At 42.6% G+C, this 68,519-nt stretch overlaps 7 protein-coding genes across 13 annotated transcripts in view; 5 read left to right on the top strand and 2 right to left on the bottom strand.

The window, feature by feature from the left end:
* LOC146378596 (beta-galactosidase-1-like protein 2) overlaps positions 1-1,459 on the bottom strand; it is a 10,204-nt gene extending 8,745 nt beyond the window's left edge. For 2 of the 6 annotated variants that reach the window (XM_084941461.1, XM_084941462.1), the window contains exons 1-4: positions 1,226-1,456; positions 632-817; positions 476-544; positions 1-85 (exon numbers count right to left, since the gene is read on the bottom strand). The exon at positions 1-85 is cut by the window's left edge and continues 11 nt beyond it. In XM_084941461.1, coding sequence (XP_084797587.1) covers positions 1-85; positions 476-544; positions 632-817; positions 1,226-1,317 — 432 coding nt within the window. In that variant the 5' untranslated portion in view covers positions 1,318-1,456. Of the gene's footprint in view, positions 86-475; positions 545-631; positions 818-1,225 lie in introns of all 6 variants that reach the window. The other 4 variants (XM_084941460.1, XM_084941463.1, XM_084941465.1 and 1 more) reach the window with 3 other exon arrangements.
* A 2,163-nt stretch (positions 1,460-3,622) lies between these two features.
* Positions 3,623-13,956, top strand: ei24 (EI24 autophagy associated transmembrane protein). The gene is made up of 11 exons (XM_084941466.1): positions 3,623-3,767; positions 4,905-5,041; positions 6,474-6,619; positions 6,830-6,890; positions 7,032-7,098; positions 7,184-7,308; positions 10,361-10,480; positions 10,580-10,691; positions 10,774-10,885; positions 12,381-12,455; positions 12,540-13,956. Exons 2-11 carry the CDS (start codon positions 5,000-5,002, stop codon positions 12,700-12,702), a joined length of 1,023 nt encoding a protein of 340 aa, XP_084797592.1. The 5' UTR covers positions 3,623-3,767; positions 4,905-4,999; the 3' UTR covers positions 12,703-13,956.
* Positions 13,957-14,569: 613 nt separating this feature from the next.
* Positions 14,570-22,765, top strand: stt3a (STT3 oligosaccharyltransferase complex catalytic subunit A). The gene is made up of 18 exons (XM_084941457.1): positions 14,570-14,643; positions 15,361-15,481; positions 15,576-15,636; positions 15,726-15,847; positions 15,964-16,109; positions 17,836-17,926; positions 18,100-18,206; positions 18,292-18,456; positions 18,614-18,794; positions 18,879-19,034; positions 19,123-19,214; positions 19,459-19,614; positions 20,701-20,889; positions 21,022-21,138; positions 21,215-21,317; positions 21,511-21,699; positions 21,860-21,975; positions 22,403-22,765. The coding sequence occupies exons 2-18, from the start codon at positions 15,394-15,396 to the stop codon at positions 22,439-22,441; spliced, it is 2,118 nt and encodes a 705-aa protein (XP_084797583.1). The 5' UTR covers positions 14,570-14,643; positions 15,361-15,393; the 3' UTR covers positions 22,442-22,765.
* A 387-nt stretch (positions 22,766-23,152) lies between these two features.
* Positions 23,153-25,959, bottom strand: LOC146378593 (uncharacterized). Its single transcript, XM_084941458.1, has 7 exons — positions 25,780-25,959; positions 25,431-25,511; positions 24,658-25,343; positions 24,252-24,570; positions 24,101-24,161; positions 23,744-24,023; positions 23,153-23,643 (listed from the first exon to the last, which is right to left on the bottom strand). The coding sequence occupies exons 2-7, from the start codon at positions 25,470-25,472 to the stop codon at positions 23,379-23,381; spliced, it is 1,653 nt and encodes a 550-aa protein (XP_084797584.1). The 5' UTR covers positions 25,473-25,511; positions 25,780-25,959; the 3' UTR covers positions 23,153-23,378.
* Positions 25,960-26,817: 858 nt separating this feature from the next.
* On the top strand, positions 26,818-33,502 carry thap12a (THAP domain containing 12a). The gene is made up of 5 exons (XM_084941515.1): positions 26,818-26,997; positions 27,784-27,901; positions 28,060-28,158; positions 31,221-31,257; positions 31,392-33,502. Exons 1-5 carry the CDS (start codon positions 26,912-26,914, stop codon positions 33,206-33,208), a joined length of 2,157 nt encoding a protein of 718 aa, XP_084797641.1. The 5' UTR covers positions 26,818-26,911; the 3' UTR covers positions 33,209-33,502.
* A 953-nt stretch (positions 33,503-34,455) lies between these two features.
* LOC146378591 (uncharacterized) lies at positions 34,456-48,706 on the top strand. The gene is made up of 11 exons (XM_084941456.1): positions 34,456-34,840; positions 36,565-36,685; positions 38,248-38,355; positions 38,457-38,493; positions 38,626-40,430; positions 40,532-40,562; positions 42,360-44,128; positions 44,217-44,265; positions 44,359-46,157; positions 46,369-46,405; positions 46,536-48,706. The coding sequence occupies exons 1-11, from the start codon at positions 34,746-34,748 to the stop codon at positions 48,068-48,070; spliced, it is 7,386 nt and encodes a 2,461-aa protein (XP_084797582.1). The 5' UTR covers positions 34,456-34,745; the 3' UTR covers positions 48,071-48,706.
* A 5,836-nt stretch (positions 48,707-54,542) lies between these two features.
* Positions 54,543-65,146, top strand: wnt11 (wingless-type MMTV integration site family, member 11). 2 transcript variants are annotated; one of them, XM_084941454.1, is made up of 6 exons: positions 54,543-55,057; positions 56,660-56,855; positions 59,050-59,294; positions 61,135-61,412; positions 61,506-61,798; positions 64,140-65,146. In XM_084941454.1, the coding sequence occupies exons 2-6, from the start codon at positions 56,773-56,775 to the stop codon at positions 64,312-64,314; spliced, it is 1,074 nt and encodes a 357-aa protein (XP_084797580.1). In that variant the 5' UTR covers positions 54,543-55,057; positions 56,660-56,772; the 3' UTR covers positions 64,315-65,146. The 2 variants fall into 2 exon arrangements, with proteins under 2 accessions (XP_084797580.1, XP_084797581.1); XM_084941455.1 differs by lacking the exon at positions 54,543-55,057 and adding an exon at positions 55,065-56,247.
* Positions 65,147-68,519: the final 3,373 nt, after the last annotated feature.

Genomic DNA, 68,519 nt, shown 5'->3' with positions numbered 1-68,519 from the left:
TCCTAGGTCCAGCTCAGAGGAAATGTAGGGTCCTGGACGCAAAATCACCCACAGTTCCATCTCAGCTGCAAGACTGATATAGGCTCTGAAATCCAAACAGAAAAGAAAATCAACAAGCAACTTTTTCCTGTGCAAACCCAAAGTTTAGACTCACAGTGAGGCTCCATTTCTTATTGTTTGGTGAGTTTGAAAAGTGCCTGGCAACAACACTGGCAGAGGCAGGACCTCTCTCTTCGCTTATCATCGCTGTGCAGTTAATTGCTCGATAAGCTGCTTTTGTTATGGAGATGCTGCTGTTGTCAGGTGCGACTCTCTGCCTCTAGCATCTCCCCTGAGCGCTGAGGACTTAGATGATGAAGAGAAAATGAAGAATATTCCCAAAATACCTTAGACCAGGTAATATTGTTAGAGAAGCTAGGAAGGTGGTGTGAAGGATGCTGTGTGGTGATCAATCATAAAAGAAAATTCTCCTTACTGTAAATCCAGCTGTGTCTGGAAGTTAAAAACCTCTCTTTCCGGCTGGTGCAGATTCCACGGCACATATCTGCAAGGATGGAGGGCGCCCACAGTTAACATTCAGCAGTGACAGAGCTTGTGATTCTAAACTCAATCACTGGAGCAGTGTTCGTACGTAGTGAGGGTATTAATCCCACAGGCTTTCATCTTCATCAGGCGGTCCCTCCAGTAGGCCCTGGGCACACGGAAATAGTGGATGGATCCCCCAATGATGCGGAAGGGCTCTCCCTCGAGGGTGAACTGGGACGTGTTGGCACACAAGCCGACCTTTCGGCTCATCCTCCTCTCCCTTCCCGACATGCTGGAAGAGGAGTTCCACTCAGTGTGTCACAGTCACTTAATGCCTAACATAGGCTATTGTACTCTAACTGACCACATGACATGCTTGGCAGGAATTTGCAGATGTCTTGAGTTGAGCAGGAGGACATCAGACTTCAGTAAACTCATATGGGCTTCTTTTACATTTTCTTCATCATCCATTAGTTTCTTATTATTCACTTCCCAAAATAAATAAAGTTTCTTATGACAACCATCAAACTGTGTGTAATACAGTGACACTGTTGTACTGTTATAGAAGCCACACAAACGATATTACTGTTGAGACTGTTTGAATTGTGTGTCTGTGAAAACTACATCAAGCTGAATCGTTGCATTAGAGGGGAAAACAACAGCCTCTTACTGGAACATACGTAACATTTTAAGAACTTACCCAAGATATCTGTACATGATGAATCCAGCAATGCACAGGCAGATGAGTGCATATTTCCTTTTGTGCACATTTCTTATCCTGAGGACAACCATGGATGGAGAGCGAGATCCCTTCTGGCAACATAAGCAACAGTCGAGTTAAGTTCACAGCAGCATCTGTGTGCAGATGAACGCATGATGCTGGTCTGAACAGTGCACCGCCTCGTGGGAGTGCCTCTGCGCGGAGCCATGGAAATCTAACTCACCTCATTAGCAGCAGGGTTTGTCTTCGGTATTGTTTGGCTTGTAAGAACTACTACACAGCTTCCTTTTTCTTTTCTTCTTTTTTTAGAGCTTTACCAGAAAAAACAACAAACATAATGAAAACATTTAATCCTGAAAAAGTTTCTTCCATCTTAAAAATAGTGTCTAGTAATCTAAAATATAAAAATAACGAGGAATGCGGCAAGTTATATCACTATCTCCAAAGTGTTCATTATTTTATCTTCTTTTGAAACTTGTCTAGATGTGTGGAGCTAATTGCATATAGCTGCCCTTCGTTCGTCATTCATAACTCATTCTATGGAGTTGGTCCTTATTTCTACATGTGCTGGGGACCATAACAACACCACAGTGGTGCCCAGTTCATGTTCTTCAGTTGACACATGTTGAAATGGGGTATTTTGCTTTGTTTGCCTCTACTATCCCTTTAAGTGCCATTAGTAGTCCAATAGACTCTGCACAGGCCTGTAGATTTCCTAACCTCTCCCAGCCACTCACGATCCACCCAGGTTCCCACAAGCTCTGTACCACCACAACACTCATATATGACTTAGCTAGTGGCCAGCAAGCATCAACTCTTGTAAGTGGAAAATGGCTCTTCGATCCCTTGCCTTATGACCCCTGTAAATACTTTCCTGATGCATTTTTTCAACTTTAGTTGCTACTGCTTTGGTTTCAAGACAGAAAAGATGATTATTTGTGCTCCTCAGAAAAGGAAGACAAACCAGGGTTAGCTGTTAGAGCCACTAGCTACAGCTAATTGTTTCTATTGGCTTCATAGTCGGAATAGCCCTGCACACGCAGGTTTTCAATATGCAGCTGTAGAAGCTGTTAGAGTCACGTGTGTAAACCTGCCCTCCTTTTCTTTTTGGTGTGCTCTTTCTCTTCCACTGTGAAAACACACTCACTCATAGAATTTCTCAAACTCTTAATGAGTTTTATTTAGGAAGGTTCCTAAATAATTGTCATGACCTGGAATTATCTGCATGGCCACAAGAGCTGGTGGAATTCTCTAAAAACTAAGGAATGCTGCTTCATTGCTTTCTTTCTTTCCCTTCTTTAGGAAAGTATGCAGTGGATTAATTTATAAAAGAAAGTGATGTCTGGCCACAGTTCATATGTTATGCACGGACCCACCATCATTACAAAGGTGGAGCAGCTAGACAACAGTGCATTTTCAGTTTTAAGCAATATGCTGTTTATGTCTCTGTGATAGAAATGGCTCCTTATCAGGTTATTATAATAAAACTCCCATATTTACATTCAAAATTTATATAAAGTTCTTGGGCGCTTTATTAAAATAATTAAATCGAATTTAAGATTGATCATAACACATTTTGCATTAGTTATGTTTGTTGTTGTAGTATTTTTAAATAATTGACTGTAGGCCTCTTCTTTAGCTTTATATTCGTCCTTGAAGTTGTCAGTGTTTCAAAAAAAGACACTTTGCAGGTATTTAAGGAGCTTTAGGTCAGCGTTTCAAACGCAGCTTGCTCTTTCTCTGCCCCACTGCAGTTTCTCCATTTCAATTACAAGCCCATATGTGCTGTAGCTTTTAGTCTTTTACCTCCACCCGTAACCTCAACCTTTCTTTATCTGCTCCTCACTCAGTTCCCAGGCTTTCACACATTTTCTCTGCATGAGGTCTCTCCAAGGCGTCCTCACTTCAAACACACACACGTGAATTTGAATATGCTAACTTTCATTGTTATACAGCCCGAGGCCCAGCTGTGCTGCATTTTTCTAACACCACGTACTTTGCATGTGAGATTTAAAAATTCCATTTATCTTGTCATGCTAATCGTTGCTTTATTCACTACCTGCTGCAGTTGCATGTGGATATGTTCTAAATTTATTTCCTTTTATTCCCTCGTGAGCCGATAGCAACACAGCAAAACTTAATTCTGCAACCTTATAACAAAGCTAACAAAGCTATCTAGCTTCTCTCACAATCATATAACATCAGAGATATAGAAAATAAAATATCGCTGTCGTCTTAATAACTTATTATAAATACGTAATTAATGCTCGACACACAATAAAATGCGTCATAATGTGGACACACCCCTTAGCATTTTAATGCGCTTTTACTCCACTTTCTCTCTTCGCCTTCCAGTATTGAGGACTACGCTTCCCATGCTCCTTCGAGGTTGGAGCTTGCGCAATTTGTTTTCCACGGCCCTAGCTGCTGGCAGTGGCTGTATGCTGTTTGTTGTGTTTACATTAAGGAAGAGAAAGAAAGAATTTCCCAAGTTATTGTAACACCGTGGCTGTCGCATGAGGTAAGCACCAGACCTTTGTTAAATGTGTGCTCTAGCTGTCTGTTAATCACTTGTATGGACGTTATCAGGAAGAAAAAGTCTACAGTTAAATTAGTTGTTGAGCGATAATTTAGCTAGCATCACAAACAGACAAGCTAGTTGAACACTAAAGAAGCGAAAGTCATCGATTACAGGGCCATAGGCAACATGCTGAACTCTATATATGAGATTATGCCAGTTTTAGAGGATTTTTAAGCAGACCACAATGAGCCAGTTAGCCCTGAGTGTGTGTTATCATCTTTTTGCGCTAACCCACTGAGTCAGCTTGCTAGCGTTGAATAAAACAGTATCGCACAGAGACAATAGGTGGACAAACGTTTGCATCTTAAGACAAAGGAGAGGACATCGCTGGTGTATAATGTCACCATGCAACAAATAAGACGATAGCAGCGTTTATGAAACGCACATAAGCTTTGCTTCTCTTAGCAAGGCATTAGATGCTGATAGATTTTGTGCAGAAGTTATTAAGTTGTGATCTATATGAAAGTGGTTAGGTATTCTGTAAGAGCACGTGTTTAGTGTGCGGACAAGTATTTTTAGAAAGACTCTATACATATGTATGGGTGTGTGTATGTATGTATGTATGTATGTATGTATGTATATATATATATACATACATACATATATAGTCAAATGTGGCTGATAATGGTATGGTTTTTAAAATAAAGAGTTACATCATCATCAGCTTGTGAAACAGTAAAAACGGTGACCAAATATCAAAACTCTGAGAGAATTTGCCAAACATTGTATTGTTGAACTTTCTTAGTATTAGAAGGCTTTTTCTGATGTATGTAAAACGCTAACTAATGGAGGTTTATTTTTATGGATGTGCATGGAAAACTACCAGGTTCAGAAAGGCTACTGTTTGTAAAAGCCAAATGATAAGCTTGTTATACAGATGGCTGATTCATTGAAGAGGTAAAAACATTAAATATTATGTGACAGTTGAGTTAACAAAAATCACAAGAAAATAGGTCTTCAAGCAGTTGTGTGTCTTAGCAAAGCAAGTAGCAAGAGCTGTTAGCATCTGCATTTCAAAGGTTGAAAGTTTTCCATTCAGCCCCTCACTTTGTTTCCTTGGGTTTTGGTTTGTTGCAGGTTACTGGGTGAGCCCCTCCCTGCCATGAGAGCGGACCACCAGGTCACCAGCCCCCCCTCCTTCTGCAGTTGATGGATCTGCAGCTGGTGCAGAGATGACAGACAGCGTCAGGGCTTTCCTCCGCGATGTTGCGACGGTTAGCAAACACAAAGACACTGCACCCATAAATAATTTATGACATAACGTGCAAGTATGTAGTGTATGCAAACTGAAACAGAAACATTCAAAACAATGGACCCATTCAGCCTTGCTGGTTGAAACAGTAGAAAGAGTGAGCTGAAGATTGTAATTCTGACTGATTTCAGTGACATACACATGATTTAGCAATCTTAATGTAGATAGTATGTTCCATCCATTTGGTGTCAGAGTATTGGATGTTAAAGTTCTGCTAGTAGCCAGTTTTGAAACTTGGCAGCCGACATCTTGGAATAAGCCCAGACTCTCATTTTTAAGTCTCTTTCTAAATAAAAGTAGAGCGATCATTTCAGTGGTCACTGGGACAGAAAAACTGCTTATACAGAAACACAAGTCATATTCAATAAAAACAATTTCACAAGTTTGGAAACTTTGCTCTAAGTTTAAAGAGCTTTTTTGCCTCTTAAGTTACACTGTTTAACATCATTAATGCTTCAGTAACGGTCCAGTGCAGAGCCAAAATAAACAGCTTCTCTACTCAACAAATGTCACACTAATTCACAATGTGGATCCACAGTAGGGACATAACGAGCAGAGAGAGGTGCCTCCATGCAGCAGAAACTGTGTTGAAACCTCTGCTGTGTCCATGCATCTGTGCAAACACGAGGTTGTTTCCAGTTTCAGCACTCACTGAGTGCATAGAAATATTCATCAGAAATTGAATCTGTGACTGAAGTGTAAGAAGAAGAGCAAACTCAACCAGACAAAACCTCCAAAGACACAATAATGTTTGCATATGTTTCTCTAAAGGGCTTTACTGTGAAGCAAGTTCATCATAGCCAGGTTTTCTGTGGATTAGCTCGCTTCACAAAACCTAAAACCCCAGGCATTGGTCAAATCAGGACATCATCAGCTCACCCATGGAAATGCATGCAATGAAGCTTGCATCACACAGTCTGAGCTGATGTTAATGCCAGAGGTGGATGTTGCTCTGCAATTGCCAATGATCTACTGAATCAGTAATGTTTAGGCATTATTCAGTAAGGTCTTTAGAATGACTCATTCTTTTACAAATGTTGGTAAAACCAGACTGCATGGCCATGAGACTGACAGTGTTTGACTTCAAAGATTAAGATGTGTGGCCCAATGCTTTTGTCTGTTTAGTTTATGCTAATTCAAAGCATGACCATGCAAAGTGCAGTTGGCACTACTGTAACTACAGCTGGGCTCCAGTGACGGTGTTATTAAGCCATACTTTGAACCTGTGCAGCCTGAACGTGTCCGGGTTACTTCAAGAGCCTCCAGAAATAATATTTGTCTTTGAAATAATGTCAAATGTTCTTTACTGACCTCACGGGGATCATTCATTACAGAGAAGATTTAAGACTTGTAGAAATGCTCCGACTGTCTCTTTTTGTATTTATGCTCTACAGGGGATCAAGGACTCCATATTGGGGATTGGAACAATCTCCAAGCTGGATGCTCGTATCCAGCAGAAAAGGGAAGAGCAGCGGAGGAGAAGGGCCAGTGGGGCCCTGGCACAGAGACGGGCACAGAGTGAGGAGCGCAAACCGGACAAGTAAGCACCCGAACACATTTTGGTCGCATTTTGTTTTCTTCACTAGTAAATATAATAATGTGTGAATTACAACATGTTATCTAGTTGGGGCCATCATCATATCCACCCTGCAAACTGCAACACGCTGACAGTTCTCAGGAGTTTGTTTAGAAGTAATGAAATCAAGTCATGTGAAAGTGAAACATTAGTGTTGTTCATTTTCTCTTCTAGTGAACCCAAAGTAGCCAGCAGGATTTTTCAATGCTGTGCCTGGAATGGAGGAGTGTTCTGGGTAAGCTTAAACTGTTACTGCCTCAAATGTGAAACATCATTATCCACTAAAGTATCAAAGCTGAATACCAAAGTTAAACAACCACGCTATGCAGGGAAGCACAAGTTAAAGAATAACAACGGTATTTCTTTCTCTTCTCAGCTCAGTCTGTTTCTCTTTTACCGGGTGTTTATTCCACTCCTGCAGGCTCTCACGGCAAAAATCATTGGTCTGTATGGCTGCTGCTCAATCTGGACCAAGTTTTCCAGTATGTTACGGGAAGCAGATAATTACCAAAGCTGTTTTTGTTCCAGGTGACCCCTCCCTCCATGGCAGTGTGTGGTCCTGGTTAGAGTTCATCCTGACGTCCGTCTTCAGTGCTCTCTGGGTCCTCCCCTTGTTTGTCCTCAGCAAGATCGTCAATGCCATCTGGTTCCAGGTCAGGCCCTTCATTAAAATCAGAGTTCCACGCCATGCACACGAGATGGTAACTTTTTTTGTCCCCTTCAGGCATCGGAGACTGTTATTACTTCTGGTGTACGATTTTCTGTAGTAGCATTCCACTTTAGCTCACAGCGCAGTACACTATACTGAATCAGTGTCAGCTGCTGAGATTTATAAAGCCAGCGCTGCCTCAAGGGCTGCTGAAATAGCCCCAAAATGTAAAGAAAGACAGAGGATACAGAGAAGTTTGAAGGGGTGTTTAATAATGTTCCCTCTAAGCTGCGCGCATGCTGGCACGGCCTCTGCGCACAGAAAATCTGCTTTGCGCACAAAAAAAGAAATCTAACCTGAATTGAAATTAAAATTAAAACTTTAACAATTCTGTTTTGCAGTGTTGGTCAGTCAGTGACTGGCTGCTCCCGTATGGAATTACAACGATGCCACCTTATCCCATAGTCCAGCCAATGATGCGATTTACATTCGTATATGCGCAGCCAATCAACGTCGTTGACAGGCTATGACAGCGTCCTTATGTGCCGACACCGGTGTTTTAGCGAGCAAAGCGGCTGATGTGGAGTGAAGCCACGTTAATGACAACGTGTACAACCATTGGAGATGTGAGCAGGACAGACGGAAAAAGTGTGGACTTTATACCAGTTTTTAAATTGTGTTGATCGGCCACGTAAAACCAGAGTTATGATAAAAATATCTGCAATGTTTGGTTTTCTTCCTGAATACTGTCGTTGTTTATATTTACTGCAGGAAGAAACGGTAAAAACAGCGTTTTATAAGGATAGCGCTCGAAAGCCTGTGAGCAAAAACAACACCAAAAAAAACCCCACCCTTTCCTGTTGGTGGAAAAATGATATGGCAACATGCCATTTAGTTGTTTAGGGAGGGGGAAGTTTTAGGAGTGACGGCGTGTTTTGAGATGTGAGAGATTTGCGACGTTTAGCGCAAATCTTGTGTAGTTAGTGTGTCGTTAGTGTGTAGTGTAGTCAATAGTTTTGTTGTGTGTGTCAGAACAATGAGGTGACTGCTGAATGTTACAGCTGTTACAGCAGTGATACATCTGCTGTTGTCAGGCCTGCAGGTATCAGGCTGTTGTTCTCCTTTATCTCATAGTGGACAGAAATTATTTTTTGGAGCGGCACAAATAATTTGTGTGGCATCAAATTTGATGCAGAACAGCTGATTGTTCTGTAAATAGTTTGAAATGTTTATTTAAAAAAACGCCTTGGCTGCATTTTTAGGTAAACAGCTGCAAAAAACTTTGTTGTTTGCAAAACTCAGTTACTTTTTTGAAGAAGTAACCATATAATTAATTGCCCAACATTGGTCATTATATACTGTATGTTGCAGACAGAGAGTTACAGGACAAGCAAGTCAGAGCTTTATAAAAAAAATAAAATAAGTTAGTTGTGTTTTCAAAATTGGAGTTCAAGTTATTTTTACTTCCAATAGTGTTAACATACTGCACAGGTCATGAACAAGATTTTTTTTAATTTTCATTGTAAATGGGCTAAAGCAGGTAATTAAAAGTAGTCTAACATAAATGTAAATGCTGTAATTTGATTATTTTAATAAACCATGTAACTTGGATGGATTGGATGCCGGCGTGACCACAGTGCACACGTCTGATGTCGCTCACAGTGGTCCAAGTGTCCGCTCAGGGAGTTTGTGTGTTCGCTCACACACATGAAACATTAGAGGGAACATTGGTGTTTAATAAAGTCTGCTGTTAGATGGCATTGCAGGGCTTTATTAATAAAGAAGCTGTAGACACAGATGTTGCTTCTATTCATGGATGAGGCCAGAAACAGTCTAAGGTTAAACTTTTGTTTGTCCTTCCTGTACAACTATTTTTAATACAAATTTGGATATTGTATAAAATGGAAATAAAAGCTAAATATGATTATTTGCAAATTATAAAAGCAGTAAGTACAAACTGAAAAATGTTGTCATAAAAAAACCCTGAAGTTATGCAATGCTGTGTGCACCTCATAACTATGTTCTTTAGCGAGAGGTAAGTAACAGTGTAACAGAGCATCCTGGTAAGTTAGAATGGGGTCATGATTTTTAATAACTCAACCATACGGTTACAGAAAAATGTTTCTCACAGTAAAGAAAGTCGTGATTGGTTTATGCTAGGGTCCCACAGCTTAAAAAAATAACTTTAATCAACCCAACACCAGAAGTAGCACATCCAACATACCACACTGCTGACCACCAGAGGAGACTACCAGCTCATCATCAGGTGTGATTTCCACACGTAGGAGCAGATGAGCCAGGGAAAGGAAAGAGGTCTCCAGAGCACTCACCGATTCAGCAAAACCTAGTGGCATGTGTGCATCATGTCTTTGATCTAACTGAATATGAATCAATTTGTGACTACCACACCAACAACAGAAAACCGAAAATATTGTAAAGTATTTTTTAATGGTTAAAACAGATTAATCACCCTGCTTCCACAAGAAAGGGCTAATCACACACCCTTCTTCTTGCTGATGGAACAAGCACAGTGCCACACCCTGTCAGAGAAATGGCCCACCGGTGCTGCCTGCGACTCTCATCGGTCTCATACTCCTGACTCTGATGAGCAAGTGGAAACCAACTGTGCTCAATCACAGAGCTGCAGAAAGGGTGATACATGAAGAGACAGGAGAAAGCAGAAGCACTATGGGATGTAAAATAATATGGCACATAATATTATTCAAATATTCCCTCTATTAGTTCAAGTCTTTGTTCACAATATACAAGGCTGAAAATCAATGTGAAATGAGCAATCTATTAAGATCTTAAAAAAAGGACATCTTTGTCAAACAAGACCGGGCTGTTTTCAGCACGATAATGCCAAATCACAAAACCTCAGACCTGTCGATGAACTTCTGACAAACATTTGTTGTTGTGGTTATTTTGAGAGGATGATATTCGAAAATAAGAACGGGAAAACAGCAGGGTCAGATGTCCATTACAGAGTTAAAAGCAGTTATACCTCCTGTTTGGCTGCAGTGACACTGATATCATTACGTTGCTCTGTGTTATAGGACATAGCTGACCTTGCATTTGAAGTGTCTGGCTGTAAAGCTCAGCCATTCCCCAGCGTCAGTAAGATCATCGCAGACATGCTTTTTAACCTCCTCCTCCAGGCGCTCTTCCTCATTCAGGTACATTTTATCCTTTCTTTAAAATAAATCTGCATAGCTGCCTGTGTTTCTCGCTTTATTCCAACTAGTGTCGCTGTGTGTATTTTTGTGGTCCTCCAGGGTATGATCGTTAGTCTCTTCCCCATTGATGCCATTGGACAGATGGTTAGCCTCCTCCACATGTCTCTGCTCTACTCCCTGTACTGCTTTGAGTATCGCTGGTTCAACCATGGTGAGTCCTCAGTCAGCTTCTATACAGACACAGACTCATCTGAAACCTCTAAACGATGTGTTTTTTTTTGTGTTTGTCTAAGGCATCGAGATGCACCAGCGGCTGTCCAACATTGAGAGAAACTGGCCATATTACTTTGGCTTCGGCTTACCCATGGCTCTGCTGACTGCCATGCCCTCATCATACATCATCAGGTTAACACTGCATGATTTTTTTGTGATCATTATTACAAGTATTATTTTGTTTGTGGTCCATTTTCCAGTCGTGTTTTTTTTTTTTACACCTTATACATACACACAAACTACAGAAATATATTCAAAACTAATGAAAGGCACATATTGGAGACCAAAGTGCTCAGAAGTAGGTGCAAAGGACTTGGTCTGAGTAGAGAGTCCGTATGTGAGTGGCCTGAGTGATGGGGGTTACTAAGACCATGGCTCAGATTGGTGAAGAGGGTGGAGGGATAGTGTTTGTTAACAGTCCGAATGGCTCAGGGGAAGAAGCTGTTTGTGAGAGTGGAGGTGTGGGACCTGATTGACCTGAGGTGCCGACCAGCGAGTCAAACAGTTGTTGGGCGGGGTGCAAGGGGTCACGTGGGATGGCCCTGGTTTTCCTGAGACAGGAGGATCTGGTGATGGCCTCCAGGGGTGGCTGAGGGCAGCCAATGATTTTTAGGGCAGTGTTAATTACCCTCAGTACAGCCGTCCTGTTCTCATTATTGTCCCCTGTGTACCAAACACCCAGGCAGTAGGAGAGCACGCTCTCCACTGAGGAGCGATAGAAGGCCAGCAGCAGCTTCTGGTCCAGGTTATTCTTCCTCAGGACAGGAGGAAGTGCAGCTGCTGTTGGGCCTTCTTTACCAGCACATTGGTGTTGTGGGTCCAGATCAGCGGAGATGTGCCCAGAAAACTGAAGGTGGAGACAGATTCCACCTGTTCTGCGTTTATAATAAGAGGGGAGGGGAGTGGACCTGTCTGTGTCTCCTGAAGTTCATTATGAGTTCTTATCTTTTAAGGACGTTCAGCTTCGGGTTATTTCTTGAGCACCATCGGGACAAGTTTTCTACCTCCACCCTTTATGCTGTCTCATCTCCATCAGAGTATGGCAATGACAAATAGCAAACATCAGAGTCCACACTGATGCCTGGCAGGTGTGTTCACATGTAACAAGGAGGAGTTACTGTACAGTTTTATAGATAATGATAGGAATGATTTCCTGAAGTGTTCTTTATGGCAAGGCTGTTGAATTATTCTGAGGGAGATGGAGCGGTGCTGCCTCAGAAGTGTGCAGTAGAGATGGGCTGTCCATGATGGAGAGCAGTTTGTTCAGCGACCTCCCAAACCTCACTGACTCAAACGCCTCCAGATTCTGGCCAGTGATGGTTCCAGCATCTCTGGGTCTGTTGCTGACCCTTCTTCCCAGCATATAACAGCAAAACAGATGGCACTCGCTACCACAGACTGGTAGAAGATCTCCACCATCCTGCTGCACTCATTAAAGCTTCCTGAGCGTCCTCAGGAAACAGTCTGCTCATCCCCTTCACTTTGAGAAGGAGAGGAACTCCACTATTTATAATTACAATATATTACAATGGAGTAATTAGTTATAAATAAATATAATGAATCTGGAATTTGGACCTTCTGCTCTGTTTTTAATGGTTTTTAAATGCTATCTTTGTTTCCTATGCAGCGGTTGCTTGTTCTCCATCCTTTTCCCTCTGTTCATCATCAGTGCTAACGAGGCAAAGACACCAACCAAGCTGTAGTGAGTGTCCAACAAACACACTGTAAGAACAATAAATAAAAGGATCTATTTCACAAGTGACTGATGTCGATTTCACTCTTCCAGCCACTTCCAACTGCGTCTCTTCTCCCTGGTCGTGCTGATCAGCAACAAGCTTTTCCACAAGACTGTCCACCTGCAGTCATCACTGACGTCATCTGCCTCCACAGAGAGGCTGTCAACACCTCACACCTCCCCGACCCGCCAGAGGCTGCTGCCCACCCAGTGAAGGAGATAGGATAGTCACCAACAAGCGGTTTCACTGAAAAAAAATTTTTTTTTTCTTTTTCTAGAAGGATCGTCCTTAATGAAGATGAGTTCAGCTGGTTCATGTGGTTCAGGACAAAGGGTTTACATGTTTTTGTGTAATCTGTGCCGCCTCAGTTACTCATTTTTATCCACCTTTTCTGTGTGACACAAAAATCGACTGACCTGTGCCTCACAACCAAAACACTTTAAATACTAAGATCCAGACTTCTTTTTACTTTGACTTTTCTTTCTTTCTTTGCATAATGTGCCATTTGAGTGACTCTCCTTTTAATAAATTACAGCACAAGACATCACAAAGTTTTAATTTCTTTAAGCAAACGTGACTAAAGAAGGATATTTTTCTCTTTGAAGGGGCTTTTTTGTGTTCAGAAGCAAAGCACAGGTGTGTTTTCTTAAAAGTCACACTCCTCCCTCACAGATCCAACACTTTCTTGCACACGGACGTGTTTCTCTATTAAATTCTGCTCTCCTCACAGTCCCGTCTGCAACCTTGTACAGTTATAAAGGGAGGTTTTTTAGTTTGAAATCCCCACAGCTTTGTTTTCAGTAGAGTACAAGCATCGTTTCAGGAGCTGCTATTAAAAGGCAGAGTGACCTTTTTGTAACGGAAATCAACCAGAAAGTCACTTGTGTGCGTTGACAAAACTGTTCCTCTGCGTCCCATCCCAAAAATAAAAAGTCTGGATTCTGCTGTCTAACGTCACAATACACACGGCTACACCGGCAAAGGGCAAGCTTCATTAGAGCTTTTAGTGTATTGATAGATGAGACGACACTGCCAAACCGCTACATCTTTAACTTTACTTTGACCACTTCAACGCTAAGCTCTGTCACAAAGGAGTCATGTAGCTTGTAGCTTTACAACAGACGGGTGATCAGCCTCGACTCGCTTGGTCTAGTGCCCCTTGCACCTTAAAGAGAACTTGATGCAAATATAACTGATCCCCAAATATCATTGGCTGTTTGGTTATTTGTGCTGTACATAATGTTAATACCTCCTGAATGTTCAGTCAGAAGCCCAGCGCCACACAATGACCCCACCCCAACCATTGTCTCATCAGAGCTCGTGGATGTGGAGAGGGGCCATGATTTTAAACAGTGTGCAATTATTGTAAGAAGAGCATAGTGTTTGTGCAGACTGATATTTGTGAGTGAGGTTTTGTAAAAGTAATACTTCTAATTTGAATAAAATTGGTCAGTATTCAATATTTGAGCTCTTGTGTTTCTGTGTTTTTTGTTTCTCTACGACATTTCAAACTCAGCATTGCAAAGATAAGGATAGATAAATGATTTATATCACTGAAAATCAGATTGAGTCCTTGGTTGATAAAAAAAATGTTTCAGGCATCTAACAGAAAGGTATCAGAGATGTTTTGAAAACTGGCTTAACACAGATGCAGATGGACTTTTGTACTTGATTGAGCTAAAAAGACCTGTGATTAACTGATCACCAAAAGATACAGTGGGAGGATTAATTATTTGACCCCTGTTAAATTTGGAAGATTGCTCATGTACAGAGAAATTAAGTTTCCAAATTTTTTGGGTAGTTTTATTTTAATAGAGAGAGAAAGAAAAACTTTACATAAAAATAACAAGTTGATTTGTAAGAGGAAACAATGTGAAAAATAATGAGAATGAATCTACACCAACGAAATGAGGTGAAATTATTTTCAACCAACAGGGGGCTGTGTTCTTTTCTCGGTAAGGACACGTCACTACACTACAGCGGCGGGGTAAGGAACAAAATCTGATTGACATCCAAAGAACCAATAAGATACGAGAACGTAAAACGTTGAATGACACATAACCAATAAGCACGCAGTATGCTCTAGTCGGGGCGGGATTAGCTCTTGGTGAGGGTTGTGTGTGAAAAGTGAGTAGCAGGAGCGGAGCGGAGCGGGTAAGTGTCTGAAGATTACATATTAAAAAGCGTTAGCTTTTCCAGGACTACCAGTTTTTATTTTCTGTTGCTATACGTGAAGGAGACGCAGATACTTCTTTTTAAAAAATAAGCCAGGGAGTTGGCGCGTGACTGTGGTTTTCATTAAAAAGAGGCTAGCAGGTTAGCCTAGCAACTAACACACTTTGAAATGGATGCAAGCCGGCCTGACGCTGACCAGCAATAAGACGCTGCATAAACTACAACTATGCCTGAATGCACTTTATATGTGCAGTTGTTAAGATCTGGTTTAACCGTATTAGCTGCCGTTCATTTGCTCTTTCTGTGATGTGGGTTAGCTGTCAGCACTTGAGGCTCGTTCTGATAGTGGTGCTGTCTTGAAAGCATGAGGGCTCGTTGGAGCTTAGTGGTTCGACTTTACACTTTTCGTAAAACCTTTTTAATGCACATGTGAAATAGACGGGCACAAATCCATGCAAAGGGTTTCCAGAGTGTCTACTTCCTGCTTTGTGACGCCACACGTTAGTGCGTGGCCTTATGTGGTTGGGCTGGACGTGGAAGTTAACTCCTGACATCTGGATTGCTGATTCTGTTTCTTAGAACCTGACTTGGAAACATATTCCGCGGGATTTTTAATAAATGCATAAACATATGTCTAAAAGTGCATTTGTAGTGCTTTTTCTATTGTGCTTAGAACCATTGTCATTCTCCCATTAGGTAGTACGGGTAGCTTTCCCTAACCTCGCCAAGATGACCAAGCTGGGCTTCCTGCGTTTGTCCTATGAGAAACAGGACACGCTGCTGAAGCTACTGATCCTGTCTATGGCCGCTGTCCTCTGTGAGTCCTCTGCTCGCTGTATATGATAGCATGGACAACGCTATACAACACACACATCACAATGATCCATGTAATCTTTCTTTCCCCTCCTCAGCATTCTCCACCAGGCTCTTCTCCGTGTTGAGGTTTGAAAGTGTCATCCATGAGTTTGACCCGTAAGTACTGTCTGCATCATCATTCATTACATTAATAGTTTTTCCTCCTGAAGAGTCCTGTCTCACCTTCACCTTAATGTCACAACCAGGTACTTCAACTACCGTACCACCCGCTTCTTGGCAGAAGAAGGATTTTATAAGTTTCACAACTGGTTTGATGACAGGGCTTGGTATCCTCTGGGGAGGATCATTGGTGGCACCATTTATCCGGGTAAGACCATAAATTGTCGTAAGATTCTCCTGTCGTGTGGAGCAGTTTGTGTGTTACGTGAGTTTTTGAAGGCTCACGTCAAATTATGATGGTGTGCTTCTGTTTTCTTTCTCCAGGACTGATGATCACGTCTGCTGTCCTGTACCATGTCCTACATTTTTTCCACATCACAATTGACATCCGTAATGTCTGCGTCTTCCTGGCTCCCCTGTTCTCCTCATTCACCGCCATAGTCACGTACCACTTAACCAAGGAGCTGAAGGTAAAAAGAAAATCACCCTATAACACAGAGACATTGTTCATTAAGAATCATGTTACAGGAAAACAGAGGCGGTGGTTTACGACACCAAGTGTCTGCCATCTATAATCCAGTTTTGAGATCCTTCCCAGACGTCTTAACACCTACTTACATCCTGGGCCATCTGACCTCAGGAAATCACATGATAGGGTGGGGCTAGGTTTCCCAATGAGCTCACCCAAAACCTTGGCTGATTGTGACCCACACCCATTTTCACACCTTGGCTCATGTGATTAGGTAGAGGATCATTAGGGGGTCCATTCTCCCTCTCAGACTTAAGCTCCCACAGAGCTTAAATCTGGGACTCTCCACCATTTGACCCTAGAACTGAAGAAGCTTCACGGATGACAGGTGAGACGTCTTCAAGCAACTTAAAGAAGTCCAGACGCGTTTCTTTCCAAGCTCCTTAGACTATGATGACCTGGATGACTGAGAACCTTCACAGACATGTTACAGGAAAACATTTTCATTGGGATTGATAATGGATTATACAGAGAGATGTTATAGTTAAGTAGTCTACTTTGTTTGTTATGAATAAAATAGACAATACAAAAGAACATCTTGTCAGTATAAATGCAGTTACACACCATGAGACTTTGTGTAAGTTTATTGCAACTTACACAACTTGATTTGATATATGCAGGCTCCAGTTCCTCATTTGTTTCCATGCTCTGTCCCTCTCAGTACAGGCACAATAACAGCTGCATTGATCAGTGTATTAGTTCATGGTAAATGGCCTGCATTTGTATAGCGCTTTTCTAGTCCATAGGACCCCAAAGCACTTTACACTACATTCAGTCATTCACCCATTCACACACACATTCACACACTGGCGATAGCAAGCTACATTGTAGCCACAGCCACCCTGGGGCGCACTGACAGAGGCGAGGCTGCCGGACACAGGCGCCACCGGGCCCTCTGACCACCACCAGTAGGCAAACATGGGGTTAGTATCTTGCCCAAGGATATGGATATGGAGGCAGCCTGGGATCGAACCACCGACCTTCTGATTAGTGGCTGACCTGCTCTGCCACCTGAGCTACAGCCACCCTCATGTTACATTGCTTATGACTGGTCAGTATTCACAGGCTGTAGCAGCAGGTACATTGTTAGGGATTTGGGATTATCGTCTATCTTTAGTCCCAAGACTGCCTGATACAACTGCTGAGTTTGAACGTAACCAAAGAGTTAGGGACGTAATCCAGGATATGTTTCATCTGGGACAGGTCAGTATTGTACAGTTTATATCTGGCTTAGTAGGGACCAGTATAAGTTTTTTTGGTCTCTGTTCCACATATGGTGGACATCAGGTGTGTTTTTACTGTGGACATGCTCAGTTTGGTTTCTTTATCAGGACGCTTCCTCGAGTAAAGCCTGAAGGAGGCAAACAGGTGGACCACTCGCTAGCTGCACATTCCAGACTATTACCTGCTCTCTGAACACAAAGGCACAAATAAACAGACTTCACACTAGGAATCCAGGACTTTAAACGGTATTCACCAAGTGTCTGTAGGGTATTTCCATCCTCATTGCACCTCTGTCAGGTAGAGAGAATTTAAGAGTGGCAGCACCTGTGTGAAAGTGGCTTAAGACTGCTAGAACAAAACTGAACATGGTAAAGACTCTTTATTGCAGGACTGTGGTGTTAACCTGCACTAGTTTTAACTAAGTGTGTTTTTTGTCTCTTCAGGATGCAGGTGCTGGGCTCCTGGCAGCTGCCATGATTGCAGTGGTGCCTGGTTACATCTCTCGTTCTGTTGCTGGCTCCTACGATAATGAAGGTAACAGAAACTCAGTGGCTGCTCATTTTATTCATCAGTCAGAAAGGGCTTTTTCCCTGGTAAACTATGTTATATATTCAGTCAATAATGAAAGTAAAGTAAAGCTGTAGCATTAGAGGATATACACCGAAAGTGCAAAACAGTATAATAAGAAAATGATCCTCCCTGCTCAGGTATTGCCATCTTCTGCATGCTGTTGACCTACTACATGTGGATCAAGGCTGTGAAAACAGGCTCAGTGTATTGGTCGTCCATGTGTGCGCTGGCTTACTTCTACATGGTGAGGAGATGCAGCTGATCTGCATGTTGTACTGAGTGCATTACGAGGTGACTTTGGTCATGAAATGGTCTCTGTGTGCATTTAGGTTTCCTCCTGGGGTGGCTACGTGTTCCTCATCAACCTTATTCCCCTCCACGTCCTGGTTCTGATGCTCACAGGCCGATTCTCACACCGCATATATGTGGCTTACTGCACAGTCTACTGCCTGGGCACCATCCTCTCCATGCAAATCTCTTTTGTTGGTTTCCAGGTAAAAAGAACCATCTCGTTTCATCACCTGACACACCCTCCTTCCAGGACGTTTTTTTGTTAAAGATTAAAAAGTAGTGATATTCTCATGATGAGAAGTTTCACTTTGCTTTGTATCACACTGTTCAGTTCCTTGTCTCCCTTTTTTCATTTACCAGCCGGTGCAGTCATCAGAGCACATGGCAGCCTTTGGCGTGTTTGGTCTGTGCCAGATCCATGCTTTTGTGGACTACCTGCGCAGCAAACTCAATGCTCAGCAATTTGAGGTGCTGTTCAAGAGCGTCATCTCTCTGGTGGGCTTTATCCTGTTGTCTGTAGGTGCTGTTCTCATGCTGACAGGTAAGAGGATTAACAATAACAGTAATGAATGGGAAAACCTTTGTAAAAGCTTTTGACATGACATGATAAGTACGTTTCTGTCAGGTAAAATCTCTCCGTGGACCGGGCGTTTCTACTCCTTGCTGGACCCTTCCTATGCCAAGAACAATATCCCCATCATCGCCTCTGTGTCCGAGCACCAGCCTACCACCTGGTCCTCATACTACTTTGATCTGCAGCTCCTAGTCTTCATGTTCCCAGGCAAGTCAGCAAAAGCACAGCGTAGCACTGGCTTAATATTCTGTAATCACTCCATATTTCATTCCAGTTTACCTTTCTCTTCTTACAGTCGGTCTGTACTACTGTTTTAACAACCTGTCGGATGCCAGGATCTTCATCATCATGTACGGAGTCACCAGCATGTACTTCTCAGCTGTCATGGTACTGCTGCCCTTCTTTTATTTTCTGTAAACGTGTGTGTGCGTGTGTGTTACACATGCCATCTGAGACAGTTGTTTGCTTCTGGGATTTTAAAAGCAACCTGATGGCATCACTTTTACACCATTAAATGTAACCGAAGCAAACAAGAAATGGTGTCTAGGATGTTGTATGCGCCCCGTCTGTGTCATATGTTGGTTGTTTTTGAGTGTTTGTTTTTTAACTGCACTGCTTGTTTCCTCCTCAGGTGCGTCTGATGCTGGTACTCGCTCCGGTCATGTGCATCCTGTCAGGCATCGGCGTGTCCCAGGTTCTAACCACTTACATGAAGAATTTGGACGTCAGCCGGCCAGACAAAAAGAGCAAGAAGCAGCAGGATTCCACCTACCCAATCAAAAATGAGGTGAGTTGGCTGACAGGATAAGCTTGCTGTGTAAGGTTGTGACAGTGACTTTTGTTATGCCATGGTCGTGTTGTGACATGAAATCTGTGCATTCGGACAGGTTAAACCTGTACAAAAAAAAAGAACAACTACTGATTATTTTAAATAATCCATCATTGTCAAGCTCTCAGCTCAGTGTTTTGATTTTCATGTGCAGTTTAAAATCTTGTCCAAGAGAACACAAACCTTTTCTTCTCTTCTTGCATTTGATATTTCATGCAACTTGAAACAGATACTACACCTAAAAGTGAATTGTTGTATAATTACTGTTAGGTTTACAAACAATTGTGGGATAGGTACACTGCATTGTTGAAGGTTCACAACCTTGACCAAATAAAAAAAAAAAAAACGTGTGTTTAGTTGATTCTTCCTCATGATTTAGATGATTTTTCAGTGTAGCGATGGGTGCAAAGCTACACCGCAGCCTGACCTGCACCTGCCAAGAAATATAACTATGCATTTACACAGATCTCAACAGCTATGATAGATCTGCTTGATGGTAATATGCAGTGTGACCTCAGTGTATTGACAGCACAAAGATGAGACCTCTGTAAAACAAAATGGAATTTGCTGCAATTGCATCTAGTTTGTGCTAATGTTAGTATCCTGGCAGTCTTGATGTGCTGTTGACAAAATGTATAGACTCAGTGTTTCCTCCTTCGTGCGTCTCAGTGTCAGTAAATGTTGTTCAAAATTTGTTTGCTCCAAGTCAACATAAGCACTCCATTTTACTTGTGCCTGCAGAGCAATGCAGACACTCCCACAAAAATTATAAGTGCAACAACAACGTTACTCACTAGAGGGAATTAAACACACAAATGAGACTTTAGCAGATCCACTTTATAGGTTCTCTCTACACTTTCTCACTTGAGTATTTGGCTGTTTTCACCTTTGAAATCTCCTCCCATTCTTTATTTCACACTCCCTCAATTTATTCCATTACCCGTTAAGTGGCCCAGTTCCTGGTTTTAAACTACCTGATCCCAAATAAAGTGTAGTAATAATGAATATAAAAGCATGTTGACATGCTCTGTGTAAACCTACCAGGTTGCCAGTGGGATGATTCTGGTAATGGCTTTCTTCCTCATCACGTACACGTTCCACTCTACCTGGGTGACCAGCGAAGCCTACTCCTCTCCATCGATTGTCCTGTCAGCCCGTGGAGGTGACGGCAGCCGCATCATCTTTGATGACTTCAGAGAGGCCTACTACTGGCTCCGCCACAACACACCTGAGGTCAGTTAATCCCCACGTGAGGAAGAAAAGGTTGATCATTAAACTATAGATCGTTGTCATGAGTGATCAACAGTCACAGCCGTTTGATCAGATTTTCCATCTACGTATCTGAGTGTTATTTTTCCTATCCAGGATGCCAAAGTCATGTCATGGTGGGATTACGGATATCAGATAACTGCCATGGCTAATCGAACCATTCTAGTGGACAACAACACATGGAACAATACTCACATCTCCAGAGTTGGACAGGTGAGCTGGGTGACCTTTAAGGTGAAATTGTCTATGAAATGCTGCTGTGCTGACCATGCTGCCGTTTCTTTTGCAGGCCATGGCATCGACAGAGGAAAGGGCCTACGAGATTATGAGAGAGCTCGACGTCAGTTATGTTCTGGTCATCTTTGGAGGGCTGACGGGCTACTCTTCAGATGGTACGCCGCCTAATACTCTATAACTAGTGCAGCACGTAAGGTGTTGTGTTTTTAAGCTTCTAAATAAGTGTAATTGAATTTTAGGAGTTCCATTTTTTTGTCAACTCATTAAACATTCAGCACATGAAGTAAGACATTACCGTTTGGACGGTTATAAGCACCTTTCTAATTGGTGTATGTGTTTGCATGACAGACATCAACAAGTTTCTGTGGATGGTCCGTATTGGAGGAAGTACAGACACAGGCAAGCATATCAAGGAGCACGACTACTACACTCCCACCGGAGAGTTCAGGGTGGACCGCGAGGGCTCGCCAGTCTTGCTTAACTGCCTCATGTACAAGATGTGTTACTACCGCTTTGGCCAGGTCTACACAGAGGCCAGTGAGTGCTTCTAGTACCTTCTACCCCTAGTCTGATCTATTTATCACTTTATATGAGCCTCTTAAATTCCAACTGGAGGAATGTGATTCAGAAATTTAAAAAACAAAACAAATACACAGCCAGTGGTTTTTCTGATTAATTCTGGTTCCCTCTTTTGCAGAGCGCCCACCTGGTTATGACAGAGTGAGGAATGCCGAGATTGGGAACAAAGACTTTGAACTGGATGTACTGGAGGAGGCCTACACAACAGAGCACTGGCTGGTTAGGATATACAAGGTAAACAAGCTAACTTTGTCTCTATAACAGTTGTTATAGTTCTGTATTTTCATGTTGAGTGTTTGGTTCCAGATTGTTTCCATTGTAGGTTTACTCATTTCAGTTTTTATCACTTTCTGATTATTAGAATATGAAGGGGGATTATTGCTTAAAACTGCCTCAAGCTTCTCACATGCTTATCTTACATTATAGTAAACATTGTTTTTAATTTAATGAAATGTTATATGACTAAACTATAAAAGCTTAAGTTTACTGATTAATGCAAATTCTTGTGACTCAAAGATTAGTTTGTTTGAGGGCGGGCTTTTTTTTGTTTTTTGTCTTTTTAATAAAGTGACCTTTCCACAGTTTAAAGCTAAACTGTGTAAACATCTAAAATCAGTTTCAGAACAGAACTTTCTAAGCTAAGTGTTCTCCTGTTCTTTAGGTGAAAGATCTGGACAATCGGGGTCTTTCAAGGACATAAGGCGCACAGACAGCAGTGAAAACGGCCTTTAAGCGCACTGAACGCCTTCCTCTGTGGTCAGCAGTCGAGCGGGAAAAGAGTACCTTTTTTATATGCCTTTTGTTTGGGGGAAGAAAATGGCATCACACGTCTCCTTTTTCTTTATAGATGACTTTCATTTTTTAAATTTTGTTTATAATGAAACATCTCATCTGGGATCAGAGGGAGATGATGTCAAAACGTCCAGTTTGATCTAGGAAGTGTATTTTGCCAAGAGGTGACCATTTGTGAGCGGTTGAATTTTTACAATGTGGTCAATTAAAGTGGGATTAAATCAGAATACAACTGAGTGTCTTTTTTTTCCTTCCCCATCACTGAAATGAAATGCAGTGTAGGCTGTAGTCAGCTGTTGATATTCAGTTGGATCAGTTTTGTTGGCTGCCCGATCCTCTTGTTTCTCATGCTTTGAACAGTAGGCTAGGAGCAAAAATGTTTGTAGAGTTTACTGCTGACCAACCACGCTTGAGCAGGTAATGGTTGATATGGAAATCAAATTATCCATGAGCTACTCTGGAAGCTCTGAAATGTGATGGTCCGACATCAGTGAACAACAGCCAATTAGCTGCCATGTAGGGTTACTTAATCATAATTTTAACTCTTGCCCACTTTATAGATGGAAGACAGTTTCAATTTATTACATAGGTTCTATAAAAAGATGCACTCAAGACTTCATTTTTTTAAAGACAACTGCAGAAAAGTGTTTAATTGTCATAAAGTGTTAACTTTAGAAAAGTTAGTATTCAAGGAAACAAAGCAGGACAGCATGAACATAAATACAGTAAAATATTTCATATTAGCACAATTCAATATTAAAATCATCTTTAAAGTGTCAATTAGGTTGAGTACCAAGCATTGCTGAATACACCCCCCCTTAGAAATAGTACAAATATAGGTTTCTTTAGAGGCTGGACTCGTCCGGGAGATCTGCGACGAGTGCAGTGTTCTTTCTGTAGATGTAGGCGTTAGGATTATCATCCAGCTTCACCAGCTCAGCCAGCGATGATACGCAGGGATCGTGATCGACGAGCATCTTGGGCAGCTGGCTGGATTTGTTGTGGATGCGGGAGGAGCGGCGCACAGGTGTCAGAAACTTGAGATCATTAATGTTGCTCTTTCTCCTGGATGCACTCGTGCCGATCTCGCCTTCAATTGTTTTTCTGACACTGAAATGTTGAGAGAATCATTTTGTAAGAGTTAAGAACGAAGTGGCTCAAATAATCAAGTAACTGAATAGATTTGCTAAGAGAAAGTTGACCGGCTCACCTTTGCAAGTATGGCGTTGTTTTCACGCTGTATTTGATCACTGATGCATCCTCCATCTCTGGAGTTGTCTCTAGCACGTCGTCGTCGTCATCATCATCATCATCATCACTTTCTACATAATCCATCTCCACTTTCTGATCATCGCTTTCTTCTGCTTCATCCTTCACCTGCTTACCAGCATCCTCAGGCATGTCAATCTTCAGTTCCTCCGCTTTACATTCATTTATAGGCTTGCTGTCCTCCATTTCACTGTTGCACTTATCTGTCAAACCTGTGAGTTCTTATCAACACAAATGACAAATATGTAAACAAAGGCATCAGATATTTAAAGAACTGACATGATGCTGATTATTTTACCATCACTACATCTCGATGGCGTTTCCATGGCCTCCAAGGCATCACAGAGATTCACAACAATCTATAAAACAAAGGGAGATCTTTGATGTTCAATATTATACATTTTAATCGAGCTAATTAGAAGATGAAACCATGCTCCATTTCTGCTTACATCATCCACTCTGTCTTGTGACTCAGCAGACAGATCCCCATCAGAATTTTCTAGGTCTAGTGTAGTGTTCATGATCACTGGAGTTTGGCTGGATGCTATTGGTCCTGCCCTCTGAGTATCTCCACAGGAAACAGTGCCTACAGCAGTGTCAGCGTTGTACATTTCCAGTCTTGGCTCAGGCATGTGGCGTGCAGCAGGCTGAGATGGAAGTTTGACGACCGGTTTTGTAGAAACTTTGGTTTTGGAGGGCTTTGCTGTCGACATGGCTGGTCTCTTGAGAGCCTTACCCTTTGAAGCCAGCCACTCAGCCAGTTTTGCTCTGTAGAAAGCACATAAATAAATTACCTTTTTTTTTTTATTTTATTCTAATACAGCAAACATCGCATGTATGTGTGGAACATCTTACTTTCTCTCTTCTGCAGTCTCCATAGTAAATCTGTATTGACTGATAGTGTTTGAGGCAAGAGGCTTGCTGACCTTCTTGTCAGGTTCTGAAATCTGTGTCTTTGGGTTGTGAGTCCCACCTGCCTTGGTGGGAGCCACAGTAGTGTTTCTAGAGCCAGCAGTGGTTAGTGTTGCTGGGACGATTCTTGCAGGTGGGCGAGCAGAGGAGAATCCAGCAGGATGACGACTGCTGGCAGCAGGCTTGGAAACCTGAGCAGGTCCATCAGACACCGACTTGGACCTCACTGGTGCAGGTTTTTGAGTACCATGTCTCTGCATCTCAGCAGCAGATTTGGACCTTCTTCTTGCCATTTTTCCAGGCCTTTGGTTCTCCGTTTTCGGTGCCGATGGGTTAGGATCCATCATACCTGCACTTGCCTTCCAAATAGACCCAATTTTTGACTGGACAATCTTTCCTTTATACATTCCTAGAGCATTCCTTGATAACGACACAGCAGCTGGTGCCGGTTTCTGGGCCTCAGGCACTGACCTAGTGTCAGTTTGTTTAGCCTTAGCTCTAAGGGGCTGACTCTTTGGTAGGGTCTGCTGTTTTGGGCCATTTTTCAGTTGGAATGGCACAACAGATGTTTTCTCTCCTTTTATAATTAACTCTCTTTCATGTGCAGGCTGGGCATTTTCCTTGTTTTCCTGTTACAAAAAACAACAACATTACATCATGATATCTGCTAAATTCAAGATGGGCTTTCAAAAAAATGTCATGTTATGTCAGCTTACTTTCTTACTGATGTGGTTCCGTCTTGAAACTGCAACTTCCATTGTGTAGCCCCTCAAAACTGCTTAAATTAGTCAGGAATGCTGGAATGTGAGCAAAGCAAGGAATACACTGCGTGATTAGTTATTAACATCATCTTGCACGTGAAGTGCTCGAAACTCAATCATTTAGTAAAAGCTAAGAACTTAAACTTCACTTTACGTGTTGAATACGCATATGCAGTACTCTGTCGTAAATTAAGGTTAGCTAGCTAATATAACGTTAAAGAATACAAGTTGGACATAATGAAAATTTGCCTTTAGTCTCCGATAGTGGGCTAAAGTAATGCTTATATATGAAACACTGACTTACCCCTTCGTTATAATCTTCCAAGAAACCCCTCCACCTCAGCCCCACAGCTCAATCTGAGGGAAAAACACACCTCGTTTTGCTTCTTCAGGATTTGACTTGGCGCTGCAGCGCTCCAATTGGTCACCTCTGTATCGCGAGAAACCAAAACCAACCAATAAAATATCTCCAAACTAAGCGCGAGAACAACAGATAACGTCATTCTTCCAGCCCTTAGGTTTGTATCCCCCCTTCTGTTTAAATGTTTGAACCCAAATAAAATTCCTGTAATACCGGTCCGTGCTGACCGATATACACCCAATGTTGCCCTTAAAAAAAGTCGAGACAGTTAAACACCAGCTGTCAGGAAATAGAGTTGGAACAAACGAATACACGAGAGTGTGACTTATGAAAGCCTCTACTGTATTAAGCGGTGCTTTTATGTCAGTCTTCACAAGCCTTTAACTTTGTTTTCTGCACAAGTAAATAAAAGCTAATTATCTTTTTAAAATAAGCATAACAGCCAATGACTGTGTGTGCTATATTAAGATTACGGATCCCACGCCTCAGCACAAACACAAGATACATTTGGGATTATGCCTCGGCATGTTTTCAGAGTTTGAAAAGACCGCTGAGGATTATGGGACAGAAAAGAAACGCGCGCTCATTTGATGCACGTTATTTTCCAAGTCAAGCTACTCATGTGCTAGAATAACAGCCTTCAGAATAAAGTCGTATGAATTATAACGGCATATATTGCATACCGAGGCGGCAATTTGTAATTTTATCCATGCATTTGTTATTTGTTTGCTTATATGTGTCGCGTTCTAGGCATTTTCATTAGGTCTATTTAAATTCATAAACCTTTGTTGTGCGTTAGCTAGAAATATAGAGTAGTTTTAAAAAAAGCTTTAAACTGTAAAGAAGTACAGTAGTTTTTGAGTTGATAAGGAACAAAAATCTTTTTCCTAAAAATACTAAAATTATTTTATAAAATTATATAAAATTATTACCCAGTTAGTCCAAAGTATTTTATTTTGAAAGCACAACTCGGAAGCTCTTTTATGCTTCCGCTATTGACGTTAGCAGTTCTTTTGCTACCCTCTGAAAATAAAACGATTTTTATAAAAAGGGTTTCTTTCGTAAAATATATAGAATGCAAAATCACTGCGCTGTGCCGAACTGTCCCAGTGGCAAATCTGACCCTCAGCCCCTCTTCCGGTTCCCGAATGATGCAGAAAGGTAACTGATGTTAGCATCGCAAACAGTAACCCCAAGCTAGCAAGAAGTGAGACTTTGTTATAGAGGAAACTATGGCACGCTTTTTGCAACCTTTGCATTTAGCTATTTAGTACCGTTTTTAATAAAAAGCATTTGGTAGTAAAAATGTTCGTAGGTTTACTTTTTTGCATATTGCTAAGCACATCTGGAAGATCACGGTTTGTCATAACAGTTTGGTAAAAGCAGTGTTACAAGATTTAAGCAGGGTAGGAAATAAAGTTTTAAAAATGTAAATATCAACGAGTCACTGGCAGTTAGGTATTCAAACCCAATCCTTGTAAATCTTTAATTAGTGTCTGAACTCTACCAGCAGCTTCTATAGTTTCTGAGACATATAGTCTCACAAAGAAGTATCATGCAGTATCCTGTGTAGAGCATGTTGGTTCACTTAGTATATAATAAAGAACTAATTGCCGATCTCCTGCACCGTTCCTCGAGAATACACAAAACTATAACGTTGAATTTGTTATTGGCAGCTTTTGAAAATTGCCTTGTGTGATCTATATGCACTGAAGCTTCTGTGTGCATTCATAGCTTTCATATTCAAAACATTGTAAAAGCATCTCTTGTAAGACATAGTCACTATACTTCTAACCCAACCTAGCAATTGTTTCCAAATTCAATAAAAATCTCTGTTTTTCAACATTGTATATTCATTTTAATATCTGCACATGTGCACTAAAGGATCTTGTTTAATTAGTATACAGTACTGTTGAAGTTTGTCCACAATTTGGTTCCTTGTTTCAGGTCCAAGAAGTGGGCTGAAAAATGCCAGAGGCAAGACCTCATTGACAGATCACCAGAGCACCTGTACAGATACTACAGAGTTTGTGGGAAACATTTTGAAACGTCTTTGATTGACAGTGTAAGTACTATTGGTCCAAATTGTCCGTATTACAAGAAACAATGGAGTTTTCAGTCCTTATATAAAATCTGAAAAAATAAATTGGGGTTTCAGTTTATTTTTGTTGTAGTTCAGGTTTTACCTCATTAACGAGGTCATCGTATGTGTTTTGGTTACAGGATGCTCAGAGTACAGTGCTGAAGGATGATTCCATACCAACTGCTTTTGATATGTCAAGCCAACCTCAGAATGGACAGGCGAAGCGCACTAAACCGACGGTGGGTTAAATTAATCAGAAGTGTTCATGGATTCCCATCAGGGATGCGAATCCCTGATAAAGTCAGACATTTTTAATTATTGATGATCTATTCTGGTTTTGCAGTATACTCAGGCTTTAATGCACCAAAGTTAAAAGAATAAATATACATGAAAATATATTTGATATAGAGCATACCAAAAACTAAACGAGCAAACCATCTTGGTGGATGGGAGGATAAATAGAGGAATTTTTGTGACAGAAATGCTTAACAAAAGCAAAATGAGATAAATGCAGTTACATGGGGCACGTGACATTTAGTGTGTCAGCACAAAAAGAGAGGAAGAGGAAAAGCAGTCATTCTGTGCTCTCACAAAGTGAGAGAGGCACTTTATGTTTGCATATAAGGGGTGAAGATAATAGTAGCCGTTGCATGTTATACAAACCAAAAAGAATGAATAACTACTGTATTTTTAACACAACGTGGTTCAAAAGATAGTCAACAGTTCTTGTATGGAGCAATAAGAGTGAGCAATACAGCTCCAAAATTATATCACGATATTTCCATCCTTCTTTTCCACTGAACTACTGTCAGTGATGACAGACTGCCTAATTTGTAGTGTGAGTCTACACAGTGCAATAATAAAGACACAGGAGTATATCCAGTGACAAATGTAAGCGTAGGCAGTTTTCTTGCTACACATTTTAAGTAGAAAATAACTGCGTGACACTTAAACAGTAACTAAAGTAAACGTCTAACTCTTCAGGAGCCTGAACAATATTGTAACACAATAAAACTGGAAAATATTGGGATTAGGATGCTGTATCTTGGGCTGAGCTTTTTAACCAGCTGCTTAAAGCCCTGCATGTCCACCATTTAACTGCAACAGTAGTTTCCATGAGCCTTTTGGTCTTCCTGTTCTATGGAGTGTAACTCTCTTGTGCTCCAGCAGTGCTCGGTGGAGTCATTTGTATATGATGGTGTGTTTTTTGCCTAAGTGGTGAAACACCTTGTTGCCTCGACCTCTAGCAACAATAGTTTTCTTACACATTTTTCAAAGTACTGTGCTGTGTTTGTAGTGAACGGTCAACGGAGGCTGACACGCAGCTCTCAGACATGTCTGCGCTTGTCTCATGGTTGCACAGTATGAAATGTAAACGCATGGCAATGTTATAGCAATGAAGTCGGAAAATGACTTTTTTTTACATCACAAAAAATTTATACCAGCATTACACAAATGAAGACTTTATTCATGTTTAACATTATGTCTTTAAAATTGAGGAAAGATTTTAATATTCATTACAAAGACAGCTGAGAAAGGACAGATACCTTTATTCATAATTAAACATCTGGATCTTGTAGTAATAGAATAGAATAGAATTCAACTTTATTGTCATTGCACATGTCACAGGTACAGGGCAACGAAATGCAGTTTGCATCCATCCAGAAGTGCTTTAGCCATGATATAGATATATTACAATATATATTAGCAATAATATAGATATGTAAGTATATTACAGAAATGGGTCTATTATGGTATGTTATAATGTACACGGTATGAAGTATGTTATGAATATTCTATAACTATAAGTATGTACAGGCTGTAGTGAGTACAAGCTATGTACAGGCTATGCTATACAGAAATCTGAGATATACAGTTATACAGAAATGTGAACTATGCAAGTTATAAACATCGTATGTACAGAATGATTATTTACACAGAACTATACAGTAGTGCAGTTAAGATAAGTGAGATATGTGGATAATTTCTAAGTATTTTTATTAATTTCTAGTAAGAGGGTCTTTTTATTATTATTCTTTGGTAGTAAGTAGGGCGGGGCAAATAATAAAAAGTCAATCAAAACCAACATCTGAAACCTCTAATTGACACATTCCCACCCATGTTGGTATTTTGGTGTTTTTTAAAATCTGTTAATACTCCCCTCAGTAGGTACTGTCCCCTTTAAAACAGAGTACTTAACTGACTGCCCAACTTGAGGAGCTTGTGCCAAATAAAAAGCAGTTCCTGTTATTCAGACACGTTTTTGGCTTTAGTGAAGATAACACCAAACAAAAAGAAGGAAACAAAACACTTGCAGCACAATTATATTACAGAAGTCTCCCAGCTTTAGTAGAGTAAGCTATTCACAGTAGAAACCTAGTGAACTACAAGGAAAGAGAGTGGGCATGTTGATGTGTTGATGATATTGCACTGTGGTGTGGCTAAACAGAGTATGATCAACAGGACAGTGATTCTGACACACATGAAAATGTCTTCCTTTGTGGACAAAAGCAAGGCCCAAAGCCCAGAACTGAACCCTCCTGAATATTTGTGGACTATAGTAGTAAAAAACAGCTCCATGCCAGGAAACCAACCAGTTCTGCCAAGAGTGATCAAATATTCTACCAGAACTATCCTAGATGCTTGTTAATGACTACCAAAAGCATGTGGTCAAGGTGAAACTTGCTATTTAATCAAATATGTCCAATTTCAAACCTGTGTGAATTAAAGAAAATCCAAAAGAAATTCAAAGTTCTGCACCAAATTCTTGTATTTTCGGAATTCATTACAGATGTATGCTGTAATGAGATGCTTTTATCCACAAAGGAAGACATTCTCAGTGTCAGGAATCACTGTCCTGTTGATCATACTCTGTTTAGCCACACCACAGTGCAATATCATCAACACATCAACATGCACACTCTCTTTCCTTGTAGTTCACTAGGTTTCTACTGTGAATAGCTTACTCTACTAAAGCTGGGAGACTTCTGTAATATAATTGTGCTGCAAGTGTTTTGTTTCCTTCTTTTTGTTTGGTGTTATCTTCACTAAAGCCAAAAACGTGTCTGAATAACAGGAACTGCTTTTTATTTGGCACAAGCTCCTCAAGTTGGGCAGTCAGTTAAGTACTCTGTTATTCATCTTAGGAAAAGGACACTTTAAAAGAATTATTAAAAGCCTAAAATTACCATAACAATCATGCATGTTTGTAAACTTCTGACCACATGTGTATATTATGATTGTATCTCAGTGGCATTTTAAGTGGTATATATTAACTCCATTTTTATATCTTTTTTGGTAGACCAAAGACAATGAAATGGAAAGTAAGGGAAGGAAGAGTAAGTAGAAACATCAACACACACACACACAGATATTTATTAATGAAAAATGGAACTATAAAACATCCCACAGGCTCATTTGTTACAAGAGGAGTTATTGAGTTTACCTTCAAGCGTTTCCTTTTCTTTTTCAGAAATGAAAAAGTCTCAAGTAGCAACAGCTAAGGAAGACATCCCGACGTTATCAGAGGAAGAAGAATACAAAGAGTATCTGAAGTCATTATTTGAAGTCCTTCTCCTGCTGGGAGAGCAAAGCATTCCTCCTATGGGGCCTGCCAATAATAAGGACCAAGGCCTTGGGTCCAGCAGCTTTCAGGCATTGCTAGATAATCGCATCATGTGTGGAGATGAAGTCCTAAAGAAGAGGTACGATGACAACAAGGAGTGCTGCTCCACCGAACAGCTGAATCAGCTGATTGAGGTGTGTGAGAAATTCGTCCGCAGTAAGCTTGTGGAGGAAATTAAACAAAGCAGTTTTTTCTCTTTACTCACTGGTGATCTAGTGAAGATCTCGGGAGAATGGCAGCTACCTGTCTTTGTTCGCTACGTGGACGAGTCTAACTTTCAGAGGGAAAGGTTTGTCGGATTCTTGAGCTTCGAAGGAGATAGAGATATCCTTGCAGAGAAACTGCTGTCTGAAATGACTGACAAATGGGGGTTAGATATGGAAAAGTGTAGAGGACAAGCTCACTCCTGCTCAGGGACGCATTTTAATCAAATAAAAATACTGGCTGCCAAACTAATGGAGATGCATCCGAGGGCTGTGCTCACACTGAGCTCCAGTCAGTCCTTGAACATGTCGCTGGCCAGTGGGATGGCTTCGTCAGGGGTTCAGCTTGTCATGTTTACCTTTAAGAAGATTGAGTCTTTTTTCGGTCAGTCAGCGTTACTGCAGCTGGAGCTCGAGAACGCAATTTCGATTTTCTACCCTGACAACGAGGAGAAAGCCAACGAACTGAAAGAGATCTGTCGCACCGGATGGACCAGAAGAAATGATGCGTTTGAATTGGCGGTGGATATCCTGGAGGCACTGCTACTCTGTATAGACAGCGTGCATGACAATGAAGATATGAAATGGAGTGATCAAGTCTCACAAAACGCTTTAGAGATTTCAAAAGCACTGACCGACTTTGAGTTCGTGATGGCGTTGGTTGTTCTGAAAAACGTGATGACGCTCACCCAAGCCTTTGGGAAAAATATACAAGGGAACGCAACAGAAACCCATTTAGCTGCAGTCAGTTTAAAAGCTGTGTTGCATTCTCTGAAAGAGGTGTCTGACAACATCGACGTGTATCACGAATTCTGGAACGATGAGGCTCTTACCATAGCTGCAACCATGGAAATTTCAGCGAAGCTTCCTCGGTCGTTCGTGAGGAAGCATCAGGCAGAATGTGGATCCATGCGGCCAGAGAGTTACTACAAGGAACACCTGTCTGTTCCTGTGGTGAATCACACCATCCGAGAAATGAATCGACTCTTCTGTGAAGACCACCTGAAGCTTCTCAGGTGTCTGTCGCTGATCCCTGCTGTCATAGAGCAGCACAAATCCACAGAGCCCGAAGAGGTGAATGTGCAGGCATTTAATAATGACATCCCAAATGCAGGAACCCTTTCTGCAGAGTTGCACTGTTGGTGGGTTAAATGGAACAAAAAGGGGAAAGGTGAGACTTTTCCCTCCAGTCTCCATGAAACACTGCAGCTGGCTGACGTCAAGTTCTTCCCAAACATGCTGGCGGTCTTCAGACTGATCGGTGTCCTGCCTGCCTTGGCTTTAGAGGACAACTGCAACTTGGCATACAAGCGCTTCACAATGTACATGGACAGCACGCCTGACAGATTTAAATCCAAAAGCCTTGCTCTTTTGAACATTAACTATGATGTTAGGTTTGATCTGGATTCATTGGCTGATACCTACATGAAGACATACCCTGAGGTGCAGCAGGAGTCGTAGTTGGGAATCACGCTCAGCGGAGCAGAGACAGGTGTTAGATACTTCCTAACACATACAAGCGTCGCTGTGCTGGCTCCAGAAACTGAAGAAAAAATGTCAAGTTCACCATCTTGTTTTGCCGATGACGGCCCTCCATTTACAGGAAAACGGCCTCCTATGCTGCAGCGTGGCTGCTTGGTGAACGTTGAGTGCAGCCCTGAACTCTGTTCAGGTTTTGTTTTTGTTGTCTTACACACGTTTCCATAATTTGGATGCATTTTCTTTGTTTAAAAAAAATAAAGCCATAAAATTATTCAGACGAGTGATTTCTTGCTTGAACATATCCCCTTTTACTGTGGACATTTAAAACAGCAGAAGGAGAATTTTGGCATAGTTCTTTATCGCCTTCTTCTAAATAAACCCAGTGTTCACTCCATAATAATTTAACATCAGTGACTCTTTTATAGCCAAACAACTTGCTGGGGTGCCTATAGAATTGTATATATAACCTATTCATTGTAAATATTACTTATAAGGGTAAAAAGCCAGTAAAGTATACTTAAGGTGATCCATAGTCATCAAATCTGCTGCTGTCTAACTGAGCTGTGTCCTCAGAAGTCTGGACTCTTGAGTGTACTTGTCAAAGAGGAACTAGCGAGCATGCAAGGACAGACTCTGCACTTTAAACTGACAAACGCCGATTGAAAAAAAAAACAACTCCCGGCCAATTCAAAGGCTGGTTACTTTGATGGCTAAGGTTGAAGGATATAATTAATTCATGATGCAGCACAGAAACAATTGAGTAATTAAAAATGTAAATTATTAGATATGTCAGATTTGTATTAATTCTTATTTTGGAAAACTATTCATAAATTATTTATTTCCACATTTTATTTAATGAATTGTCTGGCGTTTCACAGACAGGAGATATATCACTGAAATGAAAGAAACAATCAAATGTGCTCAAAGAAAAGGAAGCGCCAAGTCAAATTCAAAGAGTGTTCAGTTAGAACAAGAAAAGTACGACACCTGTGCTTAATGTTTGTGTAATGACATTTTTTTGAACTGTACCAGTAGCTGATGGATACGGAGGATTTTAACGACGCCATGCCAAAAGTTGTGAATGTAAACCTCGTTTATTTGTATATCCCAACAAAACAAACCTTACTTTTATTTAATTCCTGCGCGCATTTTCAGGCTACATCAGAATAGGGAGTAAGTCATCTTGACAATAATGCTCTTTGGTCATGGTATTCTGCCCTCTGCTGGTGAATATTTTTATTGCAGCACTTAGTTCCTGGTTGATGGGATAACACGCTTTTGGCGACTTTGGCTCAGCACGCAGCATCAACTTTTGAAAGCATGGAATTAGTAGGTTCTTAGTCTGGCAAAGAGGCAATAAGCGAGAATAACAGTGAAAGTCAACTGTGTCGGTTGCAGGTTTTGCCCAAGGCATGACTCTGTAGACTGTCCTACAGGTTTGCTCACAGTAGGCTTGCCAGCTTGCAACCGCCAGCTAAGCTAGCTAACTTGCTTGCTAGCTTCATTGCAATCCAAAATGACTGACTGCTGCGCCGCAGCGAACTGTGATTACCAGCAGCGGGGATCCGAAAAGACCACTCCACTTTTTAGCTTTCCATTGGATCCGGAGCGGTAAGACTTATGCTTATTTCATTGAGATGCAGCTAGAGAAACGAGCCGCTGAGCATGCAGAATAAATGTGTTGGCTACAGGCTGTTAGCACTGGCGTTAGCCTAACATCATGTTGGCTAATAGTGACACAACTCGGTGGAAAATGGCGCAGACTTAACGTTACTCCTGAAAGAAAAGTCCGTGTGAAATAAGACTCCGGTCACTCGTTCAGCCTCAGAAACGGACACCGACGTGAAAAACGGCCTTTTGGGGATTTCCTTTAAGTTCAGTCATTTCACACACGCTGAGAAGCCTTAGTTAAAAACTTTTTTTTGTGCTCTATTTAAATCACCATCAGTGCACAGCACTTACCATCCCAGCGGTGCGGCAATATGAGAATGACTCGCGTTAGCTTAGCACAATTAAAACACCTGTAATTAATAATGCTTTTGGTGGTGTTTTGGTTGTTGCTCACAAAGCTGCGCAGTTCCATAGTAATTTTCCATCGCAGCTCATTGTGTAGCGTATAAATATTACAATATTTAAGCAGTGTCCATGTGATCGCCCTGTTAATTAATAGTTATCTCGTCCGTCCTTTTAGCTTTTTGTTGTCGTGAATCATAACTGGCTCTGTTGACCGACTTACAAATAAATTCGAGAATTAATAAGGACTGTGGCTGAGTGACAGATGCACGCTAGCTGACTGAATCAAGGTACAGTGTCTGTGGACAGGAAGTCCTCCATGCCAGAGGAAATACTGCCTACTAGCAGATCATGGGGTCTAAGACATATTTAAAGGAGTTTTCCTCCAGCTTTGGCTTAAGTGTAAATAAGCGCCCATCTGATGTTAAAACAGCTAATAATGCACTACTAAAGCAATTTAGTAGAGATGAATAATAATAAGGCTGTGTCAGAGGGAAACGAGCTCATGTGAATCAGCCACGGCAGTCATTCACACTTAATTCATTTAATTTGTTCCAGTAGTGCCACCAGTGAGGCAAAGTGCAATTATGCGCTCTGAAGAAATAAAGACAGCCAAAAAAATAAAACTGTATTGGCTGTAAGTTTCAGTGTCCATAAAAACACAAGCAGTGCAGTCATAGTTCTGCTTCACAGTGAACAGCGTTGAAGTGAAAGTAAACAGGGGCTGCTTAGGCCAGGTGATCTGAACTGTGCCACATCTCCCAACGTGGACCCCAGTTTATTTGTGATCACCTAGCAGCTAGGTGAGCCTGAGCATAGCACGGTAGCAGCGCCCAAACACTACACTCCAAATGCTCTTCAGCAGCTGCTGTCCCTGCGTTAAGTAATTCATTAATCTATGCGACGTGTGTGTGTGTGTGTGTGTGTGTGTGTGTGTGTGCGCCACTGCTTCCAGAAATGGCCTCAGTTAAACCACAATGCATAAAATCATGAACCTCATTGTGCCCCTTAAGAGAGCTTTCCAAATACGTGTGTGTGTGTGTGTGTGTGAGAGAGAGACGGGTTTGGGCGCTGTGACAAACTGTTCATTATGCTCACTGTGAGTGAAGTTCATCAGGGGAGTTGGGTGGGTGACGGCCGTGCTTGGATACAGCGCATAATTAAGTACATCCTAAGACATTTCAATGCTTTGAGAACCCAAATGATGTTTGGGGGCTTTTATGGGTTTTTTGTTTATGTTCGGTGTTTCGCTGGTGTCCGTTTTACTCTGTATTTGTTTGTGCCTCCAACAACTGACACCTTTGTCCTCTTGTGTTTTGCAGCTGCAACCAATGGTTGGAGAACTGTCATCGTCCAGATTTGGCTTCAGAACCTCCTGAACAGCTGCATAAGCTTTACAGACTTTGTGCAAAGCACTTTGAGCCGTCTATGATCTCTCACCAGGTGAGAAGCGGGTCTGCTGCTCATTGCTCTCAGTTAAGATCAACTAACTAAACAAAAGGCTCTTTTGCAGTAACACCTACTCGACTCGGTTTTTAGACTTTTCCATTAGGTGGTAGAACCTGGTACCGGGTACTGTTTTAGTACCTACACAGCCGGGGTTCCAAGCAAGCAGAGGTTTTTGTGCCACTGACAGAATCCAGAGGGATTGTAAGGATGTAGCACGCAAATGATGTCACAGGGCTTTCAGCTAGGGCTGCTCGATTATGGCAAAAATGATAATCACGATTATTTTCACTGAAATTGAGATCTCGATTATTTGACGATATTTATTTAACAATAACAATGTGTTGAATAATGACTTTAAAGATTGTCAAAAAATAATATAAAATAGTGTGCAAATACTGATAACAGTGCAAATGTTTGCAATATAAAAAATAAATGAAAAATGTAAACATCTATGTTTAGTGAACTTTGCAGTGTTGCTCTGTGGTGCAGCTACACTGTAGCAAAGTTTACACACTGTGTCTACTTGATCCACGTCTGACTCCACGAACCCATAACGTTTCCACACCACTGAAGTTTTGTTACCTCTCTTTTCAACCAGCAGCAGTCACTCTCCTCTCCAAATAACTTCTGCTTAGCTTTCCGAGCTTCCCTCGGGTCCTCTTAATCAGCGGTCCCCAACCCCCGGGCCTCGGACCGGTACTGGTCCGTGAGTCGTTTGGTACCGGGCCGCGAGAGTTGAGGCTCAGGTGTGAAATGTATAGTTTTCAGGGTTTTTATCGATTTTCAGCGTTATTTTGTTATCGTTTTATCGTTTACTCGGTTTTCCTGGGTCTTTTCACGTGTGTTATGAATAAATCTTCTTTTTTTCAGTACCGGTACTAGTTTTATTTTGTTGTATTTGTCCGCGACACCTTAAAGGCCGGTCCGTGAAAATATTGTCGGGCATAAACCGGTCTGTGGCGCAAAAAAGGTTGGGGACCGCTGCTCTTAATTGTTGTGACACGTGTTCGAAATGCAGAGGTGCGCTCGATTTGCCACACGGAGCAGCGCGAGAGTAAAGAACGAGGGAGGGGCTAATAATCGGCTCAGTCATTTTTAATGATCGTTGAAAGCCCAGATCGTAATCGTGATTAAAATTCGATTAATTGAGCAGCCCTACTTTCAGCCCCACCCACACTGAGTGTCACCTCAGTGTGGGGCGAGTAGGTGCTAGAAGAGAATTCCAGTTCATTAGGTGCACGTGGGCAGCCTGATATCATACAACAGGAGATTAAAAATCCCCATGTTTGTGCAGCTTATTGATGTCAAACACAAGTGCTTTTTTGCAAGCACATCTGTGCAATCAGCATAATGCAACTTAATAAAACTATAAAAGATTCTTCACAGTTTTATCAACACCACTCAAACTATAAGTGCAAAAAACTGCTTTGTTTACAAATGTCAGATCATATTGATTTCTTTGTTATAATCCCCTGTATTGACATTTTGATATTAGAGAAATGCATCAGAGTGTGTCTGCTTCATATTTTTGTTTGTGTGCATGTTTGTTCATCCAGAGTTCATCCAGTTGTGTGTTAAATGAAGATGCTGTTCCAACAATATTTGACGTCACAAGGCCTGCGAACAATCAGTCAACCTACAGCAGGAAGCGAGCCAGAGATCCTGTAAGTGTCTGTCCAGGTCTTTGAATTGCTCTTGTTGGAATGTTTTTTAAATCAAACATTAACATCCTAAAAATGTTTAATTATCCATTTCACCAAACTAGTCAGAAGAGGATGATACTGCTGTGAAAAAGACAAAAGGTACAGTAACTGCTTGGATTCATTTTTTACATTTCCTCAAGGTTTCGTGTATTTTAGCGAATGTGCTCGTGTTGTAAACACTGACTGACTGAATAAGTGTTTTTGAAATCAGTATGTCTTCTCATGCTTAAGAAAACACAGCCGCAGAAGTAACGGAGGAGACGAAAGAAGAGAGCGGATGTGGAGAGAACAGCGCAGCAAGTGAACTGCAAAAAGAAAACCAAACCCAAGAGGATGCAGCCACCTCCAAAGCAAAAGAGACTCTGAAAGTCTACTTTAAGGAAATCCTGGCATTGACGGGATTCAGCATCAACGGTGCAAACATCAATGCCGACGAGCCGATCGGAGGCGCGAGGGGTCAGCGGGCGCTCAGTCAGGTCTGTTTGGAAAAGATCGACAAGAAAGAGATCCTGCAGTTCAGCGAAGGACTGATGCGAGAGGAGATCCAGAACAGCCTCAGGCTGGCAAGGTTCTTCTCCATTCTGCTTCAGGATGTGACCAAGATAGAAGGAAAGGAGCAGATCCCAGTGTTCATCAGGTCCGTCACAGTAGCCGGGTTTCCACAAAAGCACCTCGTCGGGTTCTTGCCATGCGACATGGATGGAGAGAATCTGTTTTACATGCTCCTGTCTGAGCTGCGAAACAAGTGGGGGCTCAGAATGGAGCACTGCAGAGGACTCACTTATCTCGTTACAGGTAGTATGTGTCAGAAAATGCGAGATCTCACTTGCCGAATTCTGCAGGAGTTTCCACAAGTCGTGCTGTCGCCAAGCGACCCGTACGCTTTCAACATATGGATCATCCGCTGCATGCCCGTGCCCTCCATCCAGACGGTTGCAGACACTGTAGAGGAAGTGGCCTCGTTACTCAGGAGAACACCAGAGCTGTGCAAGCGACTGGAGGGAAAGATCCAGATGACATACGGGCACATAAAAGGGGAAGTGGACAGGATAAAGGCAGCTATTAGTGGGAACTGGGAATACGGCACTGATGCCTTCCAGACCATGCTAGATATTCTTGAGCCATTCCTGAACTGCATCAATGAGATCATTTCAAAGGTAGATGAAGACACTGCTGAGCAGATGGCCAAGCTCAAGCCCATTTTGAAGAATTTCAATTTCATTATGACACTCGTTGTTCTGAAGAACACCCTCTGCTGTGTGAGCATACTCAACTCAAGTCTCAGGGGAATAATTAGCATCAGCAGTACTTTGCAGTACACAATTTCCAATGCCTTAAAGTTGGTAAGCAAATACCAACAAGAGCTTGCAATATTCCACAGGAAATGGTTTTCAGACGCAGTCGGTCGAGCGAAGAAGCTGGGAGTGGAGGTCACCAAACCGGAGATGGCTCAAGGGGACGCCACCGAGACGCCGCTGGAAGACTTTTACAGAGAAACTCTGAGCCGGCCCATCTTGCAGTACCTCGTCGCAGAGGTGAAGAGAGTGTTCAGCACAGAGATGGTGAGGATTCTCAGATGGCTCTCGTTGGTGCCGTCTTACATGGCCGACCATAATTTCAGCATCCGCAGGGATAAAGTAGCAGACGCCAACTTGAACAACCTCGCGCGGCCCGACACGTTCTACGAAGAGCTCGGCTGCTGGGAAGTGAAGTGGAGGCACGCGAGCAAGCGCAGGATTCTTCCAACCACGGTCTTTGCTACCCTCAAGATTCCAGATATCGGATTTTACCCGAACGTGCAGAGCTTGCTGAGGGTCTTGGGAACTGTTCCCTGCGTAAACGCGGAGGCAGACGTGTATGGTCAATACCACATGGTGCTGGAGCGCTGCCACTCGTACCTGAGAGCCACGCCAGATGATCAAAGACAGTGCAGCATGGCGTACGTCTACGTTAACCAGGACGTGCACTTCAGTGTTGAACAAATGGTGGATTCGTATGTCCAGAAGCACCCAGACATCCTACAGATGCTGAAAATGGTGAGTTGATAAGCTGAACAAATTTCATATCTGACTTAAATCAGTGGTGATCGTTTATTTATCCTGACATGACGTCACATTGGTGCCTGTTTGTGTTGCAGGATGATGATACAAAAGAGAAGCCTCCACAAGGTGAGATTATGAAAAAGCAAATCATGAAATAATTTTCTGCTTGTTGTTCACACATTATTTATGAGCCATTGAATATAGTTAAATGCAGCTGTATATAACAATGTAAGTAAGTAAGTGGTCCTGTAACAGAAGTCAACTAAACAGAACTTTATTCACAACAAAATACGGTCAGCATGGTTGGCCTCTGCACTTGAACCAGCTCCATGCTCGGCCTCCAAGAAAATAACTACTGCAACGTACACAAGTCACTGACTCAACAATGTAAGCCAAATATGCACGCCATCATTTAGAGAAGCGGTCCGTAACCATCGAGTCACGGACCGGTACCGGGCTGCGAGAGTTGTGGCTCAGGTGTGAAATTTATGGTTTTCAGGGTTCTTATCATTAACTCTGTTTCCCTGGGTCTTTTCCCCTGGTGTAGTTGTCTTATTTTGAAAGAAATATTTACGCGTTACCATAGCGTCCAGAGAGCATTAAGGGGCAGAGAGGAGGATGTTACTCTCAGTGTTGTTGGTGCATTTCAGGAGGGCGCTGCCAATAAAGTTACACAATTACACACTGAATTCGCATTTATTATTATATTTACAAAATACCAGCATTTTTGTCTTGTTGTATCATTTTATTTTGTTGTATTTATCCTCGACACCTTAAAGGCCGGTCCGTGAAAATATTGACCGACATTAAACTGGTCCGTAGCACAAAGAAAGGTTGCTGGTTTAGAGTATAGAGTAATCTCATTATGTAATAAAACAAATTAACCACATTAAATCAACTGTTTGCTATATAAGTTTGGTGACTCCAAATAGGCCTGTTCGATATGATGATATGTATCTGATGACGATATAAAAACATCGTTTCATTTTACGCTATCGTTTGTTTCATGGTGTCACAAAATAAAGTATTTATGGCAATATTTTATCGTTTTGATGGTCACTGCAGCAGCTATATTAATTTCTAAAAGTTCTCTCTTTCTCTCATATTTAATATAACCACACTACGGACGGACAAGCGACTGTTTTTACGTGTTGTCGTTAGCAACAACGACGGTAAACCCAGCGTGTGGCTCTGCCGTCCGCTTGCTTATTTTCCACATAAACCTTTCACAATAAAGCTGAAGATCCTGTTGAGTCTTTTCAAAATAAACTAAAATGATGACAAACAGAAGGACCAGTCAAAACAAATCCAGGACCTTATTCCTAAATGAGGGGCTGCCTCTGTAGCACGGACATGGGTTGGTTATGAAAAGTCTGACACGGACAGAAAACTGTACTCTGCAAATTATGCAGGAAACCGGCCCCGACCTCAGACTCAAACACAGCAAACCTCTTCTACCACCTACACAGGAATCACGTGAAAGAGTGTGGAGAGAGTTTACGGACGAGAAGCAAAAAAAGAGCTGCCAGGTGCTCCAAATATCCTCAGACTCAAACGTTAGAGCAGGCTTTTCCCCGCAGCACGCCGTGTAATAAATACTCACAAAGAAAACGGCGGCTGTTAAAACTATGCTTTTTCAGACATAAGTTGTATGCTCGACTCCAGGTACATGACGCCCAGCTGAAAACACTTCATGCAAGTCGAGTGTAAAAAAAAAATAAAATAAAATTTTGTGATTATTTATCGTCGTTGGGACGATAAATGTCTTATATCAGGATATAAAAAATTAGGTCATATCGCACAGCCCTAACTCCAAACTAACTCAATGAGGTTGAAATGTAAAACTTTACTTCGATTACATTCATTCATATTTAAATTCAAATTTTCAAAATCAAATCAGAAACATTGTCCCTGTCGTTTCAGTGACTTCCTTTGGAAACCACGCAGAGAAGGACACTGAGGAAGAACTGCAGCTCATAAACCTGGAGATGGATCCAGACAGGCTTGTGGAGATGAAATGTGCAGAAACTGACAGAGAAGCTCTGAAGTCTGCACTACAGGCTGCAGTGACCTCTGCATACAGCAGCCAAAGCAGGCTCCACGGTGACGCCTGTCCTCCTCAGGATGGAGAAGTCGAGTACGTGACCAAGTCTGAAATGAAAGAAGTTCTCAGTGTGTGCGAGAACGTTGTCAGGGAGGGAATCATCATGGAGGTGGGGAGCTCGTTCTTTTCCTTGTTTATTGACCGCGTCATGAAGCTGGGCGAGAGAGACTATCTTCCGCTCTTTCTGCGGTTTGTGGACAGTTTCGATGTCATGCGCTTAGAGCTGATGGGATTCCTCGAGGCGGATCTGGAATGCGATGTCATGGTACAGCGTCTTATGGGAATAGTCACCGTGGAGTGGCAACTCGATTTGAAAAATTGCCGAGGTCAAGCGTACCTGGGCTCTGGTGATGTTTCCTACAAGCTGAAAGCCTTTGCTTGCAAAGTGCAAGAGAAGTATCCTCTGGCTATAAGCACACACTGCTCCTGCTATTCTTTCAACACGTGGTGGTCAAAATCCATCCCAGTGCCTGCTGTTAAAAGAGCCCTGGATACATTTGAAGAGGTGTTGATGTTTTTTGGCAGTAGCGTTGCTCTAGAAAAGCAGCTCGACCACGTGATAGACTTTGGTCTCAGAGAGAGCTACGAAAAAGTCCAGGAGTTGCAGGGCAAGTTCTGTTCCTGTTGGCAAGAGAAGCACGACTCTTACGAGGTGTTTGTGCAGATGCTGGAGCCTCTGGTCGAATGTCTGGAGAAAGTCAAAAACAACCCACAGAGATGGAAAGCGTCTGTATCGGAACTAGCTGGAGCACTTCTCCACAAGGTCATGGAGTTTGATTTCATCATCGCCATGGTGGTGCTGAAGAACGCGTCCTCTTTTACCAGAGAGCTGAGTGCTGGTATCCAGAAGGACCAGTTCACTGCTGCATCCCAGCTTTGTCAGATCAGCGGTATTGTGGCCACTCTGAACCGAGTGAAAACAAACATGAAGGTGTTTCACCAGAACTGGTTCGACGAGGCCTGTGCGATGGCACAGAGTCTGAGAGTGCAGATTGAAGTGCCTGAGAACTCTTTACCACGGGACAGCATGATAAAGCCGGTCGGTTATTATAAAGATGGCCTAAGCGTGCCACTGGTAGACAACCTGATCAATACTGTGAAGGATCATTTCTCAGAAGACCACAAAGAAGCTCTGAACTTCCTGTCCCTGGTCCCGTGCTCGGTCACAGTGAGTTACGTGTTTGAGAGCTTGAAATCAAAGCCGCCCCTCTACAGCAGCGATCTGCCCGACGCCGACAACTTCTTCACCGAGCTGTGCTGTTGGAGAGTGACGTGGAAGACCAAAGTGGCGTCCGTGACCATCCCGAGCTCCATATTTCACACGTTACGCCTACCGCTCATGCAGTACTTTGGGAACATCAACACACTGCTGAGGATTATGTCGGTGCTGCCCAGCACAGCGCTGGAGGACTGCGGCGTTGTAATGCGCCACAAGAAGTTCCAAGAGTACCTGAGGGATACGAATCCCAAAGATAGGTCGCCGTGCTTGGCTCTGCTGCAGGTGGGCACGGACTTCAGCAGAGACTTGGACCGCATGGTGACCCAGTGTTTGAAGGTTACGCCACAAGCCTTGGAGGGTATCTGTCTGGTATGTGCTTCTGTTTTTTTAATAGAGTTTGTTTTATTTTGGGTTTCTTTAATGAACACTGGAATAATATACCTCGGTATTCTTACAGGATAAGGAATCCAAGAGCTTCAACAAGAACGCTGAAAATAATATGGAAGGTACGGTTGCTGTGAGACATTATGGGGTTTTTTTGCCATGTTTCTAATACTTGTCAAAGTCACTGTGTTGTTTTTTTCTCTCTCGTTTATTAGTTGAATACATAAAGGTGGAGGCTGAGGAGCTCCAAATCCCCCAATCTCCAGACAAGATGGAGGAGCCCGAGCTGAAACTGGCAGATGAGAATGGGAGCAAAGGTGATAATCGTCAGAGTCTAGCAACACTTTTCCGGCTGGCTGCTCTACTGGGGAAAAAGAATAGCACTCTTTGTGAGCTCTCAGAAGAAGACCAAGAACTTTTTGTCCAGGAACTAAGGATGTGTCACTGGTTTGGATGTGAGGGAAAAAACACATCTTCTATAGGCAGTGACGAAATGGTGAAGCTCCTCATGAATGGAATCAGAGACGTCATACTGAAAGAAATACAGGAATCTCCTTTCTTCTCGCTCATCACAGACAAGGCTGTTAAAATTGGTGACAAGACCCATCTACCTGTTTTTGTGAGGTACGTTGGAGAGTCGGCTCCAAAAGTCGAGCTCCTGGGCTTTCTGCCGTTCGATGAAAACTGCCATGTTGATAGACAAGCGAACAACCTCGCAAAGATTCTCACTGAAGACTGGAGCTTGCCTATGTCGCAGTGCCGGGGGCAGGCATTCATGCAGCTGGGCCCAGGTTATCAAAGCTTGAAGAAAATGTCTTTGGAATTCCTCAGGAGCTACCCGCTTTGTGTTGTGACACCCAGTGAGTCTTGTGGCCTTGCCCATTGGCTGGCGAGAAGTGTGCCTTGCTCATCGGTTGCAAAAATGCTGGATGTTACAGAAGACCTGCTGCTGTTCTTTGACGAGTCTCCTAGTTTGGAAAGACAGTTGGCACAGGCTATCGACGGGCTTTTAAATATGCCAAGGGAGGCCCTGGAGGAAATTCCAGAAACCTGTTGTTCGAGGTGGAAAAAGAGGGAGGACTTCTTTGACATACTCGCTGACACATTAGAGGGTGTTCTTAGCTGCCTAGACGCTGTGAGCTCTACTGCCACAGGTGCCAAATCAATGCATGCACAAGTTTTGTCTACTGCTCTGAGAAATATGGATTACATCGTCACCCTTGTAATACTAAAGAACGCGTGCGCTCCTCTTCGTAACTGTAGCACTGTTTTTCGCTGTGGAAACCCTGCTGATATTCTCTGTGAAGTGGAAAAAATCCCCTCCGTCATAGAGATTCTCAACAAAATGTTAGAAAATGTTAGCGCTATGCACTCCACTTGGTTTGAGCAAGCATTCCAGCTGGCGACCAGGGTCGCTCCGGAGCAAGTGTGCTTCTCAGAGGAAGCCAACAGCTATGAATCACCAGAAATATATTACAGAGAAAATCTCAGCATCCCTCTTCTGCAAAGTTTAATTGATGAAATGAAGTACAGCTTCTCAGACAGCCACCTGAAGGCTCTGTCAGTCCTGTCGTTGCTGCCTTCTTGCAATCCACAGCCTGTACTGTCCGAGTCCACATACAAGCCTTTCAGCCTCTACCTTACAGATCTACCCGAGCCTGAAGTTGCCGAACAAGAGCTCAACACCTGGGCAGCCGTGTGGAGGGAGAACTACCAAGATGTTGCTCTTCCAACATCCATCGCTGAAACGCTAGTCCACCCCGAGTCCAAGAGCCATCCAACTGTTACCTTACTGCTTAGGCTAGTAGCTGTCCTGCCTAGTGTCAGTATGGAGTGTGATCTGATGAAGACTACCCTGAATTCGATGAGGGATCTGTTGAGAAACACTGTATGCAAAGGAAGCAAAACAGATCATGTGATGCTCCTCTCTCACTGCACAACACTAACGAGGCTGCCAGAGGTCATTGAGAAGTGCGTGGAGGTTGATCCAGAGAGCAGCCCATGCCTGTCCCAGGTAACTTTAATACACTCTTCATTTTGATTAACTAGCCCTGCCATTAATTCATTCACCAAGTGTTCAAGTCAAGACTCTTTGCCAGTTTGGAAAAAGCTGCTATTTTATAGCTCAAACGACTAATGCAGCCATAACTCATAATGTGGATAATTTCATTGCTAAACAAACTGCAAACAACAAACAACTCACATGGTTGCACATTTATTTTCAGGTAATGGAATTTCTGCAAAAACACAGGCTGGACAGCGGTAAGTGCTTTATTGGCAACAAAATATCGGTAGAGTAGTTCTAACAGACACCAAGAGTAGCAATTTGTGTGTGTGTGTGTGTGTGTGTGTGTTAATTAATATTTGAATACATTTGTTATCTTTTAAATAGCCGCCATTGAAAGAAAACCAGCAGCCCCAACAGAGTCAGATGGCTCCAGTGTAGCAGAGAAAGCCAAAGACGGTGAGGTGAAATCCGCCGAGGATGACGTGATACTGGAGATGGTTCCAGGACCGAGAACAGCAGTGTCCTTCTACGAACCCCAGCTACGTGAAGAAATCCTCAAGGAACTCTGGGACTCTCAGTTCTTCACAGTTATAACTGAGCAAGCAGTTGCAATTGACGGTGAGCTCTATGTCCCGTTGTGCATCAGGTACTTGAACAAAGAGGACATCCAGTGTGAGGAAACGCTGGCCTTTATCCCCTTTAGCGAAGACCCAGCCGCCCTTGCGAATGCTATTGAAAACGCCCTGTCGGAGAAGTGGGGGCTCAACATGGAGTACTGTAGAGGTCAGGCCTCGCTGAGTGTTGGTGAAGTGGGAGCTCAGATGAGGGCTGTAAGTTTAGCGATAGCTAAGAAATACCCGCATGCCATTAGAACTGTCAGCTCTGCTTTGTCTCTCAACGTGTGGCTCGCTAGGTCTTGTCCCGCCGAAGAGGCAGCCGATGGAGCGGTTCTCATCGGTAAGCTGTTGCATTGGCTCACAGAAGACGCGAAACGCCAGAACAAGCTGGAAGACGTGATCATTCAAGTGTTCCAGCGCGATGAGGGAAAGGGCAACGAGTTGAGGGACAGGCTCATGAAGAACTGGGAGAAGAGTCACGACATGCACGAGGTGTTTGTAGATATCCTAGAAGCAATCATGCTGTGCTTGAACGAGCTGAAAGTGGAGGGCAGTACTTCAAACCAGCAACAAGCATCTCAGTTCTTTGACACAATCAGAAACTTTGAGTTCATTCTGTCAACGGTGGTGCAGAAGAACGTCTTGGTTGTTACAAAAAAGCTAAGCCAGTCGCTTCAGGGCAAACCCTTAGATATGTTGCTCGCCGTGAACAACTTGCCTGATGTCAAAGCATCCCTCAGTAAACTGAAGAGTGATCTTGACAGCCATCACAAAGTGTGGTTTGAGGAAGCTGTTGCCCTGGCATCTAAACTCCACGTTACGATGTTGCATTCAGCGCTCCTCGAGCCGTTGAGCGAGTTTTACAAAGAATCTTTAAGCATGAAAATTGTAGAGCATTCAATAGCAGAAATCGATGACCTCTTCGCAGAAAAGGTGTTGGATACCTTAAGGTGTCTGGAGATTGTGCCTTACGCAATGTCCAAAGTAGAAACCAGCATTCTTAGTGGTCTTGTGTTCCGCCTGTACAAGGAGGACCTGCCAGATCAGGCCTCCCTTCACTCTGAGATGAAGTCATGGAAGGAGAAATGGCTGGATCCTCTGGCAGGCTATCTTCCAACTACTGTGCTCGACACACTCAAGACGTCACACATTAGAAGTTTCAGCAACATTGAAACTCTCCTCCGACTTCAGGTCATCTTACCGTTTTCAAGGAGGGAGAGCAACTTCAGGCAGGGAAGGAGGAGTTTACAGGAGTTTTGTGAACAGGAAAAGAGATCCCTCGCTGAGCTGCATCCTCTGTAACGGCTAGCACGTTTGAGCAGTGAGAGTCAGTGCGATGTCACCCCCTACCATACTGAAGAACTCGACACAGGTGGAGGTCCCAAGATCTGAACTCAATATTGCTGTGTACATTTATCGATCTGAATTCTTTGAGATTCCCTTTGGTTATAATCATGCAATGTCCTATCTTATGCTTTTTTGGTTTGTTTTTATTCTGTAGTTTGTACAGCTGTACTGCCAAGTGGGACCAGTGTCTTGGCAAAAAAAATCAAGAAAACAAATGATGCTCCACTGACAGTTATCAATGCTTGTGTGCCTTGATGCAAAACTAATAATTCACCCCACCAAATCATAATACGGATGTTTAAAGACGTCCCATTGGCATTCAAAAATACTTGTTTTTTTGGGTTTGTTTGTTTTTCATTGCCAGAAATGACTATACTGACTTTTGTGTCACTGTTATCAGTTGATTCTAATGATTAAATTGCACCCTTGCGTTTTACTGGGCACAAATAGAAATGGTTAGCTCCATCATATCTGTTTCCTGTCTCTTTGCAGGAATGAATTTGCTGTAAACTTATCTTTGAAAGAATGTTTCCTTAATAGGAAAACCTTCATATATATTTGTCAAAAAAGTAATAAAATGCTCCAAAAAGATGCTTTGGGTCTTGGACTTGTGGTTTCCTGTCTTTGTACATGAGGTAAGAACTGCTTTAAGCCTGTTGCCATATCAGTGTGTTAACACAAGATGGCGCAATGGGGCCATCAGAAATACTTGACCGTGGTATGAAGTGACTGATGAATGCTGGGATGTGTGGGATTGGTTATAATGTGTATGTTTTCTTCTGAGCCAGGTTTTATAATAACGATGCGTTCTTCCTGAAGCTACTTGATGATACATCCATGTTTGCTAAATGCTGGTCAGACTGTTGTATTCAGTGGAGCGTGACTTGCATGACTCACTGATCAACAAGGATGTGGGTTTAAAGGGAGGTTTGTTATTAAGGTCATACAACCACTAAGTTATCTGTGGACAGCAGGTAAATGTGTGTTACACAATTTCTGTTTGTCCTCCAGCGATGAGTAAAGGCACTGCAACGCTCGGCATGTAAGAGACTGCAGGCTACTTTTCGCTAGTGATGCAAATCGGCGCTCTTTGCCTGCATTGATACAACTACGCTTTGGTTAATGTGTAATGTTTTCGGAATAGATGCATTGTGTAGGTCTGCTGCAGGGCATTGTCTGACTTTCTTGTCAATTATTTGCTATTAATTCCAACATGGTGAAGAAGCAAAAATTTCAAAAAAAAAAACCCCTGCTGCGCTGAAATTGTAGAAACAAGGTTATGTAGCTGTTAGCATTTAAGACTTTGTTTGAGCAGTAGGTTAATACTTTCTGTCTGGCTGTTGGAACAATGGCAATATTGTTGCTCCACATTATAAACTAAATTTAAAGTGGCGTTGCACAATATTTTCATTTCCTCTGGGTTATTCCAAGTCTTCCTGGGAACCTGCTTATTTACTGACAGAATCTATACTGACAAACACCAGAGCTTATTTCAAATCTGATCACATTTTCAGTTTGTTTTGATTTGACTAAATGACTTCTGTGTCTGATTGTTTCTCTGACAAAGTGGCTACATTTCCAGGTTTCATGACTTATTGAAACACGTTTGCTGACATGAAAAGCTTCTATCATCTAACTTTTTTTTTTAAATAGTCACGTATTCTTCCTATGAGCAGCAACAGCACGTCTCCCTGACAATGGCCCAATTGTCGGTGCCCAGCTCGGTGTGTAAGGAGGGTCTCTGCGTCCCCTCTCAGCTGCTGATTCTGCCTCTGCTGTGGGCCACCAGCCACAGGGTTTGAGGGCCTCGCTGCAGCAGCACGTATATATGCTGTTTTGCAATAACTCTCCACACTCCCCCGTGAGCTGTACACCTCCTACAAGCTGCGCTTTATTTATTTACGTGCTGGATGTGGAGCTGGACGCTGTTACTCTCAGGTGTGGCCCGTACGTTTGAGCATAAAGAGCACATCCTATTGCCATAATTGACCCGTGGACCGGGTTTCCTGCTGGAAGTCAGGGTTCTGCGCTGATGTAACATCCGTGACACTCTGTAATTATGTCCATACACAGCAAGGATTTAACTGCGCTCTGGAGGGGAAGACAGAGGGCTTAAGAGGATTTTATTTCAAGGTTCCCTTTCAGGGAAAATTGGCAGCAGGGGCAAGAATTCAGATCCTTCTTGTACTAAGAGCAAAACTTTTGGTTTGAATTATTCAGATGTCAGCTTATTGATTTTATTTTTCAAGAACACTTCATCTGTACTTGCCATTGTAAAACTATATTGTTTGAGACAGTAAGTAATATGTGAAGGATTGTCCTTGTGTGTGCTCCTTTACCAGCAAGTTGTAGAAGACATCCTCTGACCATGAATAATGATTCTATGCTCACAAGCTTCATTTGTGTCTCTGAAGTGAGCCGTGTCAGGTCGGCTCGCTTCCTGAACCTGTGCAAAGCGCGACTTGGTGTTTGCCCTGAACCGTTTCCACAGAGCAACGGGCACACAGCTCGCAATTTCAAATTCTTTTGTATTCCTTGAAGAAGTTGGCTTTGATCATTTATAAGGATGCTCTGGTGCTCTCACGCCTCCATCAACCACAATCTAAAGGGGTATATTCATAAGAACCAGATGTATCTGCACAATTTATCTATTGTGCTGTTTGGAGGCCTGCAGCCAGGCTGGTGCCTGTCCTTGTGATTCTTCTATCGCTCTTGGGTTTTCTGTTTACCAGGAGGGGTGCGGGCGGAGAGACGGCGCGTCCCAAGCTGCTGAAGTCATCTCCCCACCCACAGGGTTCACTTCAATCCCCTCTGCCCTCAGCACCTTTTGCTCCTCTTCAGCAGCACCTCTGCAGACACACTGAGATGGCGTCACACACGCAGTGATTAAGGATCCGTGCGAGGCGGCGCTGCTGTCCTCGACACGGGGAAAAATGTCTCCTTTTTTTAAAGGGGGAACTCAACCCCACCAAGCCCCGAAAAACAGAATCCACATTTGTTCGTTTTCAAGCTCCGTTTTAATTGATGGCTCGAACTGGCCGAGCAGGGAGGAGTCAGACTGTAGCGGTGATGTCAGGAGACAAATCCTGCAGCTGCTCTGTGGACGGTAAATAACAGAACAGATCCTGAGACATTTTAATGGATTATAGACACATATTGTAATTCACAGCTGTAGGCTGCGGCTCTGTGTTCAAGTGTAGCTCGGATAACGTGAAGCGGGAGAGCATAAAAAGGCATTTGTGATGAAATCGTTAATTGTCCTGATCTTCTCATTTCCATCTTTGGTGACAGTGTTTTGTGCTCACTGCAGAGAAAAAGAAGTATTTGAGCGTGTTTGCTCTTTTCCGTGCCACAACTGGACTCGTTTAGCTCTGATATTTATGATGTTCTGATGATATGGCAGGCCTGCAATGCGTTTGATTAGCTGTATTACTGGAATCCACTCCTCCTTTGGATGGTTAACCCATAATGTAGGCGAGCTTTATGCCCCAAGCTCAGGTCACCGCATCCATAGTGATGGTATTTATTTCGGGAATGATCATGCGGTGGCTTCGCGAACACATAGCTCATCGTGGTTGAAGCGCAGTCCGAGCGCTCCTGGAGGACCACATGACATGTTTCAAAAAGTGCATCCCATCTGTCGCTTGATGAAAGGGCCCCGTCTTCAAAGCCCACTACAGACCAGGGTTGTAAACACATGGCACACGAAAGATGTGGGCCCAGGTTTGTGCTGCGAGGCACAGACTTTACAAAGGTCGCCGTTTCTGAGGTGAGCCCCACTGTGAGCTATGGCATGCCTTCACAGCAGGGACACCACAGAGTGATGGGATTTTCACCTGACTGATGTGAAGCTGTCACGGTCTCTCGCCACGTCAAATTGGATGATTTTCACCCCTCCGAGGAGGCTTTGACATCCCGTTCTCGTTATTCGTCGACAGTCAGTCAGAGCAGAGCCTTGCGCTGTTCAGTGTTTGGTTGGTGATGAGAGGCAAAATGAAAACTAAACGATACGGTTCACTGTTTCCATTTGAACATTCCTTTTCAAGTTTTTGGCTTTATTGCATTCATGATGGCTGTTAATCAGACTCCTGGTTTGAATTTGAATATGGAATGCTATCTGTTGTGAGAGCAATTACACTGGTGAACAGGCAGATGTGTATGTAGGGCCACCTCGTCAGAGTTAAACCTTTATCGTTTTTATCACAGCGCTTTGCATATTTCTGTCATTTTAGCAAACGCAGACAAAATGAAAGGGACCAGATTTAAAAAATAAAAACATGACTGAGCTTTTTCATTTGTACTAAAATCAAAGAGATCTCATCTTATTTTACATCATCTTCAAACATTAAGAACGCGTGATTTAATTCTGCACTTTATTTTAACATGAAACTTTTTTCTTTTGCACTGCACCCTTGGTCGAAGGTTTAGTTTTGCAACTCGGCAGCAGCATGGGAATATTTTCCCCAGGCATAATAGCAACTCTGCACCCATTCAGCCCCTGATCCTCCTGGGTGAAAGTCGAGTGTCCTTATTCCACTTCCCCCGGTGAGCCTCCTGACTCACGATATTGGCTCGATCCTCTTGAGATCCGCGACACAATGGCCCTGTGAGACTCATTCTTCATCAGACATTAATACTTTATTCAGCCGGAGTCGGGCAACTCCGCGACAGAGCAAAAACAAGAAAGAAAAAACTCAAACATTTACACTGTGGTGAAAGTTTTGCAAAACAAAAACTGCGATGTGCAATTTGCACATACAATATTTCTCCGCGGCTGATAAATGACCCTTTCTATTTATGCACATTTTACATGTTTAGGTTTTTTGAAGTATTTCACTGTAATCTGAGGGGATTTATCTCATTTGCTGCTTGGCTCATTTGAAAATAAATTCCCAAGCTCAGGCTCAAACCACTGGGTTAAACAACAGTGCCATACAAATGCCGGTTTTGGAAACTGTAATTATAGAAGGTATTTCCATAGACACTCGTGCTCACCAGTGATCCCAGCATGTCTAAAGCTGATTACAGTGACAGTTAAAAAAAAAGAGCATGTAAGTGTAACCCTATCTCCGTAAAGCTGGTTTGCATCTGAGATGTAGATTATCTGTCATTCCTCTGCTGGTATATGACATGAGTTATTTCGCTATCATGAACTCCAGTGGCTCTCTTCTGTAGTCAGAAGAGTTGCTTGGAAGACAAGATGTGGAGATCAAGGGCCGGCGTGTTGATCTTAAACTCAGGAATGGAGAGCCTGTGTGTAAAATGTCTCTGTAGACGGGCCCGGTCCTGCTGGAAGCTCCACGACTCCCACACACACCCCGACGCCGTGCCCATTCACAGTTGACTGCCATGTAAAACACATCGAATCTCTCTTGGAACCGAGGATCGCATACTTTTGTCCCGTGAAAAAGATACATACATGCAACGCTATCGTATGCCTTGATCTGTTTGGCAAACAGATTTTTACAGAGATCAGAGGCAGAGGGCTCGTTGCGGTCTGTAAATGCTCCAGAGGACAGCATGACAGCACCTGGCCTGCTGCTCCCTGCAGTGCACAAGGCCAGTCGTGCTTAGCTGCACCAGTTGCAAGGCCAAGGTCTGGACAACAGCTCAGTACTGGCTTCTTGTCTGGGCGTTGGAGGTGCAGGAGAGTCTCAGGGAAACTATACATTACTTTCCCACAGCTGGCTCGGCGACGTATCACTTTCAGTGTGGTTAAGATTTAAGGAAATCAGCCAGTGAGGGAAAACTTGCTGTAACTTTAGGAGGCTTTTATTTGATTTTTTTTTTCTCAAATAATATAAGCTGGAGAGCATTTCTGTCTGTGTGCATATGTGTGTGTGTGAGTACCACAATATCATGTCACACTGTATTATAGTATATATATTGTAACATTTTTATGGGATCCACTCTTAATAAATAAAAGCTGTCACTGTGAATTCAGAGCATCGTTTACCTTTCGCACTGGTTCCAATTTAAAAGTTTTAGTGAAGATTTATATTTCACGTCAGGGCGTGTCCACCGCTAGGACATTTCCTTTATTCCATTATTTCCAAGATTTAATACAAACACAAAAAAGAGAGAAGGACCAAACAGATATTCTCCTGCCATGCCCCCGTTGTATTGTTTGTGACTTGACTTTGATGCAAAACATGAGACAAGTATAGGAAATAAAAGTGTCCACATGTTATCACCAGTTTGACAGTTTTTGAATTTCTTTCTATTTTTAACTACATTTAATATAATAAATAAGTCATAATAAAATACTTTATTACTTTAAAACATGAGAACAGAGCAGGATTGTGGCATGAAAATAAGAATCCACAAACAATCCGTTCATATGAAGTCTAATATTTGAGGTGAGAATATTTCCGCGGGTCTTGATGAGCAGCCACAGGCTGTTTTTTTAAAAGGCTTCAGGAATACCGGGATGTTTCGGGAGCATGACAAGCCTGAGACACTGTAAATGCTTTTAAAATAAGATCAGCGCGTGGACCATTCATCATCAGTGACACGCTGTAAGTCAGTCCAGCTCCCTGTTCCGGAGCACTTTCAGTCCAGCAACATTTCATTATTTCCCAGTAGCCCTGCATGCTCGGCTCTGGACTGCTTTCTTATGCTAATGCATGTCTGACATCAGCAGTGAGATCAAAGTGGGGCAGGGGTACTTTAGAGCTGAGTCTGCCCTCATTCAGGCTCACTCACTCATTCTCCTCTAGCCCAACCTTGCTCTGTCCCGCTCGCACTCACTGACCGACACGGCTGTGGTACACACCATGCGTACCTGCCCGGAGCTATTCTGCCACCCCGTGCTGGATTTTACTAAAGCGTCTGGCTGACTGCGACACGGACAGCTCTGTTGAAAGGATACTGAGACTGGGACTGGACTTTTCTCCGCTTCTGTTGATTTATTGAACGGGAAAGCCGAGATCGACGGCAAAGGTGAGCCCCAGTTTGTCTGGCTGCAGAAAAAGCCCCACTGGCTGTCTGAGAACTCAGTGCGTAAAAGTTTAGGATAGAAATAGAGGAAGGGAGTTTTTGCTGGGAAAAAACTGCAGGAGGAATTTTTACTAAAAATATATGAAGACTATTGAACCCTGTTACTTTGGTTTGTTGGCACAGATTAAAATTTAAATTTGGTGTTTAAAATATAAAAACGTCGACATCAGCGTGCGTCGTGAGATTTGACTAACAGCGTTACAGACTGACGATAAGATGACATTAGATTTAATTACATTCAAATGTGATTGTTTTGCATTGAGTGTTAGTAGCCAAGCTTTAGAGGCCACAGTCGTTCGAGGGGGAAAAAGAAGGACTAAATAATCCACGATGCGCCCTGGCTCGCTTAGCCTATCTCGGCGTGATGAGGGGCTCACATCTGATAGGCTTGTGTGTGTGTGTGTGTGTGTGTGTGTGTGTGTGTGTGTGTGTGTGTGTGTGTGTGTGTGTGTGTGAGAGAGAGAGAGAGAGAGAGAGTTAGAGAGAGTAAAAAAAAGGTTATCAGCCGTCATCTTTTAGAGAGAAACACGAGCTGCCCCTTAGACCGCTTTAACCAGCAGGGCCCGCAGAAGTAAATCTGGACAGAGGGAATTACGCATTTGACGCCAAACTGCAAACAAGGGCCGACGCTGTTCTGGAAACTCTTTTTATTCTATTTAAAAAAATCTTAGAGCATAAAGTAGGCGTTTGAAAGGTTATTAGTCACACCGCTAATTAATATGTGTAATTTTGAAGGGGCCAGTGAGCGGCGAGGAGCGGAACTGTGCCTTCACAGAGCGCCGTTTATCAGCCGTTTATTACCTGCAGCGATAACCGCTCACTTTAAGCTGCCTTCAAAGAGCTTTCAAATCAGCGGGCAGATAAACGCCTGTGACGCGCTCCCTGTCCGCTGGCCCTCCATCTCTGCCTTGATCCTCGCTGGTGTTCTCCTAATGTCAGTCTAAATTGTTGAGATTTTTCCGCAATTTTTACAGCCGAAGAGAGCAAAAAAAACCTAAAAAATCTTAAATATAAAAACTAAAAATATTACTTTCTCCAGAGCGCTTAATTAAAGGTTCTCCTTCTGCCTCGAAGCTAAAAAAAATATATATATCTCCCTAAACATCACATCAGGAATGATCCTGCGCTTTGTGGTTAGTATCAATGATTAACTGTCTTTTCCAGGTTATTCCAAAATAACAAAAAGTAGGCAAGAAATAATTTTGACTTTAAAGTTTTACTGTAACTTCTTTAGTTTCTAGTGTGTGTATCTGCATTTTTAAGCTGAATGGATTTTCTCTGTCCTGTCCTTGAGTGCTTACATTGATGCCAAACTGTTTTCTTAAGAAGCGCAGGCTTACTCATTTCCATTTTGTCTGTCTTTGGTATTGTGCGTGTGTGAGACTGCTGTCAGAAAACTCATCTCATCCCTTTTTATGATCATTGCTTCAGAACTCAAACACGCAGTGTTTTCATCTCTCTCTTCATAAAAAGTCTGGAAATGCTTCAGCTTGGCGCATCACGGCAGCTCTAAGTCACTGATGTTTTCTTTGTGATTTATCACAGGGTTTAGAAGAAGGGGCGTCGTGCCGTGAGCGCTGACCTTTGAGTCTGAGCCGAGAAGTTCATCGAGTCTTTTGTGTTTTGTGTCCTGCGTAAGCCGGAGCTACTGTCCAACCATGAGGGGCAGCTCTCATGTCCTGCCTCTTGGTGTGATCGCGGCTCTGATGCTGTCTCAGGTCTGCTCTGGCATCAAATGGCTGTAAGTATTCTGTCGTTTCGTGGGGTCGTTTTGCCATTTTTACACAACGCTTTGCTTTCAAGGAGCGTCAAAACAGATGACATCATGAAGATACACCACACTGCTCTTTGCTGCATGTTTCATAGAGGGGAGGGCTCATGGCAGCTTTGAAATGGGCCCCAGCATTCCTGCACTGTTTCTGCTGGTGGTGGTGGGGGAGCTCTGTCCATGTGTGGTGATGAGTGCTCCAGCGTATGAAACTATGCCAGCAACTATTTTGTGTTATTGATTGTAATGTGGCCTAAGTAAGAAAAAAGAAGAAAAGACTGCATGAATATTTCAGTTTTAATTTACCATCCACTGTATACAAAGGCAGAGAGCAGGAAATAAAATCGGGCTGGCGAGGCCTCGTGGTGGCGCAGACAGTGATGTCACTGCTTTCTGCGCGTAGTCCAGTTTTTTCCTCAAATCATAAAAACAGCTCGCTGCAGAAAGACGCCGTGCAAGCTGAAAGAAAGGACCATTGCAACTACTTTCTGGAACATGCAAACAATAACTTCCCAACGAACAAGTCCACAAACATCCAGGTTTTATTTATGTTCGTCAATCTTACGAACCCTGGAAGGTTTTCTTCACCGTTTTCATGTCGCTTTGTGTGTTAACATTTTCCGTCTTTTTTTGGTGTGTGTCTTGTTTCTCTGACCTTCTGGGAAAACTAAAGTCTGCATTTAGCTGTAGCAAAAATATCTGTGACTTCCTATCAGAATGAAAAGTTGCAATGCTCATAGTGGGAGCGCTTGAGCAGATGTGCCAACGAGCGGTGGGATGGCACGCACCAAATCCCAGTGAGAAGTCTTACAGTCTTCATAACGGACGGAGGTGCAATGCAAAACAGACGCGGCTGTAAACACCTGTGGGTGCCAAAAACTGATTTCCAATGTTTCTGTGTCATTTTTTTCTGTGTAATATCTTTATGTATGTTGGCAAATAGACTTCGGTGAACAGGGTTTACAAAGGGGTTATATATAGAATTAAAAAATTATCTGTGTTTCAAGTATCTTTATAACTCTGTGTTATTGTACTTACATTATAACCAATCCGGTCCTTTATCCCCACTTAAAATATTTTTACTGAACTATTGTAATATTTCCTCTTGGCCAGCTTACTCTTACAAAAGACATTTTTAATGTTAATGAGATTTTTTTTAACTGCATAAATAAAGGTTATATAAAAGTCACTGCCAAAAACTGATAGCGGCTTCTACCTTGTTACACAAATGTTGTTTGTGGCTCAAGATAACTTTATATCATCCATAAGGGATGCATTTGACATATGTTTCACATATTACAGCCCAACAAGTTACTTATAGCAGTTTAAATACGAGCAATCAGTTTTTGGCAAATACTGGAAATCAGTTTTTGGCAGACAATCACTTTTTGGCACAACACCGGCACAACACCAGGTTACTGCGAGCCCAGTGGAGTCACAGCTTTTCATGGGGCACAGACCGGCGGCTCCTCGGCCTCCTAATGCAAAACAGGCCAGGGTGCAGGCTGCCCTGCTCGGTTCTCACAAACCAATCAGCAGTGTACAAAGGGACAGATCCCACAGATCTAACCTGCTCCACCTGTGCTTCCTCTGTCACATTCATTCCCAGTAAATTGTTCAAATCAAATATGTGCTCCCTTTAATAGTGATTTATGTCAAACCGAGGCCACAGAGGGCAATGCTTCCTGCAGAAACACTCAGACGATAAGGGGATCTACAATTTTCTATCTGGCTTCTAGATTTTTTGGCATATCCTCGAGGCCTCTCGTGCATTTTAACCAAAGACCAAGAACGTGTCACGTGTATTTTATGAATCTGGAGCTGACTTTCCTCTGGAATTCTCACTGTGATAAGATGGTTTTCTGCTGCAACGCATGCCAAAAACGTTTCCCTGCCCGGAGCGTTATCTGCTGCAGTTTTCCAATTGTTTGTTAACAGCCAACGTGTCTCACTGTGGGCTTGAATTGTGCCTGCGCAGGGAATTCAAATTGCTTACACACCATTCCAAATAAAACTCACGGCGTGCCTGCATTTCCACAAACGTGATAATTTAACAAGTCATAAAACAAGCCTTTGTTGCCGTCACCATGGCAATGAAAAGAATAAGTACTAAATAATGTATGCTGACACAAAAGCTTTTGTTTCTGCTTCTTTCCACTCCACGCAGAGCGCTGTCTCATACTCCCGCATCATTACACATCAACCAGACCCAGCACTGTAAGCAACTGCCCGGCATGGTGTCCTCCCAAGCTCAGCTGTGTCGCAGCAACCTGGAACTCATGCAGACCATCATCCAAGCTGCTCGAGAAGTCAAGAAGACGTGTCAGAAGACTTTCGCCGACATGCGCTGGAACTGCTCCTCCATTGACATACCCATCGATGCCCCGAAGTACCGACCAGACCTCGACCGAGGTACGCTTTATAAACCGAACAGAAGAACGGGGCAGAAGGGGCTGTTGCTTTAAAAAACATGCTCCTCGTGTTTTATGCCCACGATTCTATATAGTTTGATTTACAGAGAGCCAAATCACAATAACAGTTGCCTCAAGCTGCTCTATGTTATAAGGTAAAGACCCCACGATAATACAGAGAAACCCCAACAATCAGACCGTGCCGTATGAACAAGCACTTGGCAACAGTGGGAAGGAAAAACTCCCTTTTTAACAGGAGGAACCGTCCGGGCTCGGGGGAGGCATACACATGTCTGCTGCATATGTGGTTCATGTCTAAAAAAACAGATTTTGGCCTTTTGTAAACAATTTCTAGTTTAAAGACTTTCTTTTACTGCCAGCATGTGTTCCTGCAGAGCTGTACGTTCAGCGATATATAAATTATGTCGCTATTTCTGAAATCTCCTAAAAAGAAATTCATGCTGCACTATTGCTTACAGTGTGACTTTGCTGTTTTATTTTGCTAAAAGTATTTTTGAACCAGCAACAGGTGTGGATGGGATCGGATGGGGCGAGAGGGGTAGCCATGGCTGCCATTTGCCAAATGAACAGGAAATGGCTCATCTCTGTCTTTGATCTAACAGCCCACGCTCATACGTGATTTCTTCCCCTTATTTGCAATTGCCCCCCATCCTATAGCATGTGTGCTTCCCATGTGCGCACATCACCACCAATTACATCAGCGCTCACTCTGTGTTAGAGCATGACCTCCGATGTTTGAGACAGAGAAATAGAGAGCTTGAACACAGACTGTAGAGAAGGTGGCCATGCAGAAGAAACTTGATGAGTCTTTTTCTTTTGTCTTGTTTAAAATAATCATTTTACACATATAATCTTGCAACGATTATACGGAAAATTTAAGCGTTATATGTCTGTGTAAATAGACTTTAAGGTACTTTTTCTTGTAAGGTCCCACATAATGAGAGAAGACTCCACATTTTCATTGGCTATGTGCAAAAGAAAATCACAAGTCACCACAAAGTCAGAATGTATGCAGTTTTCTGCATAAATGCGATGGCCACTACCACAAAGAAAATTAAATCCAGCTACAACAAAAACTACTGAGATGAGGGGAAGTGGGTGGAAGGCGATTCTCTGGTTTTATTTATTACTTTTTTCAGTTATTTTGAATTTCACAGAAGGATAGCACGACACTACATGTGAAGCTCACATTATCACGAAGATATATCGAAATTTCAGACTCACCCTTAGATTTGGTGACACATTGCTCTACATAAGTATACTCTGCGCTCCATATTTAGTTTGTTGGGATATGGTGAGGAAGGAGCAGCTATCTCGGAGTTATTTACAAGAGCTGGCAAAAAATAGGACAAGAAGAAAACGGCAAAACACAGAGAGAAAAGTTAACAAGCAGTAAAGGCTTATAAACTCGTGGGAATCCCACCAGCAGCCTGAGCTTTATAGCAGAATAACAAAATAATGGGTCAGGGTCACCTGACCCAGTATGTCCTATTAGCTTTACTAAAAGGAAAGCCTGACGCACAGGCCTAAAACCTTGTGGTTACTTCTTTGATTATAGTATCGCTAAGTTTTATTACTTTCATTTTTCTTGTTTGTAAACTCTTGGAGAAGAAGAAGCTGTCCGATGACGTCGCACTAGTCTTTAGCCTGGTGACGATGATAGGGAGTGTAATCACTGGTTTCATACTAACAAGGGTTACTGATTTCCGAACACTTGATTTGAGAGCAAAAGTTGTCTTTTGAACTGCTTTGAATGTCAGCTCTGCTATTTTATGTGGCATATTTTGCTTTTTCACCTTTGCTGTTTCTGTTTCCATCAGGAACAAGGGAGGCTGCGTTCGTCTACGCCCTGTCTGCGGCTACCATCAGCCACACCATAGCGCGGGCGTGCACCACTGGAGATCTGCGGCTTTGCTCGTGTGGTCCCGTCCCGGCTGAGATTCCAGAGCCTGGCTATCGCTGGGGCGGCTGTGGTGACAACCTGCACTACGGTTTGATTATGGGCTCCAAATTCTCTGATGCTCCCATGAAGATGAAGCGCTCAAGCTCCCACGCCAACAAACTGATGCACCTACACAACAGTGAAGTTGGCAGACAGGTACAGAGTAGAAGAGTGAAAAAAATGCAGACTCGTTTCCATATTTGCCTGTCCCGTATATCGTAGTTTAACTTCCTCCATCTTCATGTCTAGGTACTGAGAGAGTCAGTAGTGATGAAGTGTAAGTGCCACGGTGTGTCTGGATCCTGCTCTATAAGGACCTGCTGGAAAGGACTGCAAGACCTTAGGGATATCGCCATGGACCTTAAGACCAAGTACCTGTCTGCCACCAAAGTGGTTCACCGGCCCATGGGGACACGTAAGCAGCTGGTGCCCAAAGACATTGACATCAGGCCGGTGAGGGACAATGAGCTCGTGTACCTGCAGAGCTCTCCGGACTTCTGCTCCAAGAATGAAAAACAGGGCTCTGTTGGAACGCAGGGCAGGTAAGACAGCCACGATGCACCAGTTTGTGCGTACGTGTGTGTGTGTGTGGTTATTATAGCTCTCTGAGCATGAGTCAAATGAGCACCACAGCTATGTAGCTGACAAAGAGGAAATGATCAGCTCTGAATGTCCGCTCATCCAGGATGTTGACTCAAGTGCTGTCCTGCTTGGTGGCAGTGTTTGATTTACAGGCTGGCTGATAACAAGTGCCTGCCCCTGAGAGAGCCTCGTCTGTGGTGTGTCTGAGCATGTGCCACTGAAAGGCCCACTGTGACTGGAGTCCTTGTCCCGCTATCTGAAATGAATACGAATGTGGTTATTCTTAGGGCCGAGGGCACTATAGCTGATATTGATTTGAGAGGGCCACACAAACAGGGAAATCTTTCATTGCGCCACACAGATAAAGATTTACTTTGGCTGCTCACCTTCAGTATTTGACAGGGGATGGTGCTCCTTTGTTAGAAGTTAAAGGGAGAGGTTGGGCTAAGAGGTACCAGATAAATAAGACACACATAAGTTGTATGTTTATTTAATTTCTCTAGTGTATGTTGCTGGAGACCGTTCAGGTCCATTATTTCTTTGTGAATTACACAGTACAGGAGGATAAAGTTCCTGCTGTAAAGACCTGATCTTACACAGATTCACTTCAAGTCCTTTCAGAAGTGTCGTTTAAACTAACCTGATAAAAGAACAATGACCATTGAATGCTTATAAAAACCTCTCAAAAAGACTTTTTTTGTTTTAAGGTTTTAAAATGTTTGTTGTTGCACAATTCTCCAGCAGATTTCAGGATTTCAGGAGTGCCATGCCTCTCTTTTATGGTATGTGAGACGAGATGCGCACTGGTTTACAGGAACACATGTAGTTTTGTGGACTGCAATACTTCCATTATACCAGAATACAATCCTGGCTGTATGAGCTATGGAGGATATAAATATATAAATAAGACCACCAGACATGTGTGCACATATAGCATGTGACTAGCAAATCATGCGTCCTTCAGCCTGATGTCACTGTACAGATAAACATGGACATGCTTCATGTCAAGGACACTCACTGTGCTTGCTGCATCCTTTTGGCAGGCTGATAACTGCAGCAGCCTCACAGTCTGCAGCATTAGCGCTCCTGCAAAGTCACCAGACAGCTGTTTTGCTGTTGTTATTAATTTAAGTGTCAATCTGATGCTAACTGTTAAGCGTTCCTGTGTGGCTATTAATTATTTCTGTTAGTATGTAGACAGATTTTTCCTGCTTCCCGGCTTCATAGTCGAGCAGCTGTTTTGTTCTTTATCGTTTCAGCTGCTTGACTTTAAGCGTTTTTGTGCTCGAGTCCTCATGGATGCTCTGTGGTCAGGTATATATAATGAAAGAGCATTTAAAGGCCCTTTTCTAGTCTTTGTGACCCTCAACATGCTTTGCACTACAAGCCACATTTACTTGCATTCTTTATTTTATAGACTTTACTTACATCTAGGCCCAATTTCGAGTCACCTGACATGCATGTCTTTGGACTAAAGCAACAGCAACGGTTTGCCAGTTTTTCTCTGAGACAATCTGGGACAGGCAAAGTAAATGTGAGCCGCACTCTGTAATGGATAAAGCGTGATCACCGGTGCAAAAGAGAGTCACGTCCCCAGAAAGAGGCTGGGCTTTTGTCTCAAATGACTTTAAACCAGCAGATGTGAAACCACAGAAGATCGTACTTCTGACAAAACATAACTGTCCGGGGTGGCAGCTCCCACCGATGTCATAAACCTGTCTTGCATTCTCATTGACTCTTGTCCCTCTTCCTCCCCTTCTTTTACTCGCAGCGCAGCAGCCATTAGCTCGGTAGCTCTCTCACCCTGCTGGTCATTAACACTTTGCCATCATAAAACAAAGCAATAATGTGAAGAGGGCCAGATAAAGAGAGGGAGGGCAGGCCTGTGTACTCGGTGTGATTTATGGCGGGGCTATTCTCTGCTCATCCTAAAAGATGCCCCGGGCTTCTAAACGAGAGGCTCCAGAGCATCCACTGGCCAAAGACAAGGAAACAAAAAGAAAAAATGGAAGAAAAAAATGTTTGGGAGAAGGAGAGCGCAAAGGTTAAAGCGCAGAGTTCGGTCAAACCATTTTAAAGGACTATTGTTGACTCTCGACAGGCTGCGAGATTGTGCAAAACGTTTTAGAATGGAGCTGTTAGCTTAATTGTCTCGGGCAGGAACTGGAAATATTTTAGCTTTCACGGCTGATTGCTCGCTCCAAAATGCGCCTCCTTTGTCCTTGCCTCGGCTAGAGAAATCAGCTATTGCAACGGAAAATTACAGTCACAGTCTAACTGCATGTTTTTCATGTCTGTCAGGCAGTGCAACAAAACCTCATCAGGCAGTGACAGCTGTGACCTGATGTGCTGCGGCCGTGGCTACAACGCGTACACAGAGAAGCTGGTGGAGCGTTGCCACTGCAAGTATCACTGGTGCTGCTACGTAACCTGCAAGATGTGCGAGCGCAACGTGGAGAGATACGTCTGCAAATGAGTCCACCAACCTGCCGGCCCGACCAGCAGCCAGCCGGCCGAGGCTTCAGATTAACCAAAGCACTAAAAATACAGAGAAGGCTTACTTCTGTCTTAAGCTTTAGCACGCGTCTCTCAGTGAGAAGCGGTCCCTTCTTGTGTCAGTGTCATTTTTGTTTCCCACCAAAATCTCCGAACTACCAACTGGGCTTCTGAGCTTTTGCGCTTCACAAACCTGGAGTGTGGAGACAGTGCCAGTCAGTTCATGCGAAGACCGCCGTCCTCCTGGGTAATTTCTTTCTCTTATTAATGGTTATAAATCCCCCAAACAGGGCTACTGGGTCTGAGTCTATTTCATTCTATCTCTAATAAAAAGAAACAATATTGGATTCGATGCTGGAGGAGAGAACGTCGCCTTCTCTCCCGACTAGACAAAGGCTTACGTTTGGCGTTTGGCTTTAATCCACAGAAATCGAAGGGTTCCCGTGGATCCATCCTTTTTTTAGGTACTTTTCCAACTTTTTTCCTCTTCAGCAATGGACTATAGAGGAAGAAAAGCAACATAAAGGGAACTTGAGCATTTTTCATTCACGGAACATATCTGCAGTTGATGTTTTGGACTCTCAGCATGTATCCCGTGTGGATCGTGACATGGATGCATCCCTGTGGATTGAGAGGACTTTCTGAAATGGTGCATTATCTCATTTTTGTCTGACATGCAGGCAATTCAAAATATATTCTATTTTTCAGAGCATATGAGCTGAACTCATGGATTTTTGTAAACCACTTTTGTGTGGATGTACATACTGTTATTTTGTATACTGAAATAAAGAAAGAAGTATTTATAAAATAATTAAATGATCTTCACTATCATCTTTACTTGGATACTGTATTTGTTTTTTCAAGACTCATTAGATAGAGTAATTAGTTTTACGCTGAGCAAATTTAGGTGTAGCTCACTTCAACTCCAAAAGGTCATAAAATGCCAGTTAACCACAAATCATATTGTGCAGTGATTGTAAATCAGCTCAGTCAATAATGAGTTGCAGAGTTCAACAGCCTATTGGGATCCCTCTCTGAATTACCCAAACCCTGGGAAACTGTTTGTTTGGACATTCCACCTCCTCACAAAGGCCATTGCAAAAGGATTTTTGTCACTCCTACCACAGCTTCAGCAGTTAAACACTCATCTGTCTGAGGCCCAGACCTCCAACGCGCAAACATGGCGTCTTTAAAAAAAGACTAATCTAATTCAGTTTGAACATATAGGCAGCCTGACGCCCTGTTAGAGGGAACAGACTCAGTGCTGTGCAGAGACATTACCCTCTGACCAGCCTTGTGTTGGATAAAGCGGTTCTCATGATTTTACACTGACAGAAATAGCCATGGACGACGTCGAGTCCACGCTGGGCGCTCACATGATAGGCCGCAGCGCCGAGCAGCGCGCTCACTCAAGCTGTAACACTACTTGACCCTAGCCTGTGGATACACAGAGAAACTGCCAAAACAGCCCTGCATACTCTGGAAAAGTGAGGCTGAAGGGAATGTTATCAGCAGTCATTTAGATTTTAGTGGTTCTTTTATGACGCTGGACTCCTTTCAGAGCTGTCCTCTTAATTTAGCTTCATTTTTGGTAGGTTAAGAAGAGTTGATTAGCCACTTCTATTTCAGGTAATGAGGAGAAATGTGACTCTGGATCAAAAGCCAAGAGCCCTGGAGACACAAACCTCTTTAGTGTTTCAGCAGAGAACCAAAGATGACGCATGTTGACAGTGTGACTCAAGGTAGTGACTGAACAGCAAACTCTTAAGAAGTCTCACACATACAAACATTTGATCAGAGGTTGCTGTTCTGCAGGAACAGTCTAAAGTCGGTGACAGGCGGTGGTACTGCAAACTTTTGGTTGGGGGCAGGGAAGATGCGCTATGCTCAGGTGAGCGGGGTTCTGCTCTATCTGCACACAACAGTCCCGAGGACCCTTCAGTCAATGGCATTCCTCAGCCTGGCATTTAGAGAGAATAGGTTGCGAGTCCACCCACCGCCATCTGTCACCGAGTTCAACGCTGCAGAAATGTGAAGCCTCACCTGCCGAGTGAAGCTTCCACAGAGGATGAGACATTCCTGCAGAGGATGCAACCTGAGTATTTGAATGCATTTAAAAAAAGGTCATGTTTAACAGTTTTGTAAAAGTGACTTTAATGTTTATATGAAGTTGAGAAATTCTCCTAAAACACATAGTTATGAAATACTGACATAAGAGTATGTGCACCACACGTCTAAAGATTAGATAGGCCTTTACTCTGACCTGCTTTAGTGTGCAAAGGCTGAAGCTAGCAGCCAACTGACCCCGTGAACAACCATTGTTATCGTTAAGCCGTGCAACTATTCGGCTGACCTTTCGCTAACCCTATGGAAGTATCTCACTTAGACACATGCTAAAAAAATTTCATGTTGCCTCAGTGTGTCGCGGCAATTGTGAGCCCGTGGTTATCAGTTATTATTCAGTTGTTTCATCCGTTTGCATAAAGATGTGGCGGAGCAGAAGAGTGAGCGTGTGAGTAAACTGGACGTGAATGGGCTGCTTATTCTGGCCCACCTTCATCCGGCCCGTTAAGGACTTTTGTGTCGGAAACGATGCCAAAGATAAAACGGAACTAATCGCTACTGCAGTTTATGTTTCTTTTCTTTTCTTTCTTTCTGTTGTTGTCAGAGTATCTAAGTATCTCTCCACGGTTGGTCTGACCTCTCGCTCTGTGGGAATTGCCTGGTAATAGAGAAGGAAAAGGGGACTCTAACAGAGAACAGTGGAAATATCAGGGGTTAATGTCAGTCCGGACAATATAATGCCAATTGGCTTTTGTGCAGCCTGCAGTCCAGATAACTAGCTGTGAATGGGGGGAAACAAAGAATTTGGCTGGAGTGGTAAAGGCTTTGAGGTGTACTGACCCGTACTGTAAATGGACTTTTGAGGACCCCACCCCCACCCTCAGCCTCCAGCCTTTAAAAGGAACCCAGCAGTTTGTGCTGTTAAAGGCCTTTTGTGTGTGTGTGTGTGTGTGTGTGTGTGTGTGTGTGTGTCCTCAGGCATGTTGCTGGGAGATAGCAGATCATGCAAAGCATGCGCCTTTCTAGATAACGACAACCCAGTTACTCCCATATGGAAAAGATGTGTATATAAAGTTTGTATCTGTCTTGTGTGAAGCTTGTATGAAAAACATACAAGAGTGAAAACAGATATAAGATCCCTTGAAAAATTATATAAATGAAACTTGTATGTTTTGGATACTTACTAAAACAATATATGAAAGTAATGAGAAAGTGGCCACTTTCATGAGTAAATCATATTAAGCCTTACATGATTCACTATATGAAGTAGGCCACATCTGATGCAAGTCTGTTATAATTTTTTTCTATTTCTTTTCCATATGGATAGCTGAGAAACAGACAGTGACAGCGGCAGGAAGTCACAGAAGAACATTACGTGAATGCAAGTGAAGATTTTGGATTCCACTGCAGAAATAATATTAATAATAAAAAATATAATGTGTTTTTATTCCTGTATTATTGAGCTGTTTAAAGGTCATTTAAAGGTCTGTTTATAGGCTTTTTAAAGGTTCATGTGCTAATTGGCTTAGGTTTTCTTTTCTGTGTATATTAGTGTGGATATTATAGGTTATTATTGGTAGAAAAAAAACCCCTTTCCTTTGAGTTTTAGAAAAAAAAAAGTGTTTAAGCGTCACCTGAGCAGCAAAACGGGGCCCAAGATAAAAACTGCTTTTCCGAGTATCCTGGCCAACATATGTGTTTAATCAAAACACACATATATACCATGAAATAGTATATAAGAAACGTAGAGTGAACAAAATAAATAAAATCAGTTATTTATTTTCATTTATTTTGGTTCATCTCCTAGTTTAACTTGGAGATGTTTTATTTGTGTTTTATTTGTGTAACTTTATAATATCAGCTCTCTCTTGTAACTTTATTTCTTTTAACTCTTTGGATTTATTCAGAAAGAAGCCAGGCTCCAGCGCATATTATTTTCCTGTTATGAATCACAGTGCGTCACACTGAGCCTATGATTTAACACAAACATAGTAAACGAGTAATCTCCAAGAGCCTGGCACATTAAGTCAAAGAACTTTTACTTTACTATAAAGTAAAAAACCGTCTGTAAGAGTAGAACCACACTACCAAAGCTAAACGGCACGTCATATTGTTCGGTTT

This window comes from Perissodus microlepis, chromosome 10 (assembly GCF_051167445.1).
Source record: "Perissodus microlepis isolate ML-2025 ecotype Zambia chromosome 10, ASM5116744v1, whole genome shotgun sequence".
In the NCBI taxonomy this organism is placed as follows: Eukaryota; Metazoa; Chordata; class Actinopteri; order Cichliformes; family Cichlidae; genus Perissodus; species Perissodus microlepis.
The sequence above is the reverse complement of the archived record's forward strand: the minus strand, read 5'-3'. Positions and strand labels throughout refer to the sequence as shown.

Bases quoted from the DNA above. Each gene is read 5' to 3' on its own strand.
- stt3a (XM_084941457.1), top strand. From the start codon at position 15,394: ATGACCAAGCTGGGCTTCCTGCGTTTGTCCTATGAGAAACAGGACACG. The intron at 19,035-19,122 runs GCAAGTCAGCAA...CTCTTCTTACAG, and splicing joins CCTAGTCTTCATGTTCCCAG to TCGGTCTGTACTACTGTTTT. The intron at 21,318-21,510 runs GTACGCCGCCTA...TTTGCATGACAG, and splicing joins GACGGGCTACTCTTCAGATG to ACATCAACAAGTTTCTGTGG.
- LOC146378593 (XM_084941458.1), bottom strand. From the start codon at position 25,472: ATGGAAGTTGCAGTTTCAAGACGGAACCACATCAGTAAGAAA. The intron at 24,162-24,251 runs GTAAGCAGAAAT...TTTGTTTTATAG, and splicing joins CACAAGACAGAGTGGATGAT to ATTGTTGTGAATCTCTGTGA. The intron at 24,024-24,100 runs GTAAAATAATCA...TGTGTTGATAAG, and splicing joins GCCATCGAGATGTAGTGATG to AACTCACAGGTTTGACAGAT.
- thap12a (XM_084941515.1), top strand. From the start codon at position 26,912: ATGCAAAATCACTGCGCTGTGCCGAACTGTCCCAGTGGCAAATCTGAC. The intron at 26,998-27,783 runs GTAACTGATGTT...TCCTTGTTTCAG, and splicing joins TTCCCGAATGATGCAGAAAG to GTCCAAGAAGTGGGCTGAAA. The intron at 27,902-28,059 runs GTAAGTACTATT...TTTTGGTTACAG, and splicing joins AAACGTCTTTGATTGACAGT to GATGCTCAGAGTACAGTGCT.
- ei24 (XM_084941466.1), top strand. From the start codon at position 5,000: ATGACAGACAGCGTCAGGGCTTTCCTCCGCGATGTTGCGACG. The intron at 7,309-10,360 runs GTCAGGCCCTTC...TCTGTGTTATAG, and splicing joins TCAATGCCATCTGGTTCCAG to GACATAGCTGACCTTGCATT. The intron at 12,456-12,539 runs GTGAGTGTCCAA...TCACTCTTCCAG, and splicing joins AAGACACCAACCAAGCTGTA to CCACTTCCAACTGCGTCTCT.
- LOC146378591 (XM_084941456.1), top strand. From the start codon at position 34,746: ATGACTGACTGCTGCGCCGCAGCGAACTGTGATTACCAGCAGCGGGGA. The intron at 40,563-42,359 runs GTGAGATTATGA...CTGTCGTTTCAG, and splicing joins AAAAGAGAAGCCTCCACAAG to TGACTTCCTTTGGAAACCAC. The intron at 44,266-44,358 runs GTACGGTTGCTG...CTCGTTTATTAG, and splicing joins CGCTGAAAATAATATGGAAG to TTGAATACATAAAGGTGGAG.
- wnt11 (XM_084941454.1), top strand. From the start codon at position 56,773: ATGAGGGGCAGCTCTCATGTCCTGCCTCTTGGTGTGATCGCGGCTCTG. The intron at 59,295-61,134 runs GTACGCTTTATA...TGTTTCCATCAG, and splicing joins CCGACCAGACCTCGACCGAG to GAACAAGGGAGGCTGCGTTC. The intron at 61,413-61,505 runs GTACAGAGTAGA...CTTCATGTCTAG, and splicing joins ACAGTGAAGTTGGCAGACAG to GTACTGAGAGAGTCAGTAGT.